The following is a 72,089-nucleotide window of genomic DNA, read 5'->3' as shown; positions in this document are numbered from 1 at the left end:
CGCAGCTCCACCGATCATCTGAAAGAGACCAAGTTGATGCAAGTAGAGCACTAGTCTCTACAACAATCTTTTTTTTTACAGACGAGCGTGTAGCTAAACATACCTTTCACCCAACTAGTATTTCACGCAAGGAAGAAACATATCAAAGTTGATTTTCATTTTGTGCGGGAACGAGTTGCACAGAACCTATTACAAATCAAGTTCATCTCGCCAATGGATCAACTTGCTGACCTTTTTACTAAACCGTTGCAACTTCCTTTGTTTGAAGTCTGTCGGCGCAATCTCAACCTTCTTGACACTGGTTAAGATTGAGGGAGGGTCTTAGAATCCAACTAGTATACGCTACGTGTATACCTTGTACTTGTACTGTCATTTGTTATATATAATGAGAACAACGCACCCCTGCTGCGCTGTGTGCGATTCCATCATACCTATCGATCCTTTACGGTTTACTATAACTGCGTGCCGTGATATTGTTTTCGATGGCATCATCCATCAAATGGAGATCGTCACCACGGTCGCCCTCACTGCCGCTATCTTCATCACACAGATCAACGTACCCGCCATCGGTTCTTATGATCAAGCAGAAACATGCGTTGATCCTATTCCGCATGTAACGCGACCGATGGAAAAGAATGAACACCCCCACTCGCACATAGACCGGCCCAACACAAAATGGGCCTATGGCTATTTTTGCTTTTGTTTCTTTCGTCTCTTTTCACTTTGTTGTTTTTTCAATTTATTATTTTGTGAATGCTTTTTCCTTTGTTTTTTATTACTTTGTTACAAAATTCCTGATTTTTTAAAATATTTTGTTTAAAAAAATAATGATTTTGTTTTCATTTTATTATATATTTTAGATCGTAATTTTTTTAACTTTTATGTACTTTAATTTTTACGAAGTGTTGTAATTGATAATAATTTTTAAAAATTCATGAACATTTCTTGAAATGTGCAAACTTTTTTCTAAATCCTTAACTTTTGTAGAATTGCGAATATATTTTTAAACTCGGGAATACTATAAAAAGTTTGAACACATTTTTGAACTCGGGTATATTTTGTAAGTTCAAGAACATTTTTGGACATTCACTACCATTATTAGAAATTTCTAAACATTTATTTAAATTTTCGTGAAACTATTTTAAGAAAAAGTGTGAGCATTTCTTGCCGAAATAGGATGAGTCATCAATGTGACATGTGGCACAAGGGCATCTCCAAAGGCAATCACCACACATACATCACAAAATGTTTGCTGACACATATATGTCCCAAGAAATAGAGCCAGCCGGTTATCATCCAACCCTATCCCTCAAATAAGGCGCAGACCGAGTTGTTCAATGTTGATTCATACTAGTTTGTAGGTTAGATATCAAGCCAGGAGAACGCCATCCAACGGACACCAAATTGTTCAATGTTGATTCATACTAGTTCGTAGGTTTTTGACCATGCAAAAGGTCCCTAAACAACTAAAAACTACTATGATATATCCTTCTCCTCCTTGTCGGTGGTGAAGTTGCCAACCCCCACGCTGGAGCCGGTGGCCTCGTCGTCGTTGGCGGCCAGCGTGAACTAGTCGGAGCGGCAGACATCTACCTCTTTGGCATCATTATCGTGCTGCTCCAATGACTTATCTTTCTAGGCCTCGAGAGCTCAGTGTAGAGCAGTACATGCTCATTGATGATGACCAGACGACGCTCGCAATGGAGCATGTCAACACTTTGCATGGATGTCCGGTTCATGCCGATGAGCTCTGGCACATCAATGAGTGCCGCGACAGCAGCAACATTTGTGCCCTCCTCCTCCGGTTGAGCCATGACTGTGTGGTGCTCCTCCGCCAGCACCATGGAGAAGATGTCTCCTGGACCACCAGCGGGAGCCGTGGCGTCAACAGCCATCACTTCCTCGTTCTCCGTGACCTCCATCATGGCCATGTGGTCTCCTTCCTCCTCCTCCCATGAGACCGGAGGTTGGCCCATCACAATGCGGGCCTGGTGTCGGTCGTCCATGGCACGCTGACATCAACATCTATAGGCGATCTAGGTCTGCACTGTAGTGACGACGATTGGCTGGTGACGAACTAGGGGGGGGGGGGACTCGGACAACGTCAAAGTGATGGGAAAATGGGAATAATGAGAGGTAGGGTTTTTGGGTAGCCGGTCGGCTATTTGAATATTTGGGTACGCTTCTCTTGTGGCTCATCGACTGCCTGACCATGAATGTGGCAAGGCCGGTAGCTATTGTGAATGCGGGTATGCGTAAGGTCGGTTGCCGATATGAATGTTGCGACAATTTTGAACATGAAGAGGATTTTGGGGTAAATCTGGATTGTCGGACGCTGACGTGATGGACATACAAACTCCCCAAGAACGCCCAAGATTGATCATTTTGATCAATATGCGGGTCTAAAGTTAGTTAACTTTTTTTAAACCGGTTGTGTATATAGTCATTTTGATATTTAAGAGGTATAATCAGTTAAATTGAACAAATGAATACAATGTCATTTTTTGTCATGGTTTTTACCTCTATGTTACTATATATATACTCCCTTCATTCCTTTATATCAGGTGTATTTGTTTTTTGATAAAATTACACAATGTAAGGTGCATTTGTTCTAATCCCTCGTAGTTCCGTTCTTGACCCTCTAGAAAAAGAAAAGTATCTCTCACCTTATTGCATGTATGTCTCCTTGCATAGAAAAAGGGAAACTATCTCTCTCCGGATTGTGTATATTTCTTCCTTTCTTAGCCTAAGTGATTTACTTCCCGCTAATCAATGGATTAAACAAGGATAATTTCGTCTTAAATTGTCCATAATTATGTGCCTTGGTCACCGTGCTAAAAATAATACACAAATGAAGGGAGTAACATCTAATACATTATATATGTTTTTATATCTATTAATAACCATTTATTTATGAAAACACCAATAAAATCTTGCCACACAAATTTTCAGGAGACCCTCTAGTTTGTTACATATAAAATGTTCAACTATTAATAAATGCGTGCTTTAATATCCCTTTGCAAAAACGTGAGTAAAGTTCATAATCGTAGATTACTTATTGGGGATTGCATCATCAGTGTATCACATATTTTATATGACTCAACTAGAACAACAATGTCTTCATGAGAATACGTTTGCGCGCCATTTTCCATGACACCTTGAAACATGTGTGATGCCAAAATGAGTGACAAATTGTGTGACCGCATGAAGCATGGGACTATTTAATATCTTGCAAAGTACTTGGAGGAAGGAGCAGTCATGATAGAGTGCCAACAGACTCACAGCTTCTTGGGTAGTAGAATTTTATTGAGATATTGGAGGTACCAAGAAAATTAGACCGCCCCCTTCGCTTCCCCTGTTCTTCACCCCCATCCTGCACATGTGGATCTTCTCTGCACTTCAAACTTGTGTTCTACGCGGCCTTCCTAGTTTATTTTATGTGTTTTCTCGTATCTGTTGGGATTTATTAAATCCTAAGGATCCATGTTTAAGGATAATTAATGATGTTTGTTAACTGGCAACCGCCAAACCCACGCCATTGTGAACATATGCCTATCCAAAGACGTCCCTTGTAACTCTAGTAGTAAGTTTGCACGTGCAATGCACGTCTCAACTATCATAAATTAATGATGGCAATATTCATTGTAATCCATCCACATGGTGGATACCTAGGTCAGAATGGATTCTATTCTACAATAGCACAAACGTTGCTACTGTTTCTATATATGTAGTTTAGGTCTTTTGCTACACAACAGACAAGGAAAATCATTGTGAAATTTTATATAGCATTAGAAAATGAGAAAAATATGGCATGTTTTTGCAGTATATGTAATGAAAAAATATTATAAAATGTTCTGTAGCATGGATACACAGCGAAATATCTCAGTACAAAGTAAAAAAAAGTGATCCATGAACATAGTCTAAATAAAGAAAGAAACTACAAACTATCTGAACAAATCGTCCTGCTTTGCAAATGAACGGGTAACATCTACAATGGACAACAATATAAACCTGAAATCACAACGTGTAGCTTCTAAATGACAAAGAAGTAGATGTCTGAAGTATTACCAAAGTGAAAAAACACTCTCTGGTAAACAAGCAAATAGTATTTGGACTAAAGATGGTACTTAGACATAGCCGATGGTATTTAGACATAGCCGACCAATAGCATGAGGTCATTGTTTTGGAGCTCTGCTAGTACAAAAAAGGAAAATAGCATATGTAATACAAGTCAATCTTCATAGCCAGAAGCCATGCCTAATGTATCTGATCTCTGACAAGAACATGTGTCACAAGTTATTAGCTAACTACATCTTTACTTCCCATTCTATAACCATGAGGGTCATGAAACCTTAAAGTAATTAATATCTCAGCAATACCTATGTTGAGACTATAAAGCCGGCTTCTCCCACCAGCACACTCCGTACTCTCACTCCAGTTAAAAAGGATGCCGCTTCTTCTCATCATGATGAACGCTGCAGGCGCCGCCAAGGCGCGCTCGCAGACGACCCCGAACAACACCACTGGTTCCCCGTCGTCCTACAACTGCGGCGACGGTGTGGAAATCCGATATCTATTTTGGACCGACGCCGATGACGACTCCAGCAACCCGCGGTTGTGGCTACCCGATCTTTCGCCTGGACTGCGCGACAGCATCGCGCCACTGCTTCGTCTACCGTCAAGGGACTACACCATCACCCGCATTACCTACGGCGACACGGCCAAGGCGACCGGACGGTGACGCTCTCCATCCCCGCCATCTCGAACGTCAGTTGCCCAGTCATTGCAGCCCGCAACCTCACCCTCCCGCCGGGCACGCCCCTGCCACTGTCCCTTATCATCAGGGACACCAATCTACCATTCTTCATCAACTCCTCTTTTGTTGGTATCCCGTCGCAGTAGGTTGATTGTATGGAGAGCGTCAACGGCCGGCAGCATACCTACGTCTTCCGCCAGAGCGACCATGGCATGCCCTACGAGTACGCGCGGCTGCGAGGACATGCTTGCCATGCCCGTGCTGCGGAGGGCGGTGCCCAACTCCACGGCTCCCCTCGATGATGTCGCCCCTGCGTTGTTCATGGGGTTCGAGCTCCGCTGGTGCCATGACGTGGGAGGGCAGTGCGGCTCTTGCGAGGATGCCGGTGCGCTATGCGGCCACCACTGGGAGGCGCTGGGGGGGACAGGGCAGCTGCCTCAGCCGGAGTGGCACTGATCCTGCCACTGCCGCTTCCCCTGTTCTTCGCCCCCATGCTGCGGCTAGATCTTCTCTGCGCTTCAAACACGTGTTCTATGCTGCCTTTCTAGTTTATTTTACGTATGTAATATGACATGGGCCCGTGCGTTGCAACGGAAGAAAAAACTCCATCGCACGTCATTCCTCATTGGTCTGCCTACTACACAACCCCATCAATGTCTTTTTTTTCACACTACTGAGAAAAGGCTTATAGGGTGCCTCAAATTAGTGGCGAGCATGCTCAGAAACCTGCCACAACTATTTTGTAACAATTACAGTGGCGGGTAACAAAAATAGGAAATTACCACCCGCCACAGTGGCGTACATGTGCATTGGCCCGCCAAGACATAGTGTCGGTAACACTAGTGGCGGGGGTGATTAATTACCCGCCACTCATAAACCTTTCGAAATCTGCTCATGGGCCAAATACAACAGCGGCAGGCAAGGCCAGCGCCCGCCATTGCTACTTTTGCAACTGTGGAGGGCAAAAAAAGGGACCTCCCTATATGACGCGTTTTGCGTCATACAGCAACTCGACGCACAGGGGAGACGCGCTACTGGCCGGCCCAATCTGATTCCTGTCGCGCGGCATAAAAAGGGTACTGATCCTGCCACTGCCGCTTCGCCTGTTCTTCGCCCCCATGCTGCGGCTAGATCTTCTCTGCGCTTCAAACACATGTTCTATGGTGCCTTCCTAGTTTATTTTATGTAGACATGGGTCCGTGCGTTGCAACGGAAGAAAAAACTCCATCGCACGTCATTCCTCATTGGTCTCCCTACTACACAACCCCATCCATGTCCTCTTTTTCACACTACTGGGAAAAGGCTTATAGGGTGCCTCAAATTAGTGGCGGGCGTGCTCAAAAACTTGCCACAACTATTTTGTAACAATTACAGTGGCGGGGAACTAAAATAGGAAATTACCACCCGCCACAGTGGCGTACATGTGCATTGGCCCGCCAAGACATAGTGTCGGTAACACTAGTGGCGGGGGTGATTAATTACCCACCACTCTTAAACCTTTCGAAATCTGCTCATGGGCCAAATACAACAGCGGCGGGCAATGCCAGCGCCCGCCATTGCTACTTTTGCAACAGTGGAGGGCAAAAAAAGGGACCTCCCTATATTACGCGTTTTGCGACATACAGCAGCTCGACGCACAGAGGAGACGCGCTACTGGGCCGGCCCAATCTGATTCCTGTCGCGTGGCATAAAAAGGGTATAAAAAAACAAGACTTACAAGATTTGATCCTAGGACCTCATGAAACAAACAGCGAGCCCTTGGCCACTACACCAGACAACAACAGCTGGTTGTACGAGGTGCAAAATATTATAAGACCACACAGAATGCGTTGAGATTTGGAAACATTTCTTAAAAATTGCGAGCAGTTTTGAAATGCCGTGATTTCACTATATTCCTTTTTTTAGAAGTGAAGATTTTTTGATATCCACTTTAAAAATTAAACACGAACAAATCTTGCAAATCCTGAACTGTTTCCTAAAACACGAACAATTTTTTAAAAGTTTAACCATTTCTGAAAAAACAAACAAATTACAAAAAAATGTGAACCTTTCTTCAAATTTCCGAATATTTCTAGAGATCACGAACAGATTTTAAGTTCTGAACAAAAATGGAAAACTTGAACATTTTTTACGTTCGGAACAAAAAAGTTAAAACAGAACATTTTTAATACAAACAAAATTTGTATTGTATGAGTTTTTGGAAATGCGAACAAAATTTGAAACATGGAAATATTTATTGAAATTGCAAACAAAACGATGAAACTGCGAACATTATTTTAAACTTGAACATTTTTCTGAATTGGTGAACAAATCTTCAAAACAAAATATTTTTTGAAATTCCGAACATATTTTGAAAACCACGAACATTTTTTGACACTCCCGAACATTTTTCGAATTTGTGAACAAAATTAGTAAAACAGGAACTTTTTTGAAATTCAAAACAATTTTTTTGAAACCACGAACATTTTTTGAATTTTGAACAAATTTTGAAAAATGGGAACATTTTTTGAATTTGTGAACAAAATTTGAAAAATAGGAACATTTTTTGAAATTCAAAAAAAATAAAACCACGAACATTTTGTGAATTTAGGAATAAATTTGAAAAACAGGGACATTTTTTGAAAATCTGAATACAATTTGATATTTCCAAAAAAAGGAAAAAGAAAAATAAACTTGAAAAGAAAAAAAGGAAAAAAAAGAAAGAAACAGAAAAAAGAAAATAAAAAACGAAAAAGAAGAGAAATAGAAAAATGAAAAATGAAAAATAAACTGAAAAAGTAAAGGCCAGTTCAGGAACCTTCAAGACGATTCCAAAAGCTGGAAAAAACCGTCCGGGGAACTCTAGAAGGTTCCCAAAGCCAGGAACGCTGCACAAACGTTAAATGGGCCGGCCCATGATATTGATCGATCGCCAGGTCTGTGCGAAACGGGGACACTTTGACGCAACGAGCGTCCAATAGGAAATTCCCAAAAGGTGTCTGTCATAGTATTATTTGAGCAACTCGCATCATTTTTCAAACTTTCCAAGACTTTGCAATGGCGCTCCCTGGGTCCATGTGCCCTACATATGTTAAGTCTGAAAAATCCTTAAAAAAATCAAATTTTCTAAACCGAGAATAGTCTTAAATTTGTGCATGAGATTATAGAATATAGAGTTCTGTGGGGCAAGGTGACGGTTCCCGTTCAAAACCCTGACACTTCGGGGGAGAGTGTCCGTTTTGTACACGAGGTACATCAGGTTTTCTCTATAACTCTCTAAAATTTCTACCACATCTAACATCGGTGAGATGATGTAGACACCATGCAAAGTTTGATCAACTTCAAAGCTCGTTTGCACGTTATATCAAAGCGAAGTGTTTTGCCCTTTTACTCGCGGGAAAATCAGATAGTGCCTCGAAAATAGCAGACTTAATCGAAAAGTGGCCATTTTTCAGCACGTGGCTTTGTACGATGTTTATTAATCGTAGAAAAAACTTGAAGTTCAAATGGTCTCGAAAAGTAATGAAGAAATTCTGGGTTTACATAGCTAAGATTTGCGGTGGCATGCGCTTTGCAAAGATGCCATATGGACATATCGAAAACAGTCGTCGCACTTAGACAATTTTCCTACTTTAGAATCATGCTCGCATCTCTCACCTCTCTCCCATCCGAATCCCCAAATTTACCCGCTGTCGTCGCGTGACCCCGGCCCTACTTGTTCTCCTCCGATGCCACCACCGCCACAACCCCTGCCACCGTCCCGCGTACTCCTTCTCTGCCGGCTCGACACCGCGTGCCACCGTGGTTACCCTTAGCGGCATCCCGTGCATCTCCTCCAACACCATCACCGACCCCTCTCTCCAACATCGTCATGGGCCCCTGTCCTACATCACGTGCCCCTTTCCTGTGTTGCCGCCTTCACAATAAGCCGGTTTCCTACCAAGGTATTGCCACCAATTTTTCGAATCCAAGATCGCAAAGTATCCACGACCTAGCCCGCGCCGCCGGCCACTCCGGCCGCGGCGGACACCGTCCTTCCCGGTTTCCTCTCTGATCAGATCTTTTCTCTCACAGCCCTCCACCCGCTGCCATCTATTACAAATCCATTGCATCATCGACTTCATCTACATCAATCATGTCTCTATCAACCCTCAACTTTAAACGAGGAGAAGAGTTCGAACAGAAGATCTGGGACCAATGGGGAGTTCGTACAAACTCCTTGCAAGCAGAAGGTGAATTCCATCTGGTGGCTAAATTCACAAGATCTAAGATCAAGCTATCGGAATCATCGGTTTCAACTATCCTCTTATCATGTTTCAGAGGACATGCGTCCCTATACAAGGTACAACAACTCCAAAACTTGTCCTTCAAATTCTCTACTTCTTCCAAAGAGGTCGGCTACTCTATCATCAAAGGAGGTAATTGATACGTCTCCAACGTATCTACTTTTCCAAACACTTTTGCCCTTGTTTTGGACTCTAACTTGCATGATTTGAATGAAACTAACCCGGACTGACGCTGTTTTCAGCAGAACTGCCATGATGTTGTTTCATGTGTAGAAAACAAAAGTTCTCGGAATGTCCTGAAAATCCTCGGAGGCACTTTTTAGAAAATATAAAAAATACTGGAGAAAGAATCAAGACCAGGGGCCCACACCCTGTCCACGAGGGTGGGGGGAGCGCCCTCCCCCTGGGCACGCCCCCTGTCTCGTGGGCCCCCTGAGGCTCCGCCGACCTCAACTCCGACTCCATATATTCCGTCTCGCGGAGAAAAAATGAGAGAGAATGTTTCATCATGTTTTACGATATGGAGCCACCGCCAAGCGCTAATCTCTCTCGGGAGGGCTGATCTGGAATCCGTTTGGGGCTCCGGAGAGGGGTATTCATCGCCGTCGTCATCATCAACCATCCTCCATCACCAATTTCATGATGCTCACCGCCGTGCGTGAGTAATTCCATCGTAGGCTTGCTGGACGGTGATGGGTTGGATGATATTTACCATGTAATAAAGTTAGTTTTGTTAGGGTTTGATCCCTAGTATCCACTATGTTCTGAGATTGATGTTGCTATGACTTTGCTATGCTTAATGCTTGTCACTAGGGCCTGAGTGCCATGATTTCAGATCTGAACCTATTATGTTTTCATGAATATATGTGTGTTCTTGATCCTAGCTTGCAAGTCTATAGTCACCTATTATGTGTTATGATCCGACAACCCCGAAGTGACAATAATCGGGATACTTCTCGGTGATGACCGTAGGAGTTCATGTATTCACTATGTGCTAATGCTTTGTTCCGGTTCTCTATTAAAAGGAGGCCTTAATATCCCTTAGTTTCCGCTAGGACCCCGCTGCCACGGGAGGGTAGGACAAAAGATGTCATGCATGTTCTTTTCCATAAGCACGTATGACTATAGTCGGAATACATGCCTACATTACATTGATGAACTGGAGCTAGTTCTGTGTCACCCTATGTTATAGCTATTACATGAGGAATCGCATCCGACATAATTATCCATCATTGATCCATTGCCTACGCGCTTTTCACATCTTGTGCTTCGCTTATTTACTTTTCCGTTGCTATTGTTACAATCACTACAAAACCCCAAAACATTACTTTTGCTACCATTACCTTTATTATCATACTACTTTGCTACTAAATACTTTGCTGCAGATACTAAGTTATCCAGGTGTGGTTGAATTGACAACTCAACTGCTAATACTCAAGAATATTCTTTGGCTCCCCTTGTGTCGAATCAATAAACTTGGGTTGAATACTTTACCCTTGAAAGCTATTGCGATCCCCTACACTTGTGGTTTATCAAGACTAATTTCTGGCGCCGTTGCCGGGGAGCATAGCTCTATCCTCTGAGTCACTTGGGATTTATATCTGTTGATCACTATGAAGAACTTGAAAGACGACAAAACCAAGATTTTGCCCTCAACTACGAGGGGAGGTAAGGAACTGCCATCTAGCTCTGCACTAGATTCTCCTTCTGTTATTAGTAACTTGTGACACCTAAACCTGCTACTGCTATGAACTCTGATATGTCGCACGTTATTGATGATGCCACTTCTGCTTTGCATGATACTTATGATGAAACTACTTCTGTGCGTGATACTACTTTGCCATTAGGTGAATTTCTTTATGAACAACTTGCTAGGGCTAAAGAGAATGAAATTATTGAAGATGCTATTATTGATGATAGTGATGATGAAAATTCTCCCAATGATTATGAATTGCCTGTTGTTCCTGAGGGTTATGTTATGAATGAAGAAGCTGCTAGAGCTATTTTTGCTTGCAATGATAGATATGATCTTAAGAAGTTATTAGCTAAATGGAAGCAGCAGTCTCTTAATGCTAGAATGAAACCTGACCCTGCTTTTGCTACTTCACCTATCTGTGTTACTGATAAGGATTATGAATTCTCTGTTGATCCTGAAATTATAACTTTAGTTGAATCTGATCCTTTTTATGGCCTTGAATCTGAAACTGTTGTGGCACATCTTACCAAGTTGAATGATATAGCCACCCTGTTTACTCATGATGATAAATCTTGCTATTTTTATATCCTTCAGATATTTCCGTTCTCATTAAAGGGTGATGCTAAGACTTGGTATAATTCTCTTGCTCCTGGTTGTGTGCGTAGTCCCCAAGATATGATTTATTACTTCTCTGCTAAATATTTCCCTGCTCATAAGAAACAAGCTGCCTTACGGGAAATATATAATTTTTTGCAAATCAAAGAAGAGAGTCTCCCACAAGTCCTAAACCATCCAAGAAAAAGGATGATAAGGATTTTGAGCGCTTTGCTGAAATGATTAGACCTATCTTTTTGCGTATGCGTTTGACTGATATGCTTAAAGTGAATCCTTATGCTAAGTACATGAAAGATAATATTACAAATAAAATAAAGATACCGGAAGCTGAAATTTCCACCCTGCTTGCTAATTATACTTTTAAAGGTGGAATACCTAAGAAACTTGGAGATCCAGGAGTACCAACTATACCATGCTCCATTAAAAGAAACTATGTTAAAACTGCTTTATGTGATCTTGGAGCCGGTGTTAGTGTTATACCTCTCTCTTTATATCGTAGACATGAATTGAATAAGTTGACACCTACTGAAGTATCTTTGCAAACGGCCGATAAATCAATCGCTATACCTATCGGTATTTATGAGGATGTGCCTGTTGTGGTTGCAAACGTTACTATCTTAACGGACTTTGTTATTCTTGATATTCCCGAGGATGATAGTATGTCAATTTTACTTGGTAGACCCTTTTTGAATACTGAGGGGCTGTTATTGATTGCAACAAAGGCAATGTCATTTTTCATGTTAATGGTAATGAGCATACGGTACACTTTCCAAGGAAACAACCTCAAGTTCATAGTATCAATTCTATTGGAAAAATTCCATCGATTGTTATTGGAGGTTTTGAATTTCCTCTTCCTACTGTCAAGAAGAAATATGATATTCTTATTATTGGAGATGTACATATCCCCGTTGAGGTAACCTAGTGTTATTCGAAATTTCTCGGTTTCATGTTATTCGGAATGAGTTTGTTAACAAGACTTGATCAACCTTGTTAGTGGATTCCTTTTGATGAGCATGAGATGGATGAAGTTAGAAGGCACAACCTTCTGTACCCTCTTTTCACTTTCTATTATTTAGATTAAATAAAGCAAAAGTAGTATTTTCTGTCTGTTTTCTGAATTATCCATGCAATAAAAAATACCCCGAAAATAAAAGTTCTCCAAATGCCCTAAAAATGAAATATGATTTTTTCTAGAATATTTGAGAATATCTGGCACTGAGAACACAACAGGGGGAGCAAGCACCTGGCCACGAGGGTCCAGGGCGCGACCACCCCCTTGGGGCGCGACCCTGCCTCGTGGGCCCATGGTGGCCCCCATTCACTTATTCCTGCACCCATACTCTTCTTCTTCCTCCCAAAAAAAATCACTATCTAGCTCAAGCATGAGTTCTAGCTCATCTTGCTGCCATTTTTGATCTCCTTGCTCAAGGCTCCATTCACAAAACTGCTTTGGGGGATTGTTCTTTGGTATGTGACCCCTCTAATGGTCCAATTAGTTTTTGTTCTAGTGCTTTATTCATTGCAAATTTTTGCTGCCTAGGTGACCCTGTTCTTGAGCTTGCATGCCAATTTTATATGGTCCCAAGTAATTCTAATGCATGATATAGTCTCTAGGTACTTGTGGGAGTAGTTGCCATCAATTTTGTTGAGTTTGGTTCACTTTTATTTTGAGTTACTAAAATTTTCAGAAATTTTTCAAAGGAAGAAATATGTCTAGGAAAATGTACCAAGGTGGTTCTTCAAGGAAGCAAGGACCCAGGCTCACAATACGTGAGCAGGACGATGAACCACCGACGGAATCTTACGTGCGGCCTTGTGAATGGCCATCAGAGGAGGTTATGGTCAAAGCGGGCATCAAGGATGAATTTGATGCATATGTGCGTAATGCTGATCTTGAGGAGTTCATGCAAGATAAGTGCCCTCAATACTACCATTTAACTGATTCCTTTGTGAGAAGGTTCAAATTTACATCTTCACGCAATTCTCACACTGTCCTGTTTTATCTTTATGATAAATCTTATACCATGGACTTAGAAGATTTTACCACTGCTTGTAAACTCCCGCAATGGGGTAGTGCTAGTGAACCTCGCAAATCTGAACTTAAAGATTTTCTTGCTAGTATCACTGTGGGGGAATCTACAGAAATAGCACAAGCTACCATAGGGAGCATTCATTTTCCTGCTATACATTACTTTGCTCTCTTTATAGGTAGATGCATAAATGGTAAGGATGAGGCATGTCACATGTGTGTTCCTGATCTTAATGTTCTCAGGAGTGCAGTGTTAGGAGATAAACAATATAACCTGGGGGCCATCATTGCATGTAGGTTGCATAATAATGGTTTAATTGGAGACTTGTTTGGAGGGATTTATGCAACCCATGTAGCTAATTTTCTTGAGATACCCATACATGAAGGGGATATGGAGTTGCCTCCTGCTTATCTAGATTATAATGCCATGGTTAACCATCAGTTTCTTGAGAGGAATGAACAAATCCTCCAGTATCGACTTATCTTTGACAGACGTCGCGCTGTCCATATTACTCTTCCTGCTCCTGCTTTCTTTGACTATCAGGAAAAAAGAAGATATGTTATAACCAGGGAGGAGGCAAACGAGTACGAGAGGAGGACGGAGGCAGCTTGCCTCCAAGCTGCAGCTCTCGAGGCAGTAGTTGTTGCATCTCAGTACGACCCCAGTTACAACTTCGGATATCCGCCAGGCCATCCATGGGCATAGACCAATTTAGGCCAAAAGCCTAGGCTTGGGGGAGTACATATTTCTCACCGGCATTACATTCATGTTCACACACTCATTTTAGTTGTCGGTGCTCATACTTTTTCATTGTACTATCCATGCTAGTTTATTTTCTTTTTCTTGCTTTCTTCTTGTGTGTTTGATAAACCTTAAGAAAAGACAAAAAAATATATTTAGTTGTAGCTTTTAGCTAGTTTACTTTCCATCCCTGTAGTAGTAGTAATTAAAAGAAAACTCAAAAAGATTTCTCGTTCTTCTTTTACTTGTTGGGAGCTTTCCCGTGTAAATAGGTTTATTTCTTTTCTTTTCTTTGGGGGTCGAGAGGAGAAGACCATGATGAAAATGTTGAGTGGCTCTCGTATGCATTATTGTTGATTTAACCAAGAGCCCATATTACCTTGTCTTCTCCCTTGAATTGAATGCTTGCAGATTCCAGCTTAGTCCAATGCACATGCACTAATATTATTATTATCCACACCGTTCAGTCGTGCAAGTGAAAGGCAATAATGACGATATATGATGGGCTGATTGAGATGAGAGAAGTTGGTATGAACTCGACCTATCTTGTTTTTGTAAATATGATTAGTTCATCATTCCTGATTCAGCTTATTATGAATAAACATGTTTGCAATGACAATTAGAGATTATAGTTGCTTATGCCATGCTGAATTAGCTAGGAGTTTATAATGGTTTACCTTGCGTGCCAACATGCTATTAAAATGGTTGTGATGTGGTATGATAGGGTGGTATCCTCCTTTGAACGATTCGAGTGACTTGACTTGGCACATGTTCACGCATGTAGTTGAAATAAAATCAACATAGCCTCCACGATATTTATGTTCATGGTGGATTATATCCTACTCATGCTTGCACTTAGTGTCGATTAATTTTAATGCATGTTCATGACTGTTGTCGCTCTCTAGTTGGTCGCTTCCTAGTCTATTTCTAGCCTTCACCTGTACTAAGCGGGAATACTGCTTGTGCATCCAAAATCCTTAAACCCTAAAGTTATTCCATATGAGTCCACCATACCTTCCTATATGCGATATCTACCTGCCATTCCAAGTAAATTTGTATGTGCCAAACTCTAAACCTTCAAATGAAATTCTGTTTTGTATGCTCGAACAACTCATGTATCAACTATGGTTGTCTATATCTTCCATGCTAGGTGGGTTATGCTCAAGAGGAGTGGACACTACTAGAAAAAGGGTCCGCTCCACAATCGACGTGATGCACGTGACGAAGAATCTTTGCGTGACCCTGCTTGTCTTCTTGGGCGTGTATGGGAAGACAAAAGATACACTAGAGGCACAGGAGGACCAGCAATGTATGCATGGAAAAGACGGCATACATCAGGGTCAGGCTAGCTACGCTCTTACCAAAGAAGAGAAGGAAATCTTCTTTGAATGCCTGCTCAGCATGAAGGTACCATCTGGCTTCTCGTCGAATATAAAGGGAATAATAAATATGGAAGAGAAAAAGGTTCATAACTTAAAGTCTCATGATTGCCACATGATTATGACGCAACTGCTTCCGGTTGCATTGAGGGGGCTTCTACCGGAAAACGTTCGATTAGACATTGTGAAGCTATGTGCATTCCTCAATGCAATCTCTCAGAAGGTAATCGATCCAGAAATCATACCAAGGTTACAGAATGATTTGGTGCAACGACTTGTCAGTTTCGAGTTGGTGTTTCCACCATCCTTCTTCAACAACATGACACACGTCCTAGTTCACCTTTGCGAAGAGATTAACGTTTTGGGTCCTGTATTTCTACACAATATGTTCCCCTTTGAGAGGTTCATGGGAGTCTTGAAGAAATATGTTCATAACCGTGCTAGGCCAGAAGGAAGCATCTCGAAGGGCCATGAAAATGATGAGGTCGTTGAGTTTTGTATTGAATTTATTCCTGACCTTAAGCTGATTGGTGTTCCTGAATCGCGACATAAGGGCAGACTGGATGGAAAAGGCACGCTAGGAGGGCATCAAATAATATGTATGGACGGGCATTCTCTCACTGAAGCACACTACACAGTTCTACAGAATTCCGCCTTGGTGGCTCCGTATATGGAGGAACACAAGAATTTTCTACACTCCAAACACCCGGAGAAGTCTGACGACTGGATTACAAATGAACAAACGAGGAATTTCTCCGGTTGGTTGCAGAAGCGTGCCATGCATGATGGCGATATTGAAGATGACCTGTACTCGTTGTCCCAGTTACCATCTTCGAATATAATGACTTTCAAAGGGTACCATATAAATGGGACTACATTTTACATGATCGCCCAAGATAAGAAGAGCACCAACCAAAACAGTGGTGTCCGCTTTGATGCAACAACCAACACGGGAAAGGAAACATATTATGGTTACATAGAGGACATATGGGAACTTAACTATGGAGGTGGTTTGAAGGCCCTTTGTTTCGGTGCAAATGGGTCAATATGACACAAGGCGGGGTAACAGAAGACCCGCAGTATGGAATGACAATAGTGGATCTCAACAATCTTGCATATGCAGACGAACCATTCGTCCTAGCCAATGATGTGGCGTAGGTTTATTATGTGAAAGACATGTCTACCAGGCCGAGAAAAAGAAAATATAAGGAAGTGAATGGATCATACGACGAACCAAAGCACCACATAGTTCTTTCAGGGAAAAGAAACATCGTGGGAGTGGATGACAAGACAGACATGTCAGAAGAATACGAAAATTTTGATGAAATTGCTCCATTCACAGTGAATATTGACCCAAGCATCCAGTTAAATGATGAAGATTTTCCATGGCTACGGCGCAAAGGGACACACGCGAAGAAAAAGTTTCACACCCAAAGATCTGGGATGTGATTGGCTTCACTATCATCACTTTCTTGTGTGTTTCACACCCAGGAGGGAATCTCTGTAATAGCTAGGGTAGTTATGTGTTTTGGCATTTGAAACTCGAAGAAATTTTATGTGCAAACAAATTCTTTCATGCATTTACTGATTTTCAGCTAAATGACCCTGAAATTGAAAAGCATTTCAAATGAACTCACAAAAGGTTGAAAGTTGGCATGGTATCATAATTTCACCCACATAGCATGTGCAAAAAAGTAGAGAGGGTTACGGCAAAAACTGGATGCACTTCGTGTACAAAATGGACAATCTCTTTCAAAGTATCAGGGTTTCGGACAAGAACTCATCTGTTACAAAGGCATTTTATTTTTTAAATAACATAAGCATTACCAAATTGAATATAATGATAAAACACACTAATATTAAACATAAAAAAAGGAATCACTAGAAAATCTATTTTCAAAGTTAAGTTATTCACAAACTAGTGATTCACACAAATTTGAAATAATTCAAAATTTAAACTATTCAAATTTGAAAACTACCGGCACTAACAGAAAGTTTGTAATTTTTTGTACCTAAAGCAAAAAATATTCACAAAGAAACTCTAAATACAGCAAAAAATAACTCTAAAATAAATTAAACAAAAATAAATAAAGCAAAAAAATAAGAAAATAAAAATAAGAAAATAAAAAAGCCCGCCTACTGGGCCAGAGCGGCCTGCATAAGACTAGAAACACAATGTTTTGTTGGGCCAGGATGCAGGCCCGCAAAGGCCCAGTAGGCCCACATGGCAGCAGAGAACAGGTAGGCCCAGTAGGCCTACTTTGGAGGGGAGCTCGAGAGAGCTACCGCACTAGGGCTTATAAACCAGTGCGGACGCCCCTCGGCTAACGAGGTCGGACTAAACTTGCCGCACCGCACCTACGCCAGCGCACCCGCTTTAGTACTAGGTGGTGGCTGCAACCGGTACTAAAGAGGGGGTCTTTAGTACCGGTTGGTGCCACCACCTGGTACTAAAGGGGGGGGCGCTTCCCGCCGCTTGGCCTGGCCAAAATAGACCTTTAGTACCGGTTGGTGGCTCCAACCGGTACTAATGGGGTGTTGTATATAAGAAACCGCTTCAAAAAAATTCATTTCTCATCTCTCCCTCTGCTTTTTTCTCCTCTGCCCCGTCACCGCCGCCCCTCGTCACCGCCCCCGTCGCCATCCCCGTCGCTGTCGCTGCCCCGGCCGTCCCTGCCCCTCGTACCTGCCCCCATCGCCGTCGCTGCCCCGGCCGTCCCCATCCCCGTTGTCCCCGTCGCCACGCCCCGCCCGTCTCTGTCCCCGTCGCCGCCCCCCGTCGTCGCGCCTCGCCGATGAGCTCATGCTCCGGCCGCGATGTCCACACACACACACACATTAGTTTTTTAGTTATAAATTTTAGTTATAGAATGTTTTCTGTTTTTTAGGTTATAGAAATATCTATAGAAGTGTTAGAAATTTTTCTGTTTTTTAGTTATAGAAATATTAGAAATGTTATAGAAATGTTATAATTTTTTTTTGTTTTTTAGTTATAGAAATACTTATAGAAATGTTAGCAATTTTTTGTTTTTTAGTTATAGAAATATTAGAAATGTTATAGAAATCTTAGTTATATATATATATAGAAATGTTAGAAATTTTAGAATTAGTTTTAGTTAGAAGAATTAGATTAATGTCAAATTGCTTGAATTTGCATATAGAATTTTAGTTATCACAATCTAATCATTTAAAAAATGTTATTTTTTGCGGGCATATAGTATTTGTTCTCGACGATATGCCCGGCCCGCATCCTCGCCGTCGACCCGTTCGCGATGACGTCCGGCTGACCCATGTCCGGGACTGGGTTCCGCCGGGCTGGCACTGGGAGGTGCTACCTGGAGGGGGGCGCCTCTTGGTGAGGAACCCGGCCTCGGGTCCCGTCGTAGACCCTGATCTCCTTTGGTGGCGTTCGCGTGGGCTACATTCGGTGCAGAGGGAGCCGGCCCCGCCGGAGGTGGTGCGTCTCCGTGTGAGGGAGGAGGACGAGCACCTCCATCGCTACATGGCTGCTACGGACATCAGGTTCTCCATTACTTGGCAGGTTCTTTGGGCAGATGACCGGAGATATGATCCTGTGATGGTTCCTTCTCTTTGGGTGTCCACCGCCCGCGCCCCAGGAACCGTGAGTGGCCTAGATTCTTCTGTAGTACTCGATCTTTATTAGGTACCTAGCCAGTGATGTATTCAATATATAATATTCGAGACAATGTATTCGAGATTATATATATTATTCGAGACGATGGTGTATTCGCACTACAAAAAAATACACTTCTATGATGATACGTGTTTGTCACAGTAGGCCGCGTTTTCTGTCATGCATGTACATCCATGACAAATTTATGACAGAATCAAGATAGTCATACCTGTGCTGTCGTAGAAGTGTTCCATGACATTGCCAAAATTATCATCATGGAAGTGTCCACTTCCATGATGATAAATCACGCGTCACATAAGTGCTTTCGTCAAGGGTGACCGACACGTGGCATCCACCGTAACAGAACACCGTTAAGCTATCGGGTCGGATTTTGGATCCGATAACCCGTTAACAGCCACGACCAATGCTGATTTTCCACGTGTAAAATTCTCATTGGCTGACGGATCCACGCGTCAGCTCCGCATTGGCACAGGTGTCACTCATCCAACGGTCGAGATGGGCCTATGACATGTTGACACGTGGACCGGCCCACAAAGTTTAAATGGGCCAGCCCAACCGAAGGCCCATAAGATTTAGCGGACCATAATGGGCCGGCCCAGCTAAAGGCCCACAAAATTTAGCGGACCATAATGGGCCGGCCCAGCTAAAGGCCCACACGATTTTGCAGACCATAATGGGCCGGCCCAGCTAAAGGCCCACAAGATTTTGCAGACCACAATGGGCCGGCCCAGCTAAAGGCCCACAAGATTCTGCAGACCATAATGGGTCGGCCCAGCTAAAGGCCCAACATTCTCTGTCAAATCGGCCCGTCAACGGCCTGTCCTAAACTTGTCATCAACGTGGCCCATGGTCACTTCTGGCCCGTTAACAGTCCGCTAAGTAATTGGGCCGAATTACGGCCCGGTGTATTTCCGGCCTGTTAAAGGTCCAGCTTCATTTGGGCCCATTTACAGGCCATCAAAACTGTCGGCCCATAAACGACCGTGAAGGATTTGGGTCATATTCGGCCATGTCTTACATTCGTCCTGTTAGAGGCCCACTATAGCTTTGGGCCACTTTTGGCCTGTTGTCATTTTCGGCTTGTTAACACCGGACATAAACCATGGGCCATATGTGGCCCAACGTCATATCGGGCCCATTAACGGCCCATATAAAAATGACGATAATCTAGCCCGACCGAAGTTCCGGCCTGTTAAAGGCCCATGTATTAGGTCGGCGCATTTACGGCACGTCCGAATTTCGGCCTGTCAAAGATCCGCATTGTAAATGGGCCACCATTTCGGCCTGCTAAGTCCAGTGGGTTATTTGGCACAATCAGGGCCCAATCTCACTTTCGGTCTATTAAAGGCCCATGTTTTTTATGGGCTCGAGATATTTACACCTGTAAACGACCTATTTTTACTGAGGGCCCAAATTATGTTTAGGCCTGTTAAAGGCCCACTATGGGCACAGGCCTACCAGAAAAATATGAAAGCTTATGCTGATTTAGGCCCAGATATTTTTAGTGGGTACATGCCAATTTCGGCCCGTAATCGTTTTTAGCCCAATTGGAATGGGCCCGACGAATGTTGGCATGTTGGGCTCCTACGAAGCTTTCGGCCGAATACATTACTAAGATAAACCTACACTATACAAAAATAGTGTCGTAATTACTGCAGCCTGAGGCAGCATCATAAATGTTGTATCACAACAAAATAAATTCCAACCATACAACAAAAGGCCTGTTGGTATAAAGTTTACAGTCCTTCCAGATAAAAGCACCATCAGATGTACAGAAGCACAGATCATTTGACCTGAGTGCTAATGTTTCAGGCTGTAGAATCTGATGGAGCAGCACGATCTCCACCTTTTTTCCGCCATTGCTCTTGAACAACGAAGCGAATGTCTGATAGTCTGGTTTCAAAACCATTCATATCTTGACGACATTTCCAACCACTATTCTTGTTTCCGAAACAACGTCCATTAGGGATTGGACTTGTGTCTGGAGCACAGATATATCACTCTGTCTAGCAGGAAGATTTTGTTCAGTAGGCGATTTGGACGAGGTTACCTTGACAACCAACCCAGAATTACGCAGGAAGGTGCTTTTTGCACTGTTAGTGGAGAGATACTGACGCACTGCAGCAAGAGGTGACATTGTGCCTGTAGTAGCCTCGTCACCTTCAGGTGGTTGTGGCTGTTCAATCATTTGTTCCATAGCTTCCTGAAAGTTTGAACTTGTAGATTAGTGTACCAGATAAGTTACTAATGAGAAAAAACAAACAAAGTAGGTTAAACGTTTATACTAACTTATTTTGGTGAACTACTGTAATACATTAGCATGTATTGTAGTGCCAACTACATAATAAAATCACTTTCGGAACATATGTCCATGTAGCATGCCTACTGTATTGTCTATTTCCTCACATTCGTTGACATCTAAGGATAAAGAGACATGGTTTAAAGTAGGATGAACATAGTATGACATCATTCATATCATGGGCAAACAGATATAAAACAAACAGGCTATTTTATCATTGTGTGCGCACGTGAACATAACAACTAGATTACAGATCAAGACCAAAAGAATATCCTTCATCTCTTTTAAACCATGTAAGGTGAAATGATACGTTAAGACAACTGTGAATAAAAGTGAACAGAGTAACTGACATTGGCTGCAAACCAAGTAGTTAAATGAACACATCACAGTACCAATCAGTTCAAGGCAGGAGGAGTAAGGACTTACAACAGCGGCTTGAACTGGTGTGCTCATGCCCTTCATCTTGCTGGTGTGGCAATCCTTGAAGATTTGCACTGCATTCGGTTCAGGTTCTTTTTGGTCCGCACGGGCTTTCCTCTGTATTTGGAACAAGTCAATATAGATACGATAATATGGCACAAAAAAGAAGGAAGTAGCAGCTATTTACAAGAGCCTCGCAGTGTGCAATATAGCTACGAGATCCTGTTGTCTGTTGGAATTTCACTTTAGAACGGTTGGTTTTGTTCTTCAAACAGTTAGCCTAGAAGAAGATACACTTGTAAGGCACATACATAAATACAAGTTCAATATGTGGTCTGATCAAATACATATAGCCTACCTGATACTTTGGATCAGACCAGTGTTTAACGAGGGTTGTCCAGTCTTCATCTGTAATATATTCCACTGGAGATGTTTGGGCGATTTCATTGTTAGCCTTGCCTTCAAAGTGAGATTTTCTAAGGTGGTACCGATACTGTCGCAGAGCAGACTGAAAAACATGAGTGCATGCTTGTTTAGTTGCATCATCTTTCGGATCCAACTTGAACCTCATCTGTTGAAAAAAGAATGTGAGTCTTATTAGGAGGAAGCTAGAAAGTATGGGACAGAGCAAGACAATATTACTAATTGCGATGAATAACATTACTTACGGATAAATGGTCAAGGAAGGTGTTAAACTGGGTATTGTCTTTCTCATTCCTGTACTGGATCCACGTTGGGAGGATACGTGCATGACACCTAACGGCAACGGCTGCCTCTGATACTAACTTGGCTGACTCTGTAGCATCACGTGGCCTTTTTAAACCTGCCTCAAAATGGATCTCCATTCTTCCTCCTTTAGATTTTGTTAATCTGTCAAGCATTATCCCTGATGTCTGTTTCCGCTTGCGCCGTGGTGCTAGTTCAACAACGAATATGGAAAGTGTTAGTGTACATCAAACTGTGAGAGTACATATAAAGGAGCATGCAACTGCAACTTGACTCGGTCAGGTACCGTCTTGGTGTTGATGCTCATGAGGTTCATCTGATCTTGCCAAGTCCTGTTGTGTCAGCAGTGCTTCAGAAGTAGTGTTAGGTGTGAAGGCAGCTTGGGAACTGGCCAGTTCCGGAGCAAACGAACGAGTAACTGGTTGAGATGCTGGTACAGTTGAAGCGGATGCTGCAGCTGGTGGAGCAGGTGATACTGTGTTTGTAGATTTAGCCGGTGGACTTGGACCTTCTACTGCACTATAAGTACCAGCAGAATCTCGACGGCAGAACCTTTTCCGTTTCACCCGACGAGTAACAGCACTCCCTACTATATTATTTTCCTTGCTCTTTTTTGACTTTGCCATGTCAAGCTGTACCCACAACACAAAAGAATAAAATCACTCTTCAGAACTCATTGATGCATGATACAGACAAGCAATACTTTGATGTAAGACAACCGTATGAGGATGGAATATGTAAGAAAAACAGGACGGCATGACATATTCACAGCTACGATGTGCAAACTAAGCAGAAGGATTTTCAAGAAAATAGAAGTAATGCAAGCTAGACACCATATGAAAGATGCAACCAATATTACTCTGCCAAGTTAAAAGTGTCTTGTCATAAGTGGCAATTCGAAAAATTAGAAGCAGTACAACGTAGAAATCAATGCAAGATGCAACCACTATCAAACTGCCATGTTAAAAGCGTCCAATCATGAGTGACTGATGCGGGATACACAACAGCAGTACTTTGATGTAAGAACATGGTATGATAGATAGATGCAGTGTATTCTAGACACAGAAAGCCATGTCATATGCACATGTATAACGTATAAACTCAGCAGGTGCAATTTAATCAAAATAGAAGAAATACAGGCTAGACAACATATGCAACATGAAACCAATTATCACACTGTCAACTTAGAGCAAGCACCTGCGATGGTGGAGTACGGGAGATGAACTCATCATGTAGACTTGGGACTTCAACTTCATTAGCAGTAGCAGTGGCAAATCTAGAGAGTCTCTGTTTGCGTCGGTGCGGAGGACCACCAACATCCCCTAACTTACTCTTTTCCTTCCTATTTTCTGATATTGCCTTATGAAGTCAAAACCACAAGAAGATGAATAAAATTAGCTCTGCATAACTGGTTGATGCATGATACAGACGAACACTACTTTGATGTAAGGCAAGCGCAGGATAGGAGGATGGAATATATACAAAAAAGACAGCGTTTCATATTCACACGTACGATAGGAGGATGGAATATGTATGAAAAAACAGTAAGCGGAAGGCATTTCAACAAAATTAGAAGAAATGAAAGCTAGGCACCATATGAACATGCAACCAATATCACTCTATCAGGTAAAAAGTGTCTCGTCGTAAGTGCCATTTCAAGAAATTAGAAGCAGTACAAGCTAGAAGACAATGCAAGATGCAACCTACATCACAGTCCCAAGTTAAATGTGTCTTATGGGTAAGTGATCGTTGCAGGTATAAGTTGTAAGCTACGCAGATGCAATTCAACATAATCAGAAGCAATACAAACTAGACATCATACGGAAAACGCAACCACGTATAACAGTTCCAAGTAAGAGCAAGCACCTGTGATGGTGGAGTAGGGGAGATGTGCTCATCATGTACACGTATGTTCTAGAAACAGGAACACGTGTCATATTCACAGGCATTATGTGTAAAGTAAGCAGATGCAATTCAAGTTAGAAGCAATACAAGCTAGACATCATACGCAACATGCAACCACATATAATAGTGTCAAGTTAGAGCAAGCACCTGTGATGGTGGAGTAGGGGAGATGTGCTCATCATCTACACAGCTACGTTGACTGTCCAGCCTTGTGTTGTCTTGCGAATCTTGTTGGGAGGATGGCGGAGTAGAATCTGTAGAGACCCCCTGTTTGAGTTGCTCCGAAGGACCACCATCATCCACTGCCGGACTAATTTCCTTCAGCTGTAATGATTTTGCATTGTGAAGTCAAACCGATAAGAAAAAGGAATAAAATTCGCTCTTCAGAACTCATTCATGCATGATACTGACGAACACTACTCGGATGAAAGGCAAACACATGATGCGAGGATGGAATATGTATGAAAAACAGGATGGTGTGACATATTCACACCTATGATGTGGTAACTAAGCAGAAGGCATTTCAACAAATTAGAAGCACTGCAAGCTAGACACCATATGAAAGATGCAACCAATATCACTCTGCCAAGTTCAAACTGTATGGCGTTTCAACAAATTAGAAGCAGTACATGCTAGAAATCATATGCAAGACACAACCAATATCACAGTGGCGACTTAAAGGTGCCTTATCATAAGTGACTGATGCGGGATATGCAAGAATAGTAGTCTGATGTAGAAACAGGAACACATGTCATATTCACAGGCATTATGTGTAAAGTAAGCAGATGCAATTCAACAAAGTTAGAAGCAATACAAGCTAGACATCATACGCAACATGCAACCACATATAATAGTGCCAAGTTAGAGCAAGCACCTGTGATGGTGGAGTAGGGAGATGTGCTCATCATCTACACAGCTACGTTGACTGTCTAGCCTTGCGTTGTCTTGCGAATCTTGTTGGGAGGATGGCGGAGTAGAATCTGTAGAGAACCTCCGTTTCAGTTGCTCGGAAGGACCACCATCATCCAATGCCTTGCCAATTTCCTTCAGCTTTATTGATTTTGCATTGTGAGGTCATACCGACAAGAAAAAGGAATATCATTCGCTCTTCAGAACTCATTCATGCATGATACTGACGAACACTACTCTGATGAAAGGCAAAGTCATGATACGAGGATGGAATATGTACGAAAAAATGGACGGCTTGACATATTCACACCTATGATGTGGTAACTAAGCAGAAGGCACTTCAACAAATTAGAAACACTGCAAGACACCATATGGAAGGTGCAATCAATATCACTCTGCCAAGTTAAAACTGTCTCGTCATAGGTGGCGTTCATCAAACTAGAAGCAATACATGCTAGAAATCATATTCAAGACGCAAACCAATATCACACTGCCAACTTAAAGGTGTCCCATCATAAGTGACTGATGCAGGATACACAAGAAGAGTAGTTTCATGTAAGAACATGGTGTGATAGACAGATATAGTATGTACCAAAAACAGGAAAGCGTGTCATATTCACATGTATCATGTGTAAGCTAAGCAGATGCAGTTTACACTAATTAGGAGCAATACGAGCTAGACACCATATGCAACATGCAACCAGATATCACACTGCCAAGTTAGAGCAAGCACCTTGGATGGTGGAGTAGGGGAGCGGAGACTTGGACCTTGTAATGCACTATCAGTACAAGGAGAATCGGTACAGATGCTCCGTTTACGTTGCTGCAGAGGACCACCATCATCGCCTTCCTTACTCTTTTCCTTCCTCTTTCTTGATTTTGCCTTGTCAAGTCAAACCCACAAGAAAAAGGAATAAAATTTGCTCTTCAGAACTCATTGATGCATGATACTGACGAACACTACTTTCATGTAAGGCAGCCGCATGATAGGAGGATGGAATATGTATGAAAAACAGGACGGCGTGACATATTGACATGTATGATGTATAAAGTGTAAACTAAGCACAAGGTGCTTGAACTTGTTAGAATTGATGCAAGCTAGAAACCATATGAAAGATGAAACCAATATCACTCTGCCAAATTAAAAGGGTGCCCTAACAAATGTATTTGACCAAATTAGAAGCAATACATGGCAACAGGCTAGAAATAATATGCAATATGCAACGAATAAAGGTGACTCATCGTAAGTGATTGATGCAGGATATAGAAGAGAGGTAGTTTCATGTAAGAACAAGGTTAACACATAGATGTAGTGTGTACCAAAAATAGGAAGGCATGTCATATTCACAGGTATAGTGTGTAAACTAAGCAGATGCAATTTACCCTAATTAGAAGCATTACAAGCTAGACACCGTATGCAACATGCAACCACATATCACACTGCGAAGTTAGAGCAAGCACCTGTGATGGTGGTGTAGGGGAAGTGCGGTCTTCAGGTATAGAGCTACGTTCAATATCTTCATTTAGGCTTGCTGTTTCTTGAGAATCATGTGGAGAGGATGAAATTGCATTCTTTATAAGAGTATTGCGTCTCATATTAACCCACGCGCGTGACTGTCTCATCATAAGCGATAGATGCAGGATACACAAGAACAGTAGTTTGATGTAAGAACATGGTGTGATAGGCAGATGTAGTATGTACCAAAAACAGGAAGGCGTGTCATATTCACATGTATAATGTGTAAGCTAAGGAGATGCAATTTAACAAATTAGGAGCATTGATGAGGGATACACAAGAAAAGTAGTTTGATGTAAGAACATGGTTAATAGAAAGACGTAGTATGTACCAAAAACAGGAAGGCGTGTCATATTCATAGGTATAATGTGTTAACTAAGAAGATGCAATTTAACCCTAATTAGAAGCATTACAAGGTAGACACCATATGCAACATGCAACCACATATCACACTGCCAAGTAAAAGCAAGCACCTGCGATGGTGGTGTGGGGGAATTGCGGTGATCAACTAGGGAGCTACGTTGACTATCTTCATTTAGCCTTGCTGTTTCTTGAGAATCATGTGGGGAGGATGACACTGCACTCTTTAAACGAGTAGGGCGTCTCACAGTAACCCACCTGGGTGACTGTCTCATCATAAGTGATTGACGAGGGATACAAAAGAGCATTAGTTTGATGTACGAACATGGTTAATAGACATATGTAGTATGTATCAAAAATAGGAAGGCATGTCATTATCAAAGGTATGTGTAAAGTAAGCAGATGCAATTTAACCAAATTGGAAGCAATACAAGCTAGACACCATATGCAACATGCAACCACATTTAACAGCGCGAAGTTAAAGCAAGCAACTGGGATGGTTGTGTGTGGCAATTGAGATCATCCACTGCAGAGCTACGTTTATTGTCTCCAACTGCTGACACTGCACCCATTAGAGCGCTGAAATGCTTAGTGCTTATCTTTGTATTACACTGGAGCGACTTCTGTCTTTTGTTTTCTGCATTCATCAACACTGCGTCAGAGTCTGAAATACCCATGCATAAAAAAACAATAGTGTGAGTATGGGTGAAGTGTGTGCACAATTAGTACAGTGTAAAGGTAGCAGATAGCAGGTCGGTGAGAAATAAATGACGGGAGACATATGATAGCTCTACAACATGCATGGCACACTAAATTACTACAGGATTCTATGAAAATAACAGTCGACTGAAAGCAAATAGGTCAGTCCATTTTTCTGCACCGTCCGATGTACAAAGAACGGGCAGATCGCCTTCATCTACCTCCAGCCAGTCAGTGTTGACGATCTTCCTCGAAACGCCAGCGACCACCGGCCCAGTATTCCTCCCCTGCCTGCGCCCTCCCCTCGACCTCACCGCACCGCCGTGCTTGGCACCGCCCCCCGGCCATCCATTCAAGCCCCGCCGACCTCCAGATCAGGCGCAAGCAGCTCCTGCGCCCCACACCCCTATGATAGACACCGATGCGCCGCTTCCTCGGGGAACAGGCGGACTAGGTGCTCCGCGCGCCTAAGGGGTGCTGCTTCTTTTAATTGCGGTTCGACTGACCCTGAATTGAAATCCAGGCGGGCTACTGACCTCTAGCAAAAGGTGAAATAGTAAAAGGGAGGAAACCTTGTGCATTTAGTATCACGAAGAAGATGCAGTAAGAAGCGCTCAACTAGTTTCTTTCGTGGGATGAATACGGTGTGAGCGGAGACGTAAGATTTGCACGAATAAGGGAAGAGGAGTACCTCTTTCTGCTGGCAGTGCTGTGTCCTCCTTCTGTTTTTCTGACGATCTTCTTGTTGTTCGCTGGAAACCAGAAGTTGTGGAGGATGGTGAAGCCTTGGACGAACCCATGGCCAAGTTGTTGAGTGTGGTGCGGTGGCCGTCTGTCGGCGGCGGGGAAGAACATCCGAGGCGGCGAATGACGGCGTAGCGGGAACAGCTCCGGTGCGGTGGACTGTTGTGACAGTGGAACCGCAGCAGTGAGGCGCAGGACGGCATGGTCGGAGTGGTTCTGGTACGGCGCACGTCGGCGTCGGCGTCGTGGAGGCAGCTCTGGCTCGGCTTCAGCTGCTAAGTCCTTGAGGGTGTTGCGGTTGCGGTTGCGTTGGACGACGACGTCGGGGTGCCGGCTCCGGCGTGATGGAGGAGGGCGGCGGTGGATTGGCCGCTATGGGGTGGAGGACGGAGGAGGATGGGGTTTCGCGGCTGGTGGAGAGGGTGTTTTCGCGCCCACGGAGTATGAATGGGGAAACAGAGGGAGGCAGGGGAACTAAGGGGGAACAATGTCTCGGTTTGAGACGTGCTTGTTTGAAATTTAGGGAAAGTTACAAACTTTGCCCCCATCTAAAATTTCGGACATATTGCGGGTTGGGGGTAGGACAGCCATGTCAGGTGTCCCAAATGTGGGCGGGATAGATTTCGGCCGAGCGCATGGGTTTAGGCGCCCACGGTGTTTGAATGCTTCTCGGAGGCGGTTGAGACTGGCGTCTTGGTGAAGTTACAAACCTACCCCGGTTTAGACCTTTGGACATCGGGCCGATAGGTTACACGGGCCAGAGTCAGGACAGTAATTTCCTACCACCAAACATTAGTCTCGCGCGGTTTCGGGTGACCATAGGCCTATTTGGTGCTTCGTTCAATATTTGGGAGCAGAAGCATTAACGTTTTCGGTTCTCTTGAATTGAACTTTCAGGATTTGTCAAACTTCACAAATCTTTACTCTTGAAAATCCTAAAGCTAAGATTATTTTGGAATGGAGGGGGTACATTTGAATATACATTGTACACGAGTATATATTAAAAAATATGCAACTTACCTCAGTTCATGCATGGTTCCAGATATAATCTCCTTGGTTGCAAAAAATAAAAAGTTAGATATTCGTATGAATATATATAGCATGTTCAAACTCACAACAAAGATTGATGCCCCTTTTACATCTGATTTACAAATGCCATTATCTCGGGTTCAAATAGATGAATGCACTTCCTATGAATTTGAATCTTTGAAACCCCCTTTATGTTGAATTCGACATGTATTCTATTTCGTAGCTAGCAATTTGGAATGTATCCATGCATGTGACAAATGTGTAAACTGCTTCACACTAACAACATGGAGTGCACTAATTAATGTTTATATATGAATTCCAAACGCATCCATTGTCTGTATTTCAAACCGCTCTCACTCTATGGATCGATGATATGAAATAAACACATGCACATGCTAGAATTCAATAGAGTATGGGCGTCTGATAGACCGATTTTCGTCCATACGCAATTTGCAAAATTCATGATCTCATCCAAAAATAATAATGCCATTTATATTTTAATTTAATGCGTAGAATCGCCTTTTACACGTAGATGCACTATGCCTCGCCCCGTTCTCACAAATGCGTTATATATCTCTCTAAATAACGCATAAGTGCACACACTTTATATGCATCGGCATTTCTCTTTCACACATTCCCACAATCTCTCTCATGGTGTCGAGGTGTCTCACGCACATGCTCTCTCTGTTTCTCTTTCTCTCTTTCTGACTACTATGTACCACTCTTTCCACTAATCTCAGTTGTAAAACACTATTTCTCTCGCATGCATATATACACATGCACGGTTCTACTAGCCCTCTATACGCACATATATGTGTCTACGTGTCTCCCGCACGCACATTATCTTTAGGCCTCTCTCGCACACATCCCCCCCGACACCTCTATCTTAGTAGTTGGCAGATATGATTTCATCATATCATTCGGTAGGATATCCCTGGCTGTTAGGCTGGATGGTAATACGAGGCAAAGTTTTACCCTAGTTCGAATCGGACCCTTGCAGTTGGAGAAAGAGCCTACTCTTGGTACTGTATATTAGTGATAGGGGTGTGTAGAAAGTACACGTGAATACCAGGCATTGTGCATGTGTGTATACTATCGATGAACTAGCCCCCAAGCTTGTATAACATACTAAGGGCCTAGGGTTACAAATCATATATAGTCGGCTTATCACCAATGGGGATAGAGTCCTCCGCGACTCTGGTAGCTTCGTGTTGTACGCTGAGTCCTCCACATGGGTCTTCATATAACACATCTCGGTCCAACCTATATGTGGCGCATGATGGAACCGACCCATGAGTCTTCATGTTGACCCACCACAACTAGAAATGATGTGCCCACCACATCACACACGCAATCGGCCACTAAGAAAATAAGCATATACAATAGTACAACGGTATCTAGCTCACGATACGTCTCCATATTTTGTTGACAACACTGACGGACTTTGCATTTGATGCGTGCTCCGTATTTTGTTGACGACACTTACGGTCATTGTATTTGAAGCGAAAGCACGATATGGTCACGGGACTTCAGAATAATCTCATCATGGTCACCACATACATTTTGTTGTGCTAACCAACATGTGGTTGGATGGTTAGGAGGACAGTGATTTCTCGAGCCCACCAAGGTTAAAGTCCCGGTGCTCGCATTTATGTTGTGTTAATTTCAGTATTTTCCGGTGATGCACGTTCAGTGGGAGGAGACGTTCCACTCGACTACGAGGCACCTATGGCGACTTCCTAAAATCTCAAGATCATATATGCTGGCCCACTCTCTCGAAGGTGCTCATAGGGGTAGGGTTCGCGTGTGTGCGCTTATAGCGGTGAGTGCTTGCGCGTATATATGAGCCCTTGCGTCTGTACTGTGTTAAACAAATACATGTCATGATTATACGGTCACTGGCTCACCCGTACAACTCTGTATTTTGTTGATGACACAATCAATTGACCAGTCAAACGTTCCACGTGGCGCAAATAGTGTTGCACCATCGGGGCGCGTAACCATGGGGCCCACCTATCAGCCCGTATATGAAATAAAGAAATGGTAGTTTGAGTCTGTACTGTGTTAATAAAATAGGAGTAGATTTTAGGGTGATCATGCATACGGTCACTAGCTCACCATACGACTCCATAATTTGTTCATAACACGATCAATTGACCAGTCAAACGGTCCACACTCAGCAGCGCGCATTACCATAGGGCCCACCCGTTAGCGTGTATATGAAGGACATAAATGGTAATAAATTAGTGGTCGGTGGGTATTCGAAGTCATGAGACCTCTGGTTGGCAGTCACCGGTGGTTGGAGGGGGGCATTCATTGGGCGGTGGGGTGGGGATCGCCGGAGAAAAAGCTCGGTGTGTGTGGGGGGGGTTGCTAGAGGGATGGCCGATGCGGCGGCGGACCGGTGGTGGGGAGTAGTTTCGGGGAGGGCAGGCCGGCGTGGCAGCGCGGGCCGGCCGCGGGCGGCGGGGGCTGGCGGCTCAGGGGGGGGGGGTGGAGTTTGATGATAAACTGGAGGCCCTTGATTTCGTATCCAACGGCTGGAAAATCTAATGACCAGAGATGAAAAAGTCACTCGACTGACGTGTAGCCTCACCCCGCATGCAAGACACGCATGCATGCAGGTGTGCAACACTGACACGTACACATAACGTACACATGCACGCACGCAAGACACGCATGCATGCAGGCGTCCAACACTGACACGTACACACGCACGCATGCTGGCGTGCAACACTGACACGTGCACATGCACTCACGAACACACGCACGTATGCAACCATGCATGCAACACTGAAAGGTACACTTGCACGCATGCAACACTCGCACGCCTGCATGCACACAACACACGACGCAAGACACACGGTCAACCTATACGTGCATGCACCCTTTGTCAAGGACATGGATTGTTACGGGTATTAATCAATCTTATCTGTGATAAGAAGAACATTGATGTTTGCAGCGGTCTTTATGAATCACAACGTATCGCACGGGCTATAAACATAGTAGGCTTATCTACATGAAAAAGATGACGTCACACTCAATGAACAATCATCAGTTTATTAAATGCCCGCTTCTGACCGCCTTGGCCCACCAAAGGTTCCTCTGCTGTGCGCTGCCTGCGTTGGGTCACTGACATCCAGGCCATGCACCCAAAGAGCCCACACGTCAGTGGAAGAACGGTGCGGTGTCTTAGGTCAGAGTCGAGGGCGCCACTCGCTGCACGCCCGGCTAAACACGCCTCCGTGCCACATTCAAACGCCTCCATGAAACCCGCTCGTGTGGAAACCGAGAAACCCACTCTGGACACACGTACGTTCATGACCGGGCTGGTGTTAAATGCAACACCGGCCGAGCTCCTCCTGTCCGCCATCTGTTTAATCTCCTATTTAAACGAGGCCAAACGCCGGCCAAGAATCGCACACCTCCGCCACTCCCCTATCTCCTCCACCATTTTGTCCACTCTTACAATGGCTTACGAAGAGTAGTTATTCCGCATCCAAGCCGGCTGGGTAGCCCGCCGGATACGAGCTATGCAGCTTGCTGATCCACCTCCCTCCCCTTGCCTAACGGAGCTAGTTGCCGTCCAAGCTGGCGCGCGCTTCAGGAACTCGCCGCTCCAGGCCAGCTCGACGAGGAGCAGCGCACGGGCGTCGTTGCTGCCGTCCGCGCTGCCGCCTCGTACTGCATCTCCCGTTTCTGCGGCCGAGACTCCCATGCCGACGGCCGCGCCATGGAAGAAGCGACAGAAGCCAGGTGCATGGAGAGCGATGAGTCGGTGGCCAGCGCCTCCACGTCCGCCACCATCATCGAGGAGAAGTAGAACACGGGAGGCCGCCGCCGCTTAGGTCCCATGAAGGCCACCGCGGAGGCGACGCCGGCGTACACAACAGGTGTCTTGCTGGATCCTTTTGTTGCGAGGACCTCCGTCGACGCCGCATGGGCTCCACGGAAGAGGGGAATGTTAGGATGAACTCGAGCCGGTGCTGGCCATGGCGAAGTAGTGGTCGGTGATGAACTCGAACCGGTGCCGGCCACCATCATCTTCGGCACCAGCCAATGATATCAGTTGGGCAGTTGGAAGCGAGCCGTCCTTTGCGCTGAAGCATATACCTCTGGGGCTCCCGGCAGTACGGTGATCGTGCTGCCGGACATGACACTACTAGGAAAAGGCCTACTAATGGCGCACCGGTTTTGCCTACTAATGGCGCACTACTGGTGCACCATTAGTAGCACGCCACTAGTATTTTTTACTAATGGTGCACCACGCAGTGCGCCATTAGTATGTAAGAACATGCGCCATTAGTATGCCTCCCGGGGGGCCATACGTAACCATGTGCTTTGTCATACTAATGGCGCACTCTGAGATGATGCGCCATTAGTATCCTTTGGCATACTAATGGCGCACCTGGAGGTGATGTGCCATTAGTATGAATATTTGTTTTTTTTTACTTTTCTGATTTTTGCACAGGTTACAAAATATATTATTGGACAAAATATAGACAGCAGCACACAACAATAGCAGATTCATCGAATACAATGGAAGATTAGTCTCCGAATACAATTCATCGTATTAGTCTCCGAATTCAAAAGACCGAACAAAGATAAAACATTACAAGTCTCAAGACCGCGAGTATCGAGTTTGTCTTCACATTACAAGTTGATATCGATCATCTAAACTACCATCACATAGAAGAGAGCTGCGGTCATCACGATGAGCATCATCGCAATCAAACTGGTCTTCATCCGATTCCTCCAAATCTCCCTCCTCTCTCCCGCTGGATAGCGGGCGTATCTAGATTTGGCCTCCGCCCTAGTGGTGTACCCTTTGTAACTGTTACCGCTGAAACGGTGAACCTGTATCTGACACTCCTCCCAGTCGTCGTAGACTCCGGGAACCTTACCCTTGTACACGACATACGACGACATCTCTATGCACAAGCCAAACAACAGACAATACATAAGCAATATGTAAGTATGCAACAAAAGGATCAAAAGAGAAAAGCAGGACATTAATAGCACGATTCACGGTCCTACTAATAAATAGCATTGATTACATCTAAGTTGAACGACTATCCAAACCAAAGAGACATACAAATTCATTAAAGTTTAATTACAACATGAGCCAATCAAAGTTTCAGAACTACACATCACTACTTTCGACTCGACTCATCAGACAGGAGCGTGGATGAAGCCGTCGTCTGTCGTGATGGTCATGAAATCGCGGTCATTGTCACCCTGCATTTGTAGCATTCCATCTATCTCACTGTTGGACGGTTGATATCTGTGGAAGAACTGCCCCGAGGTATGAAGGACATCTTGATGGATGATGTCCGCAAACTCCGACTGGATGTGATGGAATTCTTGTCTGAGGTCCGCGTCCTGGGTTGCCGACAACCTCGCGGCCCAATCTTTGAGACTATATGGTAGCAGAAGGTTATGATGTTCCCTTACGATCGCCCGCATGTGATGGTGGGCGTAGTAGGCATCCTTCTGACCGCCAGGCGGCTGCTTGACGCAGCAGAACTTCATATTGTGTGAGAAGGTGTGCTTGCCGTACTTACGAACTGTCCTGGTGAAGGTGCCTCCAGATTTGGCGTACCCGGGGAGAACATCATCAAGAACTTTCTTGACATTTGTGTAGTCTATCTTGGAGTTACGGTTCGGGTCGAAATACGTGGCCATAGAATATTTCGGGCTTAGGAGGATGAGTGTGCAATGTGTGTCACTGCACAGAACATGGAATGTTAGAAAAAAAAGAACGATCGAAATCTAAGAAATCATATGTTACGGGGCGGTTAAGGGATGACTTACTCGGGAAAGTAAGCCACAAGGAAGTTATCCTTATCTGGGTTTGCCAGAATGACGCCTTCGAGGTGTGAACTCGCAACTTGGCGGTCCCCAGCGCTGCTCAAGTGCTTGGCACACATGTAGAAGGGGTCGACTATCACGTTGTCCGGGGTCTTGTCTCTAATGATCCGCATCTCCATACTCAGCGAAAACAGCCGAATGAAGGTGTAGTGCAGCGGATGAAGGTTAAACATAGCAAAGATGTCATCAAACCGCAGGACGATCGTACCCTCGATGTCGCCATCCACAAAGCCCTTGCCCTCTGGCACCTTGGCCACGAAAACTGGGTATGCCACATCATTCTCTCTGAGACGCTGCTTCTCCAAAGAAAGAACACTGTCGTGCAGACTCCGCATAGCGCCGGTTGCAGCATTGAGAATATTTGGTGGTAGCATCGCCCTACCCGCCACATGCACCCTCCCCGAGATATCCTTAGGTGAAGGTGGCCCGTCCTGAGCACGGATCGAACTCGGTGCCGGCTGGCTCGCACCGGCGCCCTTGTTAGTCTTTTGTTTCCGTCCCTTCTTCTTGATCTCCTGTAATGGGACCGAGTTCTTCTCACAGACCGCCTTCTTGAGCGTGTTGGGGCTGATAATATTTCGCACCTTAGCTATCTGAGGCTCGGTGAAGGCGGGAGCTGGAGGCGTCTCCTGAGAACTGAACGCCAGACGACGCCTGTTGCAATTGGATTTCTCCGCCGTATCAGCTAGATTGCGGTCGTCTTGGTTGGGTTCTTGAGAAAGAGGCCCGCAGAACTCGTCAACATACCCATGTTCGGCAAAGTACTTATCGACTTTGGTAAATGTACCATCGTCGTTGTCGTCGTCATCCGGATCCTGTGCCATAGGGATGTCCGTATCCTGTGCCATAGGGATGTCCGACATAGGGATGTCCGGCAGGTCCGGTAGCATTGCGGCGTTCTTGCCATGGCTTGGCGCCGGCACGACTGGCGGTCTTGTCTGTGGGGTGGTGTCCCCCGCACCCAAATGAATCTGGCTCTTCTACCAAAGCAGGGGCCAGTTTACGCAGGTGCTGAGGGTCATCTCATCTTCTTCGTCGGCCCCAACGGGTCGAATCGGAGGTAACAGCTCGTCGCAGCCTGGCAGCACCCGAACCACTTCAACCCTATACACTGTGGGTGCCATCGGACTACCGTGGAACATGCGGTTGCCCGGTTGAACGATTCTGCCCTTGGCGACATCGACCAACTCGCCGCCCACGAAGTGCAGAAGAGTGCAAGGAACGTCGGCGGCGCCCTGCGAAAACATGTAGGGCGTCAGGAATGCCCAGTCAAAGGCAAGGAGATGAAGTCATCGGCTGAGAGGCTTAGTTACCATGATGCCGTCGAGCTCTGCTAATGTCGAGGCACCGCCAACGGCGGGCGTGCAACTGACGGAGGGGGCGCTTGCTGGCGAGGTGCCGGCCGGCGTACACCCGGGTGCATTAAGCTCCAATGCCCGTGCCGGTGCCGGAGACACGAATACCGCCTCCGCCGGAGACACCAATGGCGCCGCCGGAGACACCAATGGCACCGCCTGCGCGCTGTGCTAGTTGCTGGCCGTGAAGTTGGGAACCGGGGGAGGCCCCTGTTGGCCGCCCGCAATCCACGTCGTCAGCCCATGAATCAACTTAGGCACCATGGCGTTGAGCTTCGTTCCCAGTTGTTGTTCCACTTGCTCTTGGACAAGCTCTGGAATCCGCGCCACTTGTGCCTTGAGTGCTTCAACCTCGCGCGTCTGGCTTTCCGACCTGGTCTTTTTCTCCTTCCGCACACCAACAGTATAATATGACCCCCATTTTGTGGACAAGCCTTTGCCGGCCACACGACCAGCTGACGTCTGCTTAGTGAGCTTATCCTTGTTTTTCATTACGTTCAACGCCCTATTTAAAGGGGTGTCGAAAGGGGAGCTCTGAGACGACCCCGCGCTACTGCTTTTAGTTTCCTGCGGAAGGAACGTGAACCATTTAGAAATATTGGGGATTAATTAGAGTGAAACCATATGGAGCTAATTATGCGGGGGTGTATTCCTTACCAGAACAAGCTCAAGCGCCCTGGTCTTCGGATCCGTGGTAAGCTCCTTTGTTATCGGGTCCTCCTTGTACCGGGCCCTGACAAAGTTCCTGGTCTGCTTGTCACCGCTGTATTTCTCGAAGCGGGGCGGTAGGCCTTTCTCGGCACGCTCCGCGTCCTCCTTGTCCCATATAGGCTCCGCCACTCTGTAACCGCCGGGACCGAGTTTGTGTTCCCCTAAGTTCAACTCCCGCATTTCTTTCCCCCACTGACTTGATTCGGAGGTTGCGTTGCTCTCGCACTTGATCTTGAACTCCTTGTAGTCATCTTCGCTGATCGAAGGATATTTTGCCTTGATCTTCTCATAACTATCACCTTTATCAATCATTCTCTTCACCACGCTTCTCCAAGTAGACAGGGCCGTGCTCATCCTCGTGAGGGCGGCACTGTTCACTTTATTCCCTGAGAGGCGTGTGTTTTCAAAATCGGCGGGGAAGTTGTATCGTTCATGCAGCTTCGTGAAGAGGAGGTTGCGCAAATTCCCTCGGTCCTTATGCCTAAGGTTCTCGGTGTTGATCGAGACAGTGCTCCGGAGAATGCACCCGAGCTGAAGCGAGTACCCCTTGACTATATGTTTGGGCTCCGTTGGATGCCCGTCGGAGTCCACTTGAGTAAATTCCTCCTTGAGGGTGCTAAGCGCATTCGGGCGCCGGTCCTTCCTTTGCTTCTTCGGTTGGCTGCCATCTATGTGTGCGCCGCCATCATCAGTGGTGGCATCCTCGGCGGCACCATCGGTGGTGTCATCCCCGACGCTACTAGGGGTTGTGTAGTCAGGATCAGTGTCTTCCGCGGCGTCCTCATAGCGGTGAGGTTGTTCCTCCATCTCCTGGGACAGCTCCGAGAATTGCTTGCCGCCCGAACCGCCGGCCTCATCGTTGTGGGCCATGTTTCGCTCTAAATAGGAAAAAAGTTTGGTCAAAAAGTTGGTTATTGTCAAGGAACAAGATCATGGTCTCATCATTTAGGGTTTGTCGACACCGAGGCATCCTAAAAGCTAAGCTCTTATCATTTAGGGTTTGTCGATGCCGAGGCACCCTAAAAGCCTAAGCGTACATCATTAAGATTCTCATCGACACCGAGGCACCCTAAAAGCTAAGGTTTCATCATTTAGGGTTTGTCGATGCCGAGGCACCCTAGGTTGGGCCTAATCACTTGGCTCTATTGCCACATATGTTGGGTTTATCATCTAGGGTTTATCGACGCTAAGGAGAATTCTAAGTTGGGCCTAATCACTTGGATCTATTGCCACCTATGGTTTAATGCATCAAGAATAAAGGGGCAGTTGATCCTACTTAATTAAGTACTAAGATACCCCAGCCCATGCATTAGTAGCAAGTACCCCATATGTCCGATTTTTAGCAAAGTCATGCTAAAATTCACGGAAAATTTCAGCATGACCTTTGCTGAAAAGAGGACATATGGAGTACCTGAATTTGCCGGAACGGAAGTTAATCGACATTCCGGCAAACTCAAGGGCCTCTTAGGGTACCTGCAAAATCATCACGACATAATGGTCGGAGACAAAACCCAGCCACAAACCATATGGTCCTCTGCTTTCATATGTACAAAAATCAGCTCAACTTATGTGAGCTTCCATTCCAGATATAAAAGGTCACCCAACAAAAAATCATCAATAGTTTAGCAAGTCTGTACAAACATAGAAAGAATAGAAAGTTTGCTGCCTATTCAAACACAGAAACAAAACACTACTTGAAACTTCTGCTACATTTGGACCATGGCAATTTACTTTCATGGAGCATGACAAATGTATTTTACATATCATGGCATTGTTTTTACTATATGTACCATGGCAAATTTCTTTTCTTTTTGCAACATGGCAAATTTCTTTTGCACCGGGCCATGGCAAATATAGTCTATGCATCATGAAAATTATAGTGTATGGATCATGGCATTTTTTTATTCTACATTTTTATTCTATGGATCATGCCAGGAAATTATAGTCTATGCATTTTTTTTAATCTCTGGATCATGATCCAACAAAATTGCCATCTCCCATGGCAAATATAGCCTATGCATCATGGAATTTATACTGTATGGATCATGGCATTTTTTGTCTATGGATCATGATCTATAGAACATTTAGTCCTTGTCATTTCTGAAACATATTTTTGCCATGGCAATTTTGAATCAATAGACATACTTCTCAAAAGAGGCATGATCAAATTCTGGTGCTCTTGACTTACTAGTATTTATCTCTTATGACTGATGAATGTGCATTGAGTCTAGAAGCAAAGACTCTACAGTGAAATGAAAAAAACCTTGGAAATATATTTATGATAACTCTAAATAGATCAGAAGGTGCAGATGCACTTGTAAAAAAAGGTATGCATTTGCAGCAGCTTTGTTCTGATTATGACACCATTCTGTTAAGAAGGCAAAATAATATTATCATCCCAATTCATAGTTGAAGTTGAAGACCCTAAGCTTTAAAATGCCAAGTCTCACTTACGCATGTTAACTTATTTACCAGTTCAGAGCTATCACCAGAAAATATTAAATCCACATTGACCACATAATATTATTTTGCAACCACTCAGTTTGTCCTTGACTGGGACACTTGAAGCACAAAACAACTAATGCAGAGCTAGGTCTACTTTGGTTCTGACAGATCACATCCTGGTGCATATGTGGGGTTTTTTTACTTAGAAAATACAAAACTTCTATTATTGTTTTTATTTTTAACCAGAGCCTAACCACCTCTGCAGTTTACAAACTGATTCAGATAATCACTAATCAGGCATGGAAAATTATTTTAGCCATGATCCCTGAGGATTAGAGGCTCCACAAGTCAGAGAAAATTAGTGTCTCCACTTATGTTGTCAATGCTTGTTGTATGTTTGGCTTAAGGGTTTTCCTTTTCAAATTCTGACTCTATTTCTAAACGAAGTAGGCTTCTATCCTGTCTAGAATGTAATGAAGATGTCTTGGATAAGCTGAGTGTTGTAATGAAGATGTCTTGGTGAGACTTGATATATGTCCAAAATTAGAAAAATCACAAAGTACTTTCTCTACCTAATAAACTCCATATGACCACAAGGCGGGGCCAGGGCGCGGCCCGAGCGTAGTGGAGGCGCGGTCGCGGTGCGGTGAGCGCGCCTGGGCGGGGCCAGGGCGTGGCCAGGGGCTGAGGGGAGCACAGCCACAAGGGGCGGCAACCAGGAGCTGGGGCGCGGTGGTGCGACAGTCTACAGCGATGAAATCGAAGGGGGAGGGGAACTGGTGCAGCTCACCGAGAGGAAGAATATGGCGAGCTCGTGCGGGGTCGGGGTTGACGAGGTGACGCGGATCGATGGTGAGGCCGCGGTGGCCGAAGGTGGAAGAAGACCTCGATCCGCACGATGCAGAGTCGTCGAGCTCGAACGGCTGGCCGTAGATGACGTAGAAGAACACTGCAGAGCTCCTGGACTCCTTGATAGGGTGCGGGGACTATGGTGGTCGTGGGGACGATGTGGTGTCGACGGGGACGACCTAGTCGGGTGAAGCAGCGCGAGGGGAGGGGAAGTGGGGAGGTGCGGAGCGGTCGCGGGGGTCGTCGGAGCGGGTGCCGGGGTCGTCGGAGCGGGCGCGGGGGAGCCGGAGCGGGTGTGGAGCGGGCGCGGGGGTCGTTGGAGCGGGCCGGGGGTCGTCAGAGCGGGTGTGGCGGGGGAGGGAAGGGGGATCTGGCGAGGGAGAGGGAAGGGGGGATCGGGCGAAGGGGTATCCAGCAATAGCAATGGCGCACCACCCTTTGGTGCGCCATTAGTAGTTTTTTTTCTGATAGCAATGGCGCACCCTCCTCTGGTGCTCCATTAGTAACTTTTTTTGACAGCAATGGCGCACCCTCCTCTGGTGCGCCATTAGTAACTTTTTTTTTCATTATTTCTTGTTGCATCTAATAATTTGTTTTTTATCCAATTTGTTATTTTCATGAGGACTAGAACAGAAGATATCATCAATTTTTTTTTGAAAATATCATCAATTTTTTTAATTGAAAATATCATCAAATTTGTTATTTGAAGATATCATCAAATTTGTTATTTGAAGATATCATCAAATTTCTTATTTGAAAATATCATCAAATTTGTTATTTAAAAATATCTTCAAAAAGTGGGAGAGGGTGCGGATGTCGGCGGCGGCGATGGAGCAGGCCGGGGGAGGGTGCGGGGTGTTGGCGGTGGTGGTGGAGCGGGGGAGGGTGCGGTGGGTCGTCGGCGGCGGTGGAGCGGGGGAGGGTGTGGTGGTTCGTCAGCGGCGGTGGAGCGGGAGAGGGTGCGGGGGGTCGGCGGCGGTGGTGGAGCGAGGGGAGGGTGCGGGGGGTGCTCGGCGGCGAGGGGGATCTGGCGAGGGGGGTAGCTATCAAGAGGGAGGGGGATCGAGATCGAGTGTCCTCATGAATATTCAATATTTTTTCATATTGAATATGAAAATAATATCATCAAATTTAAAAAAATATTCATGAATTCAAATAGTGCCCATGAAATTTAAAAATATTCATGATATCAAAAAGTGCCCGAGAAATGAAGGCTACAATTTAAATACAATCGATCTTAGCTACCTATCTGTTCACAATCTTCTTGCCATTCTTTTTCGCAAATGGAGTTCTTCTGTGGAACGGACGTCCTTTAGGTAGGGTGGTCCTGCTTCTTCTTGTGGTGTGTGCTGCTACTTCATTGTCGTCGTCATGTTCGATCTTCGGGTCGCCGTACTTGTCGAAGTCTTGCTCATCGGCTACTCCATCCATTCCGATGATCTTCCTTTTGCCTCTCCTCACGACAACACGACTGGGCTTTGGGGGTCGGTAATGAAGAAGCATTGGTCCACTTTGGAAGCCAGTACCCATGGTTCATTTTTCGCGGTGACGTTTGCGCCCACGGTCTTGGATTTGGCTTCGGGTATAACCATGGTGGTGAAATACTGGTCTTCTTTTAGGACGCTCTTGGCCCATCTGATACGGAACATCGGGACCTTCTCTCTAGCGTAGCTCAGCCCCCAGATCTCCTCGATCCTTCCGTAGTATCTCTCCTTGTCGTTGCCGGTGTAGGATTCCATCGTTAGCCCGGAGTTCTGATAACCATCGCTCTTCATGTCCTTGTTCCCGGTGTAGAATGTGTAGCCGTTGATATCGTACGCCTCATAGGTCATCAGGTTGTGCTCGGCGCCCTGTGACAAGGCGAATATGAGTTGTTCTTCCGCGGAAGAATCCTCATGTAAAGGGTACGACAGAAGCTTCTGCTTGAACCAACGCGTGAAACATGAGTTGTGCTCTTTGATTATATCTCCGTACGTCCTCTGTTGGCCTCGGTCATTGTACGTCTTCTCAATAAAGGTTTTGTGCTCTACCACCCAAGTATCGACCACGTCTATGTGTTGTAGCGCGACTAGGTTTGCTCTTTCAAAGTCGGCGAGTCAACCCTCGAAGTCGACATGCATTTCGCGGCGACCCTCACGGTGACCCCATCCAGCGAGCCTGCCGAGGTGGCTGTTGACGTGCAGACAAACGGGGTTCTCGATGCCTAGATAATTCATGCAGTAGGAGATGCACTCTTCGGTCAAAAAGCCCCTGGCTATACTTCCCTCTGGACGTGACGTGTTACGAACGTATCCTTTGATGACACCATTCATCCTTTCGAACGACATCATGTTGTGCAGGAACGTCGGCCTGAGTTGGATGATATCCTCCACGATATGGACCAGCAGATGCACCATAACGTCAAAGAATGCGGGCGGGAAGTACATCTCAAGCTCGCATAGTATCACCATGATCTCTTCCTGTAGCCTTCTGAGTTGCCTCACTCCAATCGACTTCCGAGAGATGACGTCGAAAAAGTTGCATAGGCCAAATAGCGTTTCACGGACGTGCGCGTCCATGATCCCACGGATTGCAACTGGAAGTATCTGCATCATCAGCATGTGACAGTCGTGAGACTTCATCCCGCTGAACTTCTACTTCGCTGGGTCTAGGTATCTGCATATCTTCCCCGCGTAACCGTAAGGAAGTTTTACTCCTAGGAGGCAGGTGAAAAACTGCTCGATCTCCTCCTGACTTAGAGTGAAGCACGCGGGAGGGTAGTCATTTCCGGTCTTCTTGGCCTTTTTGCCTTTGCGACGACTTTCTGTGTCCTGCTTCGCCTCATCATCATCATCATCATCATCATCATCATCATCATCATTAGCGTGAAGCTCCTGCCTAATGCCCATTGATTTCAAGTCTGCCCTTGCTTTCGGCCCATCTTTGGTCCTCTCTGGCATGTTGAGCAGGGTACCAAGCATACTCTCGCACATGTTCTTCGTGATATGCATGACATCAAGGCTGTGAGGCACACGGTGGATCTTCTAGTACGGCAAGTCCCAGAAAACAGACCTCGTTTTCCATACCTTCGGCAGCGGCTCTGGCGCCTTTTGCTTCTTTCCCGGCAGTGGGCAGTCTTTCCAATTTTTCAACAGCTCGTCTATTTCCTCGCCGCTCCTCGTACACAGGCATTTTCGGGGTTCGGTTTCACCATCAAACAGATCCTTGCATTTCCTCCATGGGTCATTGTTGTGAAGCCACCTTCGATGTCCCATGAACACGGTTTTTGAAGACCCGAGATCTCTATCTAGCTGGCGATACCTTGTGTCATCCATGCATCTTACGCATCCAGAAAATCCGTGGACTACCTGCCCCGCGAGATATCCATAACCGAGATAGTCGTGCACCGTCGTGAGCAATGCGGCTCTCATAGGGAAATATTCTTTCTCTGTGGCATCCCACGTATTGGCTGGCGTTTTCCACAGCATGTCTAGCTCCTCCTTCAGCAGCCCCAGATACAGATTGATGTCGTTCCCTGGTTGTTTCGACCCTTCAATTAGCATACTCATGTGAATGTACTTCCTCTTCATGCACAACCAGGGGGGAAGGTTGTACATCCACACAAATACAGGCCAGGTGCTATGTGTGCTTCTCTGGCTGCCAAACGGATTGACTCCATCGGTGCTCGTGCCCAGCACGATGTTCCTTGGATCCATCCCAAATTCTGGGTATTCGAAGTTCAACGCTTGCCACTGGCTCGCATCCTTAGGGTGACTCAGCATTTTGTCTTTTTTATTTATCTCCGGATCATTTCCGTCATCTTCTGCTTCTTCTCCTCCCTATCTGCGTGCCAACGCAGGAGCTTTGCTACCTTAGGGTCCACGAAATACCGCTGCAGACGAGGAGTGATCGGAAAGTACCACACCAATTTTCGAGGAGCTTTCTTCCTCTTCTTGTATCGAGTGACGCCGCACACCGGACATATGGTAGACTCCGCATGCTCGTCCTGATAAATGATGCAATTGTTCATGCACACATGGTATTTCACGTGCGGTAAATCCAGAGGACACACGATTTTCTTCGCCTCCTCGAAACTGGTCGGGCACTTGTTCCCCTTAGGAAGATGTTCGTGCCAGAATGACATGTTCTCGTCGAAGTATGCGTCGGTCATTTTGTGTTTTACCTTCATCTCCAGAGCCATGAGCGTTACTTTTAGGCGGGTATCCTCGGGCCTGCATCCTTCATACAATGGAGTAACCGCGTCTATCTCCAGTTGATCCAGCTTGGCTTTCTCTCGGGCGGCAGCTCTTGTGTTATCCGTCTGCTTGAGAAGCAACTCTTGAATATGAGGGTCCTGCACCCAGCCTCCATCGTCGTCTGCTCCGACATCTTCATCTTCATGATCATGCCCTTCGTCTTGATCTTCCTCATCATCATGTACGACATCTTCTACATGATGACTGTGTATGGCATCACCGTCGTGATCATGTCCTGGAGATTCTTCGTCTTCTCGCCCGCCCTCACCGCGGTGGTTGTCTTGTTGCCCTTCCTCATTTCTTGCCCGGCCCCCATGGACGACTTCATAGTCATCTTCATCACCTTGCCACCGATAGCCATCCATGAAACCACGCAAGAGCAGGTGGTCCCGCACCTGCCCGGAATCCGGGTCCGCAATAAGGCTCTTCAGCTTGCATCTTCGACATGGACATCTTATCTCCGTCTCGTTCTTTTGAAGCATCTCGGCCTTCGCGGAGCTCAAAAACCTATTCACGATGCCTTCGGTCATCGTGCGGACCATGGTCGCCTGCGGGGTAGAGCAAAACGATATTTTATAACCAAGAAATAATTTGGCATGACCTTCCCTAAAAATAGGACCAAAAAGAATGCATAGTGCCAAAATTCTCGCCGAAACGGAAATGAATCAACATTCCGGCAAAATATTGGCAACTATCGCATTTCAAATACCGGTACCTGCAAACACAAACATATATGCAACACCACAAACATATGCAACATCACAAACATACATAGATCTAGCTAGGCCACAAAAAGTGCATGTGCAAGTTGTTGGAGCGAGCTAGGGAGAAAAAAAGTAGATCTGCAACATGAAGATAGCTTTCCCCTTACTTACCTATTAAAAAAGGTAATTTCACCACTTAATTTTGATGAATCTATGGTGCAAATGAGGTGAGGAGGAGGAGGCAGCCGAAAGTTTGGAGAAGGAGGTGGAGGGAATGAAGTGGGGAAAGTGAGTGGGTAGGTGTGGCTGTCCAAAATATTTTGTTGGGGTCCCAGGTTACTAATGGCGCACCACCAGCAAATGCGCCATTAGTATGCCTGCTTACTAATGGCGCACCTGCAGGTGGTGCGCCATTAGTAGTTTGCAAAAAAGTAAAAAAAAATATACTAATGGCGCACTGTCTGTCTAGTGCGCCATTACTAGTTAGAACTAGTAATGGCGCACTTCGGTCGGATGCGCCATTAGTATGTATGTAAATATGAAAAAAAACTTTATTACTAGTGGCGCACCGTTTTTCTGGTGCGCCATTAGTGTCTTCCACACTAATGGCGCATCACAAACTAGTGCGCCATTAGTATATAATAGTGGTGCACTACAACCCTGATGCGCCATTAGTGTCAATCCTATCTATAGCCCTTTTCCTAGTAGTGTGAGGAACACATATCGATCGGCGGGCGACCATTTAGGACAGGTATTATATACATGTGCTGTCGAGAACTAGCACCGCGTAGTTCAGTTGATTGTAATTAAATCCGTCATGTTTGTATGACAATCCGGTATTTTATATGATTTCCGTCGTTTTTTATATCAAATATCAGTTTGTCTACGTGTTTGCGTGAATTTTGTCCGGTTGGATGGCGTAATTTGCGGGTCGCCGGTCGGTCTGCGGGCGGCTCGGGCGGCGTCGTGGGACAAAAAAACACAGCTCGTGCGAGCTCGTCTCCAACGTGTGCGCTAGAGGATGCATGACAGCATGAGCACCCAAGCCATTCCTTGTTCATCGGTGGCAAAGGCACCGGTGGACAAAAGGGTCGCCAATATTTTGGCTACCCCGGCCAAGATCCAAACAGCCCCTCCCAACAGATTCAAATCCCTCGTTCGCCATGGAATTATGCCATGTGTTGTTTTCATGGACTAGCAAGATGCCCGTGCATTGCACGGAACATCAAGATGCATTTTTTTACAAACTCCTGCATGCATGCAAGGGATAATTAATGTCCCCCTTTGCTAGTACCACGAGGCAAACACCATTAATATTGTATCGATTAGTGTTAGTGGCCTTGTATATCTGCAAATTGTAGAGTAATTTTGATAGTGACCCCTTGTATATAAAAATGGAGGGAGAAAAGTTGAGAGATAAGGTGAGGAGGAGTGGGGCATGGTGGTGACCGGTGGTCGGACTGGGCGGAGGCATGGGGATGGACGGCGTATTATGTCTAGGTTTGTATCTCTCTCACACACACTACGTAGGTGGGGGACGTGCACGAAGAGAAGAGGTGCACGCACGGTGCACGTACTCCCGTCTCTTTCCCAACCACACCCGCGCGGGTACACGGTGGAGCTCATTTCTGTACGAAAAAGGCAGCCCACGTGGTAATTTGGCACGTGTACTGGTTGTCCACTTGGTGAAGGGAGGGTCGTCTACCAAGGGTGAACAAACAAATTGTGACTTGACGTGTTATGTTAAAAAAAGAGGCAAACCATGTGGGGCCTACCTTAGAGGCAAGGCTCTATACACTGGAGTAATTTTGATGTGTCCCATCAACTCGCAGAGCAAGGAGAAGCTTGCTTAGTACGCCGTCTCCCCCCCCCCCCACGGGCGCGGTGGCTCACAGGATGAGGTGAAGCTTGCTTACGAGTAGTAGTAGTAGTACTCCTACTACTGTACGCCTTACGCCCGCTCCCTCGCCCACACGCGCGATGGCTCGCAGCACGAGGAGAAAACTTTACTCCCACTAAATTTCCATGAACTTGTACATGCATTGGTTAGTTTCCTCTTGACACTGCTTGCATCATGTGATCTAACGCACCTGGAAATCCAACATGTAATGGTACTACTACTAGTATAGTAGAATTGAGACTTATCAAACGGAAAAACGAATGTTTTTTAGATGAGCCCTATAAACCCTAGTGGGTACGTATTCCGTAAAAACAGATTTTTCCAAAACTAAGTCACTCCCTTTCATGAATTCTGTAGTATACTCCTTCGTCGACGCTCCCTTTCATGAATTCTGTACTTCCTGTCACCGACATGTGGGACATATAGCAACCGGATCGACGTGTCAAGCACCAAATAACAGTGTAGAACAGCAGGGGGACGCACCCCACTCGTACCGGCCCAGTAGTAGTAATGAGCAATGAGACGTCAAATCACAATGCCGCACCTTCCCAGACGGACGAAGCAACCATTATTTCACACTTCGGTTCGCCATCATCTCAAACCACGTAGTATTGCTTCTGCCTCAAGAGGGACACGTGCATCGCCTTGGTACATCATGACACATGGGACCGCATGACAGGCCATGCTCCCCTGCCGATCGCTCGGTAAAATCACCTCATTTTTACTATACTTCCTCCGTATCGGTTTACTACATGGCATGCATGTCGTTCTAGGTTGAGAATTTAACTGGCTATATATGTGATGAACAGTACTCCAGCCTTTTAAAAAATGTATACTTTTGTATAGTAGTACTATCGATGGATTGCGCCGTGGAGCAAAAATTGAAATTAAAAAAAAGGTGGTACATATAGAGAGCGCTCGTCGCCAAATTATGCATATAGTACTATTAAAAAAGCTAGTACGTGCTTAATTGGGGTGCTAAATTCTATTAAAGAAATACTAGTAGTATGTATCATACTGAGGAGTTAAAGTAACGAGAAGAAACATAACATAGTTCTGCTGGGGCTCAGCACAACACACCCCTCAAATTCAACTAAGCACACCTGAAATTAAACTATGCAACTAATCCGATAGACACTGCATTAGAACCACCATGAGCAACGATACTGACACCTTACTCACTCGGAGGAGTCCTCGTCCATGTCCTCGACTTCGTCCTTGTCCCTCTTCCTCTTGGCCGATACTTCTTTGCTTGAACCGCACACTTGGCTCTTGCTCTTCATCCAACCCTTGTAGATATTGAAACAAAGGTAGCCATCCATTGCAGCGTAGTGGATGTGGTCTATATCTAGTACATTCCACTGCCATGCATGACGATGAAACGTGTAATGAGGTTTCTCCAGTTTACCGTATGAAGGATGAACCATGGCTCCTGCTAGGGTCAGCATTGAAGGCTGGCCACCGGAGGGCAGCAGTCGATTCTTCTAGAGGTCGAAGGGGTTGCCTACAATGAGGCCTATCCGACACAGGAATTGTTTATCGTTACCAAAGTCTACAGTAACGAATTTGACTAGGTTGCTCTCGAGGAAGTTCTTAAAATCCAGGCATTCAACGTCGGCATGGCATATGTGGTAGAACAAGCATAACTCATGCACGCAAACCTGGATCACGACGGGCTTCTTCCTCTCTTCGTCCTTTAGATCCCTCTCTCGTCCCAAGACTGTGGTGTACTCAACATCTAGCCCAGTGACCCGCTCATCATCTGAGTCTTCGAACATGCGTCTGAAGCGAGAAAGGCATCCTTTCACCGTCGCGGAAGAACGGGTGTAGATGACGTCGAACTCATCGCTGGTGATGGTTCTAACCTTGTACTCACCGCCGATAGTGAAGAATTGGGACACCATGGATTTGGGAGGAGGGTTAGGATTAGTGGAACTGCCGTAATGTGAATGGACGGGATGACTAGGAGCGAACCGTCGTAGTATTGAAGGACGTGCGGGGATGAGTAGGAGCGAACTGCCAGCGTGCGAAAGGCAGGGTAGTGGCTTTCCATTCTCCCATGATACGGGCTTCCGAGAGCCCTTGGATCTGAGATCGAACGGTTGCAATGCATGATTCTACACCTATGGGTGAATATCCTATCCTGGAGGGTTATTCTATAATTTTTCAGCAACTTAGCATGCGACCGTTTGATCTCAGATCCAAGGGATGCTAGCAGCCCGTATCATGGTCGCGCCTACCACGACCGTCGCGTCGCTCGCACGGTTGCACCCTTGGAGATTTAACAAGGTGCGTTAGGCTATCTGATGTTGGCATGTCATACATAGTCATCACTTAGTGACTCATACTACAACAAGGTTAGCTAGAAGGTTGGCTATACGTGTATTTTTTTACTCCTCTCTATATCTTTCTTTGTACTCCCTCCATCCCATAATATAAGAGTGTTTTTGACACTAGGACACATGGAGTACTAGTATTTATTGCATTTGCCAAGGAGTGACCTCTTCCAATGAAATGGTGTTGCTAAGTTTGCTTCATTTAATTAGCTATAGACTCAAAATTGTCTTTTCACCTAGGTACACGCGCTTAGCACCGTTTCTTCCTTGGGTCACCAAACTAGTCTCTCTCTTCTTGATTAACTTGCCACATCAGACTTTATGCCTATGTGGCAAGCTTAGCACCTGTAGGAGCAAGTAAAAGTATATACAATAGTGTGCTTTACATGGCATTTTTGTATATGTGGAGGAAAGAGAGGCAAGGAAAAAGTGGAAAAGTGGGCTCTCATGCAAGAGCCAACCTCTACTACATGGTGGAGCATTGGGAGATGCACCTGTATGGAGGTGGTCAGGAATCGGGTGACTCACGCTAGTCGTAGCGCCGCATTTAAAATGATAATGGCAAGTCAAATCACGGGGCCCCACCTGTCCAGCAGTAACTCGTTGTCAAATCACACAGCCCTATGTTTGCAGCAGCCTACTCCCTCGTCTTCTCGCGTCTCTGTCGAACCGACTAGGCGGAACTGTCCCGCCTACCGTGCAGGAAAAGCCCCGCCCTCGACTTTTAAATACAACTACATCCGCTTAAGAATCCAATGATATAGTAGTACTTATTGTGACATAGTAACTCATATTTAGTTAGTCAAATGGATGACCTAGAACTACATGCACGCCCTATAAACCGAGACGCCTAAAAATAAAAAACCGAGATGGAGAGGGTAGTTCAGCACATATCTTTTTAGATCAATATAGTCGGGATTCACCAAGGATCAAAACCAAGTGGTAGGCTGCTCCTGTCGTGTTGGCGTAGCAACTCAAGCAGGGTCAGTCCGCACACGAAATGGCGACACACTTAACAGGACCCCTTTGGCCGACATGTGGCTCATCCACCGTCTTGTTCCACGTGCGATGCACCAAATTACAGTTCGGAGCAGCGGTTCAAACTGGAGGCACCCCGGTCGTAGCGCCGCAGTAGTAGAAAATGAGCGACGAGGGGTCAAATCACAAAGCCCCACCTTTCCTGCATTAAGTTGGACGGACGAAGCAACCATCATTTCACTCAGCGCAAGAGCATAAAGAAAAGAGAAAACAATGATGCGTGCGGCAGCTACCTAGGGCACCCTAGGGTAGGGTAGGGGTCTCCACTACATATCCTTTTTTTTGAAAGCACCTCCACTACAAATCGGCTTCTCCCTCGTCCTCTTGAATAAAACCGATGATGAGTGCGGCGGTAGGGTTTGTAGGAGTACTACGGCGTGCGGGGCCACGTCGTAGTAAACGGGTTCGAGTCGACGCATGTGTGGGCCGCTTGGTTTTACGGGAACGAGGCAGCATTTTGGGTTCGGGGACCAGTGGAGATATAGTACGTACAAAAAATTGTGGACGTAGGTTCGACCAAAAGTCAATGATGCATTGAACGCATGAGATTTTGAAACCAAATTATGAATAAATACACACTATAGCATGTAAAGCTTTGAGTCATATATGCATGATGTAGATGTTCGTTTAGTTCTTATAGTTCATCTCATTCAAAATCAATTAGTTTTATAAAAATGTTAAGATTCGTGGGGTTGTGCATTGTAAAGCATAAAGTAAAAAACAAATAATGGCAATTCATTTAGAAAAAAACAATTATGATACAGAAGATTCTAGAACAAAGGAGAAGTGCTTGTGTTTTGAGGTTTGTGCATTATGCTTAAGTTCAACCATGGAGTCTTCTAAATTGTACATGTGGCAGATCTAGTGGAATGTTGATGATATCCAACAGCCAGTAGTGCTCAGATTCGCCATCTCAGCACTGTCGAATTAGCTTCATCCAGCGACCATCTTTCAAAGTTATTGGCACACTATATAGTTCTTGTGCCATAGTTGCATGTTTTGGAAAAAAGCTACTAGTGGGTTGTACTATCTATTTAGGAATAGAAGATGTATACATGGAAGTTGTAGGGAAAGAGATGACATGGAGCATCTCAATTCCTATGAGTAGGGATTGGAAAAGAGATGTCATTTGGTTCACATCATAGGAACTTTTCTATTGAATCTAGAGATGACATGTATCTCAATTCCTATGAGGAGGGATTAGAAAAGATATGTAATTTGGTTCAGATCATAGTAACTTTTCTATTGAATATACGCTAATGTTTATTTTCCTTTGAAATTAAGGGAGTATAGGAATCCATTCATTTGAACCAAGTGGCTCTAAAGCTATAGAAATGATATCATGTTTATTTCCTTTGAAATGTGGAGTATATGAATCTATTCCTATGAACCAATTGGCTCTAAAGGAAAAAATCCTATAAAAATCATATCATATAGAGTTCCTATGATATTCCTCGACACCAAAGGATGGTTGAAATTGATGCGGGTGATACGATGGTCTTATTTTGTAGACTCCTCCCCCATCTTTATAGTTACCTCTCGAAGATGAATGAAATGATATATACAGGGTATTCTACATGTGCAATTTGGTACACGAAAACTCGGTAAAAGTTTGCGAGGTTCGAATTTTCAATAAAGCTATATGCACTGCATTTCGGAACGGAGGGAGCATACGGCAGTTGCTAACACTCACGTGGAAGATTTGTGTGTAGGAGGAGTGTCTGTTCTGTTAAATGACATGGCAAAACTGACACTGTCGGATGCCGATCTAACGGTTCTTACGGCGTTCGTCAGGAAAAGGCTTGTGGCGAATGTTTGTCGGATAATGATTTACGGACACATGCATTGCATTGATACGTGCCCCCTCCCTCTCACGCACACGCACCCTCACGAGTCACGACTCTCCCGAGTCCTCTCGCAGACTCGCACGTCGCACCCACCGTCTATCTGCAGGTAGACGTCACGCACATATGTGCTCTTCACACCCTACCCTCAGAACTTCTAAAAAACAAAAGACGTCGCGCACATTTTATTTTAGCTCACACGTCACACACTTATACTATTACTCTTGCGGCGAACGTTCTTTGGGCATAGAATATTGTACTCTCACGAAGAGAAGCGGTGCACGCACGCACTAGTTCTCTCACACCCACTCACTGGTACACGTAGGAGCGCATTTTTTGAAGCTGGTACAACAAAATCACTCCACTATATATATAAGCAGGAGCCTTAGTGCTTGCTTTACTAGGGTTCCTCTCGTTCACTCTCTCATGCTCTCCAGATCTAAGCAAGACATAGGTGGCCACACTCTCTCGTAGCTCACGGCTGGTCACAAATCCGGCCGGACAACCTCGACCGGGGCAGGGGTGTAGGTGCATCGTTCACGCTGTCGTCAGCGGTGAGGGAGGAGACCAATGGCTGCCCGCGCGTCCCGATCGGCGGCCGTGTCGTTCTCTCTGAGAGAGCGGCGGCTCGGAAGTGCCTCCAACCCCTTCTTCCTCCCTGCGGTATTGTGGCCACGATGCGGCATCCCGACACCGTCTTTTCCACATGTCGACGACCCTCAGGTATATATTCCTTCAAAACCTGCCTTGCTCTACTGCCCCAGCTCCCTTCGTGTGGATATTTTTCTACTTCCGCCTGCTGTTCCAAAGCCACCTAGACTTTTACTATTATTAGAGGTAAAGCTAGTTCATACAGTCGACTCTAAGAGTTGGTTCAAACAGGGAAGAAAGTGGGAAAGCTGTAGCATGAATCTAGGACTTGGTTCTAAGAGGAAACGGGGGAAAGTAGTAGATACTGGCTACCCAACCGGTCTCTTGGTTGAAAAGACGAAGAAAGCATGGTGGATGGCGAAGGGTGGGGGGAAGTGGACCTATCTCTTGGTTGAAAAAGGAAAGAAAGTGACGGGTGTTGGGGGACAACGCAAATGAGAATGAGCAGGTCTAGATTTCCTGTGCTCACATAGGAAAATGTCGCCGAGGAGATAAAAAATGGGACAAATGCAGACATGCTGCCTGAGTGTTTGCCGCTCTCGGCAGCCACATCTGCCTCACCACTTTATGCCCCTGCTGTCCCTACGCCCATATCGCTACCGTTAATGTAAAATCACATGAAGCATTAAGCAATGCCACCTAATGTCACTATAAGTAATGGTCTAGTGCCGTCGATAAATTGAAGCAATGCCACCACCATTTTATGAAGTGCTTCCGTCTTGCTTTATTTCCCATGAATTGTGTTTTTGCAGTTACACTTAACTCTCACACCGCTAACATTGCTTCATCCCAGTGGAACTGCACAAATTTGATTGCACATTTACTGACCATGTGCTACTCTCATGACAGTAATACTAATGCTATTGTTCTGCATGTTAATCTAGTGGCATTGTTGATGTGATGTGATGCTACTTACTTAAGGACTCTTCATACTGTCAATCTAGTGCCAATTATAACACAATAGATGCTGTTGTTAATCATACGCCACTGCAAATATCTGTCACTGTTTAAATAACCGTATTTCGTATTTGCGCAAATAGGGATGTCTGTCTCCATATCGTTTCGGGATGTCTGTCTCCGTATCGTTTCTATCCGCGCAATCAAAAGCACACACCTCAGTTTTAGTACAACTGCGCAAAATGAGATGGCTATCCCTCGTTGCCGTCGTCTAACCTCCAGTCTTCAAGGTATTCCTACATTGGTAGTAACTAAGGTAGAATGACCAACGCAATCTAAAAGAAGCTGATTCGTACGTTTTACTTCCTGATTGCAGTGCAGGGACGAGCAAAAACAACTGCATCCTAGTCCGGAATGCACTTTCTGCCAGTTCTTCCACGGACCGAGGACTAGCTGGCACGGCTGCACGGCGGTTTTTTGGACAGGTGCGCGGACAAGAGGCATTGTGGTCTGCTTATTTCTGCAAATAACGGTGCTTAAATTTAGTGGAATGCACAAGCATTTCAACTGGTCAGTACACTGCATGGTTCAGTTCAGCATTCCAGCTGAGACCACAATTATAATTGGTTATTCTGGAATGAGAGAACCTAACCCTGGATGGTGGCAACAAGAAAAAACCAGAGTGAACTCCAGGAAATTTAAGCCTGCCGGGAGGCCCTTTGCTCAGAGAAGCCTTGCTTGTTTTTTCCTGATTTGTAAACCTTCTCACAACTTTGTCTTTTGCTGTGAACTAGTATATGTTTGTTATGTTCTATGAATCATTGAGATGTATAAAATTGCTTAACTTATGCTTTTCAAGTTTTTTATGAAGACGAGTTTAATGTGAGTGTTCCACATGAGCGCTGGACTAGCGTGTGAACGTTTGGAATTTATTACATTGTGGCCTCAATTAACTGCATGAACCACTGTAACAAGATACATAGTTGCTTATATGTCAGACAACAGATTGTTGATTGTTAGCTGGTCGATAGCCTAGTGTTGAAGCGAGCTGAGCCAATGTGCCGTGTTTTGCACAACTGCTTACAAGTGGGGTAGCACCAACAGTGTTTACAAGTACTTATGTATACGTCGGCGCACAGTTCTCGAACGAGTGCTCTATTTCATCAAAACACACACTGCTCGTATGATAAACCGTGACAACTTATGTCTTACCATGCCATATTCATGAAAAAACTAGTGAGGACGCATCTGTTTCGGCAACAATTACGATGGTTCTCACATGATTCACGGGCACACAAAAGTAGCAGCAGTTCCCATAGACGGATTCAAACAGAGTACTAGCCCCAGAGGGGTCGATAACAGGCAAGGTTCGGATAATTAGACACAATCCAAACTACTATTAAACACTAGCTGGGGCAACTATTTCATGCCTCGATCTAATTTGGGCTGGACACAAGACGGACCTTGCCATGAACATCATCGAGGACGTCCCGCAGCAGCTCAATCCTGTGAACCTTCATGAAGACAACCTTGTGGCCTTGCCACTGATAAACTTGTTTGTGGAGGCATGCCACGTCATCTTCCTGCGTAAGCTTGACAAGAACAGTATGCCTCACAAACGAAGGAGTAGCTTTGAACTTCTTGTGGTTCAGTACACCCTGGACAACACGCCTGACAACAGTGAGGCTGGAATACAACTCTTCATTGGTATAACCGCAAATGGCTTCCAGGATCCAACAGCCTAAGAACTTTGTTTTCCCAGTGCGTATATTCAGGTCGTCCGCCTCATAGCGAGTGACATGTACAACTACACAATCCTTGTCTGCATCAGGGCTCTAATTGAAACAGAAACAAATTCTGAATTACTTTTCATTATAAGAAACAAAAGTTATTTAAACCACTATGTATAGAATGGCATCGAAGCTAAATTTTTTTGCATTATTAATCACCACATACATCCTTTTCTAAAAAAAATCACCACATACTTAGATGAAAAACCACAATCGAGATCGACAAAGAAGGAAATCACCTTGGGCAGCTCAGTGGGGGGGGGGGCACATCCTCGAAGGGGGAAAACTGCTCCTGCAGTGCCACGGGGGTTGTAACCTCAAACAGGGCGTTGACCATATCAGTAGTGGCCGTGAGCATATCTGGGGTCGGCTCGGTGGTTGCCTCCATCTTCTTGGAGCTCTCTGTCTCGTGCGGATCAGCCTCCCGCGTCTGCTCCAATATTGGCAGATCTTTACCTGGTTCTCCTTGGTCCATCATGAAACTGACGAATACTAGGAGACCACTGAAAGGAAAACACAATCGCAATGACAATGAAGAAAAAGAAAGTGAGGATCAGTTACTGCTTTGCAAGAGTTCTTTTTTTTCTCTGAATGAAAATATACCAACATCACAGATCCGCTTACCTTCCCTTCGTTGGGAGAGAAGAACAGTGGCAGATGCGAGTGTTGCCTTTCTTGAAGACGGTGAGGGAGAAGGGGATTCAGCGAAGAGTGAAATGATGGTTGCTTCGTCCATCAAACTTAGACTACGGGGAGGTGGGGTTTTGTGATACGATGGCTCATTACTGCCGCGCTACGACCGGGGTGACTCTCCGCCTGCATACTGCCTTCTAATTTGGTGGATGGCATTTGGGCCCGCGCGCTGCATGGCCCGCATGTCGGTGAACAAAAGTATAACGGCATTCAGTAGAGGGAGACGTTTCAATGACCTAGGAGGAGCCAGAAGCGGTAGAGTGTCTCCACTGTACTAGTAGTAATTGTTTTTCTGGGTAGCTGTAGAGTGTCTCCACTGTACTAGTAGTAATTGTTTCTCTGGGCCCAAGACAAAACAGCCCATCCACACTAGTAAATAGTAAAATCAATTCAAAAGCCCATATATTTACTGAATGAGAGGCGCTACCCACACCCAGCACACCGCCCCCCAAAAAACCTGGGTGCTCTTCTTCCTCCTCGCTCCCACCCACCTCACGTCAGCTCGCTCCACTCGTACCCCCAAATTCCTCACCTCACTCCTACAGAAAACCCCAGCTCCCCTTCTTCCTCACTCCTACAGAAAACCCCCAGCTCCCCTTCTTCTTCACTCGCACTACAACTAGGCTCGTCATTCGTTACTCTGCTCAAATCCGTGAGCGCGACGCGACGCCCTCGAGGAAAATGGAGTCGGCTGACCCCAGCGCCAAGAAGATGAGGCTCCCGCCAGCGGCGACGCCTGTTGTAGATCCCGCACCCGGCAGCGCGGGGAGAAGCGGCGACCCCGCCCCCACCGGATCCCAGGAACCCGTAGAATCTCGGGTGGACCGCATCAGCGATCTCCCGGACGCCGTCCTTGGGGAGATCATCTCGCTTCTCCCCACCAAGGATTGCTGCCGCACCCAAGTCCTCTCAATTCGGTGGCGCCCTCTATGGCGCGCCGTGCCCCTTAATCTCGACTGTCGTCAGCTATCTCTCTTCAATGATTTTGAAATCCCCAGAGCCATCATCTCCTCCCACCAGGGCTCCGTTCAAAGCCTCTGCATCCCGTCATGCTACCTGAGCAAGCATACCATGCCCTGCACGGTGGACGCCTGGCTGAAATCCCCTGAATTCACAGAACTACAGCTGCTTGAGTTCTACTATTCCCCTGGAAATCACATACCACATACCGAACGCCATGAACTTGTGCCCTCAGCACCGATGTCCATCTCGCGGTTTTCCTCCTCTCTCCACACCGCCACCTTTGCGTGTGCTACCTACCAGACAATCTGGTACTAAACCTTCGACTCCCATTTCTCAAGAAACTTTCACTTGTGCGGGTTCGTATATCGGAGGCCTCATTGCACAGCATCATCCACTCCAGTTGCCCTGCCCTGGAGTGCTTGGTGCTTGTTTTCACAGTTAGAATCGGTTGTCTCCAAATAAAGTCGCCTAACCTTGTAAGAATTGGAATTTCTTTTGACGGAAGGCAGCTCATCATCCAAGATGCCCCTTCACTTCAAAGGTTGATCCTTGATTCTAGTTATTCACCGTTGCAAATAACCGTCCTCTCTGCGCCTAAACTGGAGACCTTGGGTGTAATACATGATCTCTGTGCTCATTTCAATATGGTGTTTGGCTCCACAGTTCTTCAGGTACTTTATATTATCATCTACACTTGTAACCATAAGCTGCATTTTAAATTTCTGCGCATAAGTTATATATCATCTTGGAGTACACATTTTGTACTAATATTATGTTCTATGCTCAATGAAGAGTTTCTCCATGGATGGCCTATTAATGGTGCTGGATTCTGTCAAGATCTTATATATCCAAATGAATAGTTTTGATCTGAACAAGATTATTGGCTTGCTGCAATGCTTTCCATGTCTGGAGAAGTTGTATATAAAGGTGATAATTTCACGCACATTGGAAGCCCGCATATAGTGTACTAGAATTAACCGTTCAGCTGTTGCTCTTTCGACACTCTTTTTTAGACCTTAACTATTTTCAATCTTCATGTCTATTTAGGCAACAGGACGGGGTAAGAAAGTTATAACCAATCGGTGGATTCGTAAGCATCGGGATTTTCTCACTTCTCATGAGATTCGATTGAAGACAATAACGCTAGAACGATATGTAGCCAACCGTGCAAACACTAGATTTGTCACATTCTTCCTGCTGAATGCGAGGTTACTATTGTCCATCAGGCTTAAGTTTATCAGCAGCATGGTTTTGACGGATGGGTATGTCGAAGAGCAAAAAAAGGAGTTTCAGGTGGGCAAAAGAGCTTCTGAACGTGCCGGGCTTCTATTTACAACATATTGTGGTCATAATCCAGTAAATTTTACGACCCAGGATGTTCATTCTATGGACCTGACCGATCCATTTGACTGTGACTGCCGAAAACAGTGCTGGAGTTAGATGTTGTTGCCCTTTTCAACCTGGGTTTTTTTGTAAACCTGATGAACAATTAACCCTCGTGCTTTTGTACAGTTTGTAAGCTGGAGTTAGATGTTCCTGCCCTTTTCAACTCGGCTGTGACTGTCATATTTTCTTTGAAACAAGGCAAATGGCTTGCCATTCGTTTAATTTAGAGTGAAATATTGTAACAAATCCCAACCAAGGGAAATAACATCACTCTCGCTGGCTGCTTGAGCTCAATGTGCATTACAGAAGCCAAGTGATTAACCCCCACCAGCACCCACAAACTTATTTCGAACTAGCACATCAAATGGGCTGTAAATTTTCATAGGAAAGGCTGCATGACCGTGACAGATTTGGATTTTGACATTTGGGACCCACGAGGAAATAGCCTATCCAAGGTGGTGTCGACCTACTAGCCAGTCAACAAACGATTCTGCCTACCAGCCGTTAGATTGACATCCAACATCTGTCGTGTATCTTCTATCTCTTGTCTTCTTCTTCCTCAAGCCGCGCAAAGCAAACCACCCCGTCGGCTCCGCCTGCTCCCGCCTCCAATGGCTGGCTGCGCCTCCGCCGCCCTACCATACGTACCCTCCAACGTTGGCCAGTCCCTCCTTCTATTTCCCCACACGTCCTGTTATTATCCGGCGATGCCACGCCGAAGGTAGTCAACCCTCGTACTCCCCTCCGCCTGCGACTGGACCGGCGCATCTTCAACAACTCCTGTTTGTTCCGTCCGAGGCCTCGCCGTTGTCCTCCGCCTTGCGGCCTTGGTTCGCTCACCGTGCACGGTGCGCCGCCCTCTTGCGTTGTCAATGTCGTCAACAACCGAGAAGAACAAGGAGATGACTATATGTGGAGAGGATGACAGTAGGGACCCACCAGCGTCATGGCAGTACGCAAGCAAGTGTCTCTATAGTACAAGCCCAAAAATATGGTTCCTCCTAATGGTTGGACATCTGGGGCTCACGCCATTATCAATGTAGTCAATAAACGAGAGAATTACACTACGAGCGGCTGACACCAGGGACCCAGCAAATCACGCAGTTTTTTTGAGGAACAAGCAGTTGTTATTTATACTAGTTTTAGCGACGGATCAGGGTAACAACAGGGCTGCGGCCCGTCTAGCCAGGGTTTTATTTATGTTTACCACATCATGAGCCCAGTTGTGTTTTTTTCTTGCTGAAAATGGCTAGCCCAGTTCTATTTTTTAAAGAAATACCCAACAAGGCCTACTTGCTTTATCGGCCCTGCAGGGCTGCAAATCTTTCAAGACGAGGAGAGTTTCATTCGGTTTGCTCAAAAATGGGTGTACATTTTTAAAACACATCAAACCGGGAATTAGTTTCAATTTTTTTTCATTACAAGATCTTAAATTCCATTGATTTTTATGCGTGGACAATTATTTGGATTTTATATTTATATAAATTATTTTTCAAAATAGTTTGAATGTGAATCGATATTTCTGGATTAAAACAGTTGACCGCACTGAAATATGCAAAATTTCGTATAATTTTTAACCGTGGCCACAATATGGGGTGTAATGCTAACAAAAAGAAGATGGGCTCCAAAAAAATTCTTAAGAATTAGCAAATGGGATGTACATTATTAGAAATAATGGCAGATGGGCTGAATGCTGTTTTCCATAGATTTGAGGCTGACTTGTGCGCCTACTACAGGTTGACGCGTATGCTTTCATAAAAAAAGGTTGACGCACACGCAACGCCCTGTCAACTTAGTCAACACACGAGAGCAGTGACTGTTGGATGTCCATCCAACGACTGTCGTGCTTCTTCAATCTCTGCTCTTCATGCTCCAGCCGCTCAAACAAGCGCCGGCGGGACTGCTTGCTCCCTCCTCCCGCGGCCGGCTATGCTGCTGCGCAGGCCTCACGGCCCCACCGTACTCCCATCGCTGGCCTAGCCATCCCTCTACTCACCCACACTGCTGTTATTCTCCGGGGACGGCAGACGAACCAGTAAACCCTCGTACTCCTCCGCCTAGGAAACAACTGCCAAGTATTCCCTGGCTCCGTGTCGTTCCCTTCCTCGGCCTCGCCTTCGTCCACTGCCCTGGTGCTCTCGGCGCGGCCTGGTCAACGTGGTCAATGAATGACATCCATCGGAAGTGGACTGTACGTGGAGAGGCTGACAGCTGGGTCCATGGCCGGACGCAAGGAAATGCCTCCTTATTACGCGCAAAATAATTATTCCTCCACCTGACAGCTAGGACCCACAGGAAGGGCCTCTGTATTTCGCGAAAAAAATGTTCCCCCCGCCGACTGGTCGGACCCACCAGCTATATCTTCACACGCAAGGAAGTGCCTCCTTATTACGCCAAAAAAAATGAATACCCCCCTACTAGCTGGGACCCACCATATTGTTGGGGTGACTTGTGGGCCTACTAAGTTGAAGGGGACAGAGGGCTTTGTCAACTTAGGCAATACTCCAGTGACTGTATGGCGTCCATCCAGCGGCCATAGTGCTTCTTCAACCTCTGGTATTCTTGCTCCAGCCGCCCAAAGCAGCGCCGGTCGTTCTGCCTGCTCCTGCCTCTCGTGCCTGGTTGTGCTACCGCGGAGGCCTCACCACCCCCATACTACTCCCACCACTGGCCAGGCCTCCCTCCACTCACCCACACCCCCTGTTATTCTACGACGACGGTAGCCTCACACCGCAGCCGAACCAGTGAACGCTCGTACTCCTCTCCACGTGGGCATCCACTGCCGCGTCTTGCCCGTCTCCGCGTCGTCCCCTTCCTAGGCCTTGCCGTCGTCCATCGTCGTGGTGCTCTCGGTGCGGCATGGTCAATGTAGTCAAGGACCGACTTCCATCGGAAGAGTACTGTACGTGGAGAGCCTGCCAGCTGGGTCCACCGTAGCCGCAAGGAAGTGCCTCCTTATTACGCGGAAAATAATTATCCCTCCACCTGACAGCGGGGACCCACCGAATGGGCCACCAGTATTTTGTTAAAAAAATTGTTTCCCCCTGACTGCTGGGACCCACCAGACGGGCCACCATATTTCGCGAAAAAAAACGTTCCCCCCGCTGTCAGCTCGGACCCATCGGAAATGCCTCCTTGTTACACACAAAAAATGAATACTCCCCCGGCTAGCTGGGACCCACCTTGGTGGGAGGCTGACTTGTGGGCCTACTAAGTTGACGGGGACGAAGGGCTTTGTCAACTTAGTAAGTATGAATGATTCTAGTTCCAGTGATCGTACGATGTCCATCCAATGGCCGTAGTGCTTCTTCAACCTCTGGTCTTCTTGCTCCAGCCGCCCAAAGTAGCGCCGGTCATACCGCATGCTCCTGCCTCCCGTGGCCGGCTGTGCTGCCGTAGAGGCCTCACCGCCCCCTACTATTCCCACCACTAGCAAGGCCCTGCGATGACGGCAGCCTCACACCGCAGCCGAACCAGTGAATCCTCGTACTCCTCTCCGCGCGGGCTTCCACTGTCGCGTCTTCCCGGATCCGCGTCGTCCCCTTCCTAGGCCTCGCCGTCATCCACCGCCGTGGTGCTCTCCGCGCGGCATGGTCAACATGGTCAAGGAACGACTTCCATCGTAAGAGTGTTGTACATGGAGAGGCTGACAACTAGGTCCACGGTTGTCGGTGTCAAAACCGGCGGATGTCGGGTAGGGGGTCCCGATCTGTGCGTCTTAGGCTGATGGTAACAGGAAGCGAGGGACACAATGTTTACCCAGGTTTGGGCCCTCTCGATGGAGGTAAAACCCTACTTCCTGCTTGATTAATATTGAAGATATGAGTAGTACAAGAGTAGATCTACCACGAGATCGTAGAGGCTAAACCCTAAGAGCTAGCCTATGATGGTATGATTGTAATTGTGATCGGCCTTCTAAGGACCATCCTCTCCAGTTTATATAAACATCGGAGAGGGCTAGGGTTTACATGGAGTCGGTTACAAGGAAGGAAACACAATATCCGGATCACCAAGCTTGTCTTCCACGCAAACGAGAGTCCCATCCGGACACAGGACGGAGTCTTGAGTCTTGTATCTTCACGCTCCAATAGTCCGGACGGTGTATATAGTCCGGCTGTCCGGATACCCCCTAATCCAGGACTCCCTCACTAGCCCCTGAACCAGGCTTGAATGATGATGAGTCCGGCGCGCAGTCTTGTCTTCAGCATTGCAAGGCGGGTTCCATCTCCGAATACTCCAATGTACCTATTACGACGAATAGTGTCCGGCTTCTCATCAATGTTGTACTCCTCGGCTTCAGTGCCTCAATAATGACCACTTCCACGTGTCGAGCGAATGCGAGGAGTTGAGGCATTTTTGCATTTGCCACCCCCGATCCTTTGGGCTAGCTGTCTATTTGAAGAGACGGGGATTCCGAGATCCAAACCTCACTCTCCCCCCTCGAGCAAGCACCCAACAGAGCGCCCCGGAAAAACCATTCCAACATGGCCGGTTGTTGCAGCTCTTCTGCTCGCTCCCCTTGTCCCAAGCCAGGGGACTGGGAAGAGTGTTCAGTTCATCATAGCCGTTTGATAAAGTTACAAACCCAAGGGTTTCTCCCACCGGCGTTCATGGTCCCCGTCCGAGCCGGAATAGCCACCTATAATGGCGGGGAACAAGCGGAGAGATCTCCTAATCCGTCTCCAGAGGAGCGAATATGCCTCATTTCACATCTATTAAGGGGCGTCGGGTTTCCTATCCACCCGTTCCTTCACGGGCTCCTGGAGTTCTACGGCCTCCAGTTGCACAACTTTACCCCAGCTTCCGTACTACATATAGCAGGGTACGTCGCCCTTTGTGAGCTATTTCTAGGCTGCGAGGCTCACTTCGGGTTAGGGAAGAAGCTGTTCTGCCTTGTCCCCCGCAACCAGGGATACTCACTATGTCAAGTGGGCGGGGCCGAAGAATGGCGTATCGCCTAGACCGGATACCTATCCGGCACTCGCAAAAGGGTACCAAAGAATTGGCCTTCGGAGTGGTTCTACATTGATGACGTTCCCCTTCCGATCCACTCCGGACAGGTCTCCCAAAGTTCAGTAATGCCCCGCCGAGGGCACGTCTAAGCTGGCGCCCCCGAGGTCCCCAAGAGGAGGACACCAGGGAGATACTCTTCCTGATGAGCAGGATAAAGTTACTGGCCAAATCCGGACTGACGATAGTCAAGGTTATGCAATATGCATCATGCGGGGAGTGCAACCGCACCAATATCGGGGCAATCCCATGTGGCATTTCAACGGGGAAGACGATGCCACCCGTTGTGGCCGTAAGGGTCCGGACTCCGCCACTGCTCTGGCAAGGATACTGTCCGATTTATACAAAGGAGAAGAGGAAGACTTCCTTCACATCAAACTGCGAGACGGATTCTCCATGTACAATCCCCCAAACTGGGTAAGTCGTCATTCATTTTCCCGCCTCACTTATTGTGGCGTTCTTCGCTAAGATTACCTGCCTCGATATTTCCGAGCAGGAACTAAGGAGGGCCGTAGAAGGAATCTCTAGCCCTTCCCCGCAGCCAGAGGACCCCAAAAGGGCCAGGATCCAGGACTCGAAGAAGATCCGGATATGACCATGGATCTTGTCAACGGGATATTTTATCGGGCGAGCTGTGACGGTGCCTTAGTGGATATTACTGCCGATTATCCCGGACTGCTACCTACGTTGCGTGTAAACCAAGCCGAAGACTCTATCCTCCAAAGAGGAGTCCTTCCTGATGTCATGCATTACCCCTGAAGTGTCGTGTTTTTGCAGAGACGACGGTCGGAGCGCAGGGCCGAGCCCCTAGGGACCTGTCGGCCACAGGCGTCTGGATTGGGTAGGCTCAAGAGGAAGGCGGTTAGGGCTGAAACGCCGCTACAGAGGTAAGGCAAAAACATGTCATGTAATTATTGTAGTTGAAGTATAACAGCGCCCTTTACATCCTGGCAGGAAGAGGAGTATCCGGACTATATCCGGGGATCCTGCCAATCACGCCTCCACCACTCGGATTCCAGAACCGGCTTCGAGAGAGGAGGCGGACGTGGGGCCGATGCCGCATAGTCTTCCGACATAGGATGCGGATATGCTCTCTGCCACGAATTCCGAAGTAGAGAGCGCCATGAATCATCGGCGTCGATGGGCCGTGCTTCGCAACAATATCTTTTCTGAAGAGGCATTTAATGCTTTCAATTCGGGAGACGCATACATCCGAGCTGCTCAAGGCGGGCTTGCCCGGGCGACGGACCAGTATACCAAAGATATACGGGTAAGAAAGTTTGATAAGCATGTATAGCAGTAGCCCCTGAGACTTGAAACGGTTGGAACAACTGTTTTAAGGATCAATTTATGCGCATGTTCTTGTAGATAAGAATGAGAAATTGTCTCGGGAGCTGGAGGGGTGCAAGGCCCAATTGAGGGCCATGGTTGCCAAGCTAGAGGAATCCTAGAAGGCCTCATATCGTAACATTTATCTCGATTGTATGAAAATGCACCAGTTAGTAAGTGGCTGGTATGACGAGTTTAACCGAAAATTCTGCAGATAACCCCGGGGTGAATCCGGAGGGCGGAAGGGATGACGAGTCGCATCTCCAGAGGCAGCTAAAGGCTGGCGAGCACATTCTTACGCAAGTTAAGCAGGAGAAGCATAATCTTCAAGATGCCAATGTTCGGCTGGACGTGGAATTGAAAGACGTCAGCGCGCAGCTGGCGGAGTCTGTGAAGGAGAACAAAAGGCTTCGCCGCTGCATTTATGGTAAGTGCCTAGACGAACTGTAGCATAGTTCGGCGAGGATGTATATTGAAAGAGTTTTGCTTGTAGGAATGTTAACGGGTCGCCCTGAGCAGGAGATGCTCGCATCTGCAGGTGATTTACTGCAAGACCTCTCACAACTGCACGAGCGAGCTCGGCAGGCGATGCAGGGCGTTGCTCAGGCCTTGTGGCCATCAAGCTTCCTGCCGAATGGCATGGGGGAGTTTGTGGACATGCTTCAAGGAGCACGGTGGCGCTTCCGGATTGTGGAAGATGTCAGCCTGCCAGCAACATGCAAGAGAAGCATGGGCTATGGTGAAGACGCGCTACACCAAGCTGGACCCGAACCATATGGCCGAAGTCGGACCGGCAGGGCCAGATGGGCAAGAAATTCCCATGAGTCTGGTATATGACAAGGTGGCTTTAGCCGCAAAGTATTCTCAACAGGACTGTACGCTAGATAGCCCGTTGGATGGAATAGAGGAGGAATATAGTCAGTCCAAGTGACTGTGTAATTCTATGGACATAAGTAGCCCCTAGCCGGATTAAATTCATTTGTCATGGTGGACCTTTTCGCTTCAGCCCCCGGATCCTACAATCCGGGGTGTGTCCGAATACCAGCTCAGTTATACAAAACCGGGGTATGCGTGGAACCTAGGCATAGGGGTCATAAGTGCTTGAACAGACAAATACCCAACTAGTTATGTTATATTACATGGATAGTAAGAAACATCTTCCAGGGAGAATAGTTCCATTAAGGGTTCCTTTCCTTGGGTACGCATGCGATGATGCACATGTCCGGACTGTGAACAAAGGCGCATGATACAAAACTTCTGGGGATTTACGTTATGATAAATGAAGACACATTTTGTTCACCGACCGAATATTCTCTTAAGGAAAATAGCTTTCGGCTTCACCCAGTCTGAGGTACACATCCGGCTGAACCGGCAGTAACAATCGCAGAGGTGCTCCCCTTATGCCCTAGCCGAATTAACGGGAACATAGGGCATAAACACAAGAGCCAGGCAACCCAGCTTGGCCACATCTTAAGTCATATCGATGCATATAATGGTGAAGAAAAGGCACACATGGAAAAAGAAACGCATATGTGATGGGCAAAAAGCCTTTAGAGTAATTTATGTTTAGCTTCTGTATGGGGAGCCCCCAGGTATTGCTTACACACATAGTGCGGCCGAAGTAATCCGCCGTACTGTATTGAATACTTTGTGTGAAGAGAAAAAAGGTTAAGAAAGAAAAAGGGAGGGAGCATAATTAAAAAGGAGGAGGTAAGGATACAAACACTGAGTTCGGCGCTAGGCGTAGAATCTCTGGAGTCTGGCTGCATTCCATGAGTTCGGCTCGAGTCTATTATCGGACGCATTACGTAAGCGGTACGCTCCTCCGGTGAGAACTTTGTCAATGACGAAGGGACCTTCCGACTTGGGTTTGAGCTTGTCCTTCTTCTTCTACGGTAAGCATAGAACGAGATCGCCAATATTTTAAGTTTTGGCCCGCACTTCTCTGCTTTGGTATCGTCGAGCCTGTTGTTGATAGAATGGGGAGCGGGCCTTCGCGATGTCGCGCTCCTCCTCCAGGGTGTCCAAGTTATCCTGCCGATCTAACTTGGCTTCCTTCTCTTCGTACATGCATACGCGTGGCGAATCATGTATTATGTCGCAGGGTAGTACTGCTTCCGCGCCGTACACCATAAAAATGGTGTATATCCGGTGGTGCAATTCAGCGTGGTCCGCAGCCCCTAGAGTACGGAGTTGAGCTCCTCGACCCAGTGCATGTCCGACTCTGTCAAGGATCGCACTAGTCTGGGTTTGATGCCGCTCATGATGAGACCATTTGCCCATTCGACCTGGCCGTTTGTTTGAGGATGGTAGACGGAAGCGTAGTCGAGCTTAATGCCCATTTTGCCTCACCAAGCTTTCACTTCATCGGTTGTGAAATTTGAGCCATTATCGGTGATGATGCTGTGGGGGACACCGTATCGGTGTACGACCCCGGAATAAAGTCTATTATTGGTCCGGATTCGGCTGTTTTGACTAGTTTGGCTTCTATCCATTTGGTGAACTTGTCTACCATGACCAATAAGTATTTTTTCTTGTGGCTTCCCCCTTTAAGGGGTCCAACCATATCCAGCCCCCAGACCGTGAAGGGCCAAGTTATGGGGATTGTTTGGAGAGAGGTAGGGGGCATATGACTCTGATTGGCAAAGAGCTGGCAACCGACGCATTGTTGGACAAGGTCTTGTGCGTCTGCTCAGGCCGTGGGCCAAAAAGCCAATAGAAACCTATACGGAAGGCCTTGCTGACTAGTGCTCGAGCCGCGGCATGGTGCCCACCCAGTCCGACATGGATTTCAGCCAAGAGCTGCCACCCTTCCTCTTCGGAGATGCCCCTTTGGAGCACTCCGGTCGCACTTTTCTTATATAGTTCCCCTTCATGGACTTTGTAAGCTTTAGAATGCCGGACGATGCAGCGTGCTTCATTTTGGTCTTCGGAGAGCTCTTGCCTATTTAGGTAGGCGAAGAAAGGCTCAGTCCACACGGCGATGACAGCCATGATTTCGTGGGCCGAAGATGTTATTTCGGTGGTAGAGCCTCCGATTATGTCTGATAGTTCAGAATCTGGGGATGTATTCGGATCCGTGCTGGTATTGCCGGACTCCCCTTCCCATACCACGGATGGCTTGAACAACCTTTCCAGGAATATGTTAGGCGGGACAGGGTCGCGTTTAGCGCCGACGCGGGCAAGGACGTCTGCCGCTTGATTTTTTCTAGAGCCACATGGTGGAATTCGAGCCCCTCGAACCGAGCTGACATTGTAAAGACGACATTACGGTAGGTCGCCATTTTCGGATCCTTGGCATCAAAGTCTCCATTTATTTGTGATATTGCGAGGTTTGAATCCCCGCGCACCTCTAGGCGTTGAATGCCCATAGAGACTGCCATCCGAAGACCGTGCAACAGAGCCTCTTATTCGGCTGCATTGTTGGAGTCCGTGTATAATATTTGGAGGACGTATTGGACCGTGTCTCTGGTCGGAGACGTCAGGACTACACCTGCTCCCAATCCGTCCATCATTTTAGAGCCGTCGAAGTGCATGATCATGTTAGAGTACGCGCCATAATCTTTAGGGAGTTCGGCTTCCGTCCATTCGGCAAAAAGTCAGCTAATACTTGCGACTTGATGGCCCGCCGAGGCTTGTATGTTATGTCGAACGGAAGGAGCTCGATGGCCCATTTAGTGATCTGGCCCGTGGCATTGCGGTTATTTATTATATCGTTTAGTGGTACTTCGGAGGCCACCGTAATCGAACACTCTTGAAAGTAGCGTCGTAGCTTTCGGGATGCCATGAAGACCGCGTATGCTATTTTTTGATAGTGTGGGTATCGGGATTTGCATGGGGTGAGGACCGTGGATACGTAATAAACCGGCTTCTGTAGCGGGAATTTGTATCCGTCAACCTCTCATTCGATGACGAGTACTGCGCTTACAACTTGATGTGTTGCAGCTATCTACAGCAGCATAGGTTCGCCGATATTTGGCGCTGTTAGGACTGGATTATTGGCCAATAATGTCTTTATTTCATGGAGTCCGGCCGCAGCTGCATCCGTCCACATGAAGTGTTCGGTGCGTCGAAGAAGGCGGTAAAGAGGTAATGCCTTTTCTCCTAACCTGGAGATAAAGCGGCTCAAAGCAGCCACGCATCCGGCTAGTTTCTCATTGTGTTTGAGCTTTGTTGGTATAGCCAACTGCGACAAAGCTTGGATTTTTGCCGGATTCCCTTCAATTCCTCTACTGGAAACGATGAAGCCCAGCAGTTTTCCAGAGGGGACGCCGAAAACGCATTTTTTCGGGTTCAGCTTGATGTCATATGTTTGGAGGTTGTTGAACGTAAGCCTCAAGTCATCTATTAGGGTTTCGACGTGTCTTGTTTTTATGACTACATCGTCCACGTATGCCTCCACTGTTTTGCCGATTTGCTTTTCCAGGCATGTGTGAATCATGCGTTGATAGGTTGCACCGGCATTCTTAATCCCGAAAGGCATAGTGTTGAAGCAGAAAGGGCCATATGGCGTTATGAAAGTTGTTGCAGGTTGGTCAGACTCTGCCATCTTTATTTGATGGTATCTAGAGTACGCGTCGAGGAAACACAGTGAGTCGTGTCCTGCTGTGGCATCGATGATTTGATCGATGCGAGGGAGGGGAAAGGGATCCTTGGGGCAAGCCTTGTTGAGGTCTTTGAAGTCGATGCACAGGCGCCAGGATTTGTCCTTCTTTGGTACCATTACCAAATTTGCCAGCCAATCCGGATGCTTGATATCTCTGATGAATCCGGCCTCAATTAGCTTGGCTAGCTCTTCCCCCATGGCTTGCCGTTTGGGCTCTGAAAACCGCCTTAGAGTCTGTTTGACGGATTTGTATCCTTTTAATATGTTGAGGCTGTGTTCGGCCAATCCACGTGGGATGCCCGACATGTCCGATGGGTGCCAGGCGAAAATGTCCCAATTCTCACGTAAGAAGTCTCATAGTGGGCGTCCATTGCGGGGCTCAACTGTGTCCCGATGGAAGCTGTCTTCGTGGGGTCCGTTGGATGGACTTGGAATTTGACTATCTCCTCTACAGGTTGAAATGAGGTGGACTTGGGTCGCTTGTAGAGTATCACGTCGTCCCTGTCCACGGTGGCGCGCGGTGTTGTTAATTCTTCGGCTGCTAGGGCTTCGGATAATTCTTCTGAGGCTAGTGCCGCGGTTTTGTTTTCAGTGTGGAGTGCGACGTTCGGATCACTGGCTAGAGTGATGATTCCATTGGGTCCGGGCATTTTAAGCTTCATGTACCCGTAACGGGGTATAGCTTGAAAGCTTGTAAAAATGTCCCGCCCTAGAAGGGCGTGGTATCCGCTGCTGAAAGTAGCCACTTGGAATGTGATTTCTTCGGACCTGTAATTCTCCAGGGTGCCGAATACCACATCGAGTGTGATTTTTCCCGCACACCGTGCTTCCCGACTAGGGATAATTCCCCTGAAGGTTGTGCCGCTTTGTTCAATGCGGCTTTTATCAAGTTCCATCTTCTTGAGTGTTTCTTCATAGATCAAGTTTAATCCGCTTCCGCCATCCATGAGTACTTTAGTGAGCCGAAAGCCGTCCACTATTGGGTTAAGGACCAGAGCGGCTGGTGCCCGGATGGTCCGGAATTGGGGTTCGTCACTGGCATTACAAGTTATAGCAGTGTCGTTCCACGGATTTATTTTTGCCACATGGCAGATTCCAGCGGGGCTACGATGAGCTTGCTTGCGCCTATTGTTTGAGGTGAAAGTCTCGAAGACTGTTAGTACCGTATTGTTTTCCTTCGTGGGATGTTGTTCTGCTTTATGGCTCACGAGGAGATCCTCGCCACTTTCTGCTACCTGCCGGAGTATCCAACATGCCCTAAGGCTATGGGTTGGTGTTGTGTCCGGCGTACTGTGAAGCTTACATGGCCCATTGAGCCATTCTTCCAATACAGTTCCACGCCCTGGGGCGGGTTTCGACTTCTTGGGGATTGGATCGGCCGACCTTCGAGAGTTCGCCCGTTTAGCTCGAATAAAGGTTTTGGTGAGAGCCGGGCTATCCCAAAAGTTTGTTTGGGTTTTCCAGGCGCTTTCCATCGCACAGTATTTTTGTACTATGGTTGCTAAGTCAGCAAGGTGTACTATGTCACGTCGACTTATAGCATTAAGGATTCCTTTGTCCGTACAGTTTTTGTAGAAAAGTGAGACGGCGTCCTCCTCGCGACAGTCCTTGACATTATTTAACACAAGGAGGAATCTGGCCCAGTAGCGATGTACTTTATCATGGGAGAGACGGCTTAAGCACGGACAGGAGTCCATGGATGAGTCCGGATTCTGATCCGGCCCAGTGCCTA

This window comes from Triticum aestivum, chromosome 2B, assembly GCF_018294505.1.
Source record: "Triticum aestivum cultivar Chinese Spring chromosome 2B, IWGSC CS RefSeq v2.1, whole genome shotgun sequence".
Classification (NCBI taxonomy): Eukaryota; Viridiplantae; Streptophyta; class Magnoliopsida; order Poales; family Poaceae; genus Triticum; species Triticum aestivum.
The sequence above is the reverse complement of the archived record's forward strand: the minus strand, read 5'-3'. Positions refer to the sequence as shown.